This window comes from Solanum pennellii, chromosome 9, assembly GCF_001406875.1.
Source record: "Solanum pennellii chromosome 9, SPENNV200".
In the NCBI taxonomy this organism is placed as follows: domain Eukaryota; kingdom Viridiplantae; phylum Streptophyta; class Magnoliopsida; order Solanales; family Solanaceae; genus Solanum; species Solanum pennellii.
In genome coordinates, this window is record NC_028645.1 from 7,634,730 (window position 1) to 7,706,818 (window position 72,089).

At 32.3% G+C, this 72,089-nt stretch overlaps 5 protein-coding genes across 6 annotated transcripts; 4 read left to right on the forward strand and 1 right to left on the reverse strand.

Annotated features, from left to right (window-relative positions):
* Positions 1 to 12,690: 12,690 nt before the first annotated feature.
* Positions 12,691 to 22,510, forward strand: LOC107030535 (protein SCAR2). 2 transcript variants are annotated; one of them, XM_015231805.2, is made up of 11 exons: positions 12,691 to 13,073; positions 14,393 to 14,556; positions 14,931 to 15,054; positions 15,142 to 15,271; positions 16,021 to 16,082; positions 16,170 to 17,140; positions 17,219 to 19,768; positions 19,871 to 20,457; positions 20,548 to 20,769; positions 21,761 to 21,865; positions 21,991 to 22,510. In XM_015231805.2, the coding sequence occupies exons 1-11, from the start codon at positions 12,919 to 12,921 to the stop codon at positions 22,042 to 22,044; spliced, it is 5,124 nt and encodes a 1,707-aa protein (XP_015087291.1). In that variant the 5' UTR covers positions 12,691 to 12,918; the 3' UTR covers positions 22,045 to 22,510. The 2 variants fall into 2 exon arrangements, with proteins under 2 accessions (XP_015087291.1, XP_015087292.1); XM_015231806.2 differs by having other exon boundaries at positions 17,225 to 19,768.
* An 11,874-nt stretch (positions 22,511 to 34,384) lies between these two features.
* LOC107030537 (probable WRKY transcription factor 26) lies at positions 34,385 to 37,720 on the forward strand. The gene is made up of 5 exons (XM_015231808.2): positions 34,385 to 34,995; positions 35,078 to 35,218; positions 36,046 to 36,602; positions 36,698 to 36,856; positions 37,018 to 37,720. Exons 1-5 carry the CDS (start codon positions 34,714 to 34,716, stop codon positions 37,460 to 37,462), a joined length of 1,584 nt encoding a protein of 527 aa, XP_015087294.1. The 5' UTR covers positions 34,385 to 34,713; the 3' UTR covers positions 37,463 to 37,720.
* A 287-nt stretch (positions 37,721 to 38,007) lies between these two features.
* Positions 38,008 to 39,351, reverse strand: LOC107030543 (CASP-like protein 4B1). Its single transcript, XM_015231811.2, has 3 exons — positions 38,911 to 39,351; positions 38,430 to 38,565; positions 38,008 to 38,343 (listed from the first exon to the last, which is right to left on the reverse strand). Exons 1-3 carry the CDS (start codon positions 39,204 to 39,206, stop codon positions 38,152 to 38,154), a joined length of 624 nt encoding a protein of 207 aa, XP_015087297.1. The 5' UTR covers positions 39,207 to 39,351; the 3' UTR covers positions 38,008 to 38,151.
* A 4,985-nt stretch (positions 39,352 to 44,336) lies between these two features.
* Positions 44,337 to 45,145, forward strand: LOC107030547 (17.8 kDa class I heat shock protein-like). Its single transcript, XM_015231816.2, has one exon. It carries the CDS (start codon positions 44,474 to 44,476, stop codon positions 44,954 to 44,956), a length of 483 nt encoding a protein of 160 aa, XP_015087302.1. The 5' UTR covers positions 44,337 to 44,473; the 3' UTR covers positions 44,957 to 45,145.
* A 17,119-nt stretch (positions 45,146 to 62,264) lies between these two features.
* LOC107030548 (17.8 kDa class I heat shock protein-like) lies at positions 62,265 to 63,075 on the forward strand. The gene has a single exon (XM_015231817.2). The coding sequence runs from the start codon at positions 62,438 to 62,440 to the stop codon at positions 62,900 to 62,902; it is 465 nt and encodes a 154-aa protein (XP_015087303.1). The 5' UTR covers positions 62,265 to 62,437; the 3' UTR covers positions 62,903 to 63,075.
* Positions 63,076 to 72,089: the final 9,014 nt, after the last annotated feature.

Here is a 72,089-nt window from a genome sequence, read left to right on the forward strand (position 1 = left end):
GGATATATATGTAATTTGTATAAGTATTGTTGTAGAGTTACATGCTATGTAAATATGAACTGTTAGGTTAGACTGAATTTTATGCAGGTTGTAGTTGTGGAGGTTCGGTTGGGGAGGTAGGGTACCCGTATTTCATCCCCTTAGCTTGTGTTTAGACGTTTACTTGCTGAGTACCGTGTGGTTTGGTACTCACCCCTTGCTTCTACAAATTTTTGTAGGTTATGAGCCTGGATTTTTGTTGTACTTGTCATTCTCTTCTTTTCCGAGGCTTCTTGGAGATTTGTCAGGTAGCTGTTTCCATCGCAGCAGACTTTCTTTTCCTTAATTATGATCTTGTTCTATTCTAGAAACAAGTTCATTAGAGACTTGAGTTTTTCTTTTGAATCAATTGTAATACTTTAGAGGCTTGTACACGTGACAACCAGGTTTTGGGTACTTTTAAGTAACTTATAAATTTTCCGCATTTTGTTGTAATTTTAGGCTGACTTGTCTTGGTGGGATAAGACGAGTGCCATCACGCCCATTTTTGGGTCGTGACAGCACTGGTAGGATCACACGGGTATCCCACTAAGTGAAACATATATAAGTAACCACAACATTACAAAATAGACGTATACCAAATATATATAATATCATCATCATTCACATCAACGATCAGTTTCACAATTTTCAACAATATATAATTAAATCATTTTAAAGCAACAAATAGTCTTTTAATATTAATCATCTTAGATATGAATGTAAAATCCTCACAAGTAGCTACACAACACAATTTAATGGTCCTCTGACGGAACCCAATCCAATGGTCCTCTCATGGAACCCAAATTGTTAGCTTGCCGGAACATGACAATTCGATCACATAATTATGTCGGAACGTGGCAATCGATTTCATAATTGTGCCTAAACGTGGCAACTCGATCCAATAGTTATGTCAAAACATGAAAACACAATTCAATAGTTGTGCCGGAACGTGGCAACCCGATTCAAGTTAGCTTGCCGGAATGTGGAAATCTAATCCTCAATCACACACCACAATCACAATCACAAGTACATCATTAATATCATACAACAAGAGGTGATTCATGGTACACAATTATTCAATTATGCTCATTTACTATTAGGGTGCTCAATAATGCAACATTGGTATATATACATACATTATAATGAAGCACTCACAAACATATATCACACAAGAAATCACAAATATCACCTACCTCGAATCCAAACTTGAATCCCCTAAGACGCTTGAATCTTCCCTTTACAGATTCTTTCCGCTTGTTCTAGGTCTACAACAATTAGTATACGCAAGGATCAACAATCAAAGGTCTAATTATTCAGATTATAACAAACATAATAATCCTATATCAACCCAAGATCCTAATACCCAAATTAGGATTTTTCCCACCATAATTCTTAGATCAAAACCCTTTCCTATCGATAATAACTCAAGAAAATAAGTTTTGCGAATCAAAAAAGGAAATTGGAATGTTAAACCTTACACTTAACCTCAAGAATGGTGTAAAATTGTCAAGAATTCGTCTAGGGTCGCCTCCTTAGCCCTATAGTCATAAAATACCAAATATGATTGTTTAGAGATTTATTAGCGACTTTAAGTCACATCTGGCCCGCTCCAGCTGCGCCGTTCCAGCGCCTACAATCCCGCTCTAGTGGCCTCGACGGAGACATAATGTAATCATTTACAAAAAAGATCATTTCTGAAAATTCTACTCACCCAAATTCGATTTCAGAAAGTAGTACGGGTTCCTTATCGTCTTAGCTATCCTCTAATGTAAAAAAATTCACAATTATGTCTCTCATTTATTGCTAGATTTCCCTACACCTTGATGTCTCCGATTTCATTCAAATCTGGACTAGGTTGAAAATTTTCAAGTTACTACCATAATATTTTCTGGCCCCAATTATTTCTTCATTGATTTTTCCATAACGACGGAAGTCAGGTCGTTACAATAGATACCAATTTACCATCGCTCGTCCCCGAGTGATCAACTAGGAAAGACTTGGGTAAAATAAAGATAGAGTAGTATCTGAAATGTCAAATTACTAGGGATAGAGTAGTATCTGAAATGTCAAATTACTAGGGATACTTGTCTCGCATTCCCTTCTTACCGAATCTCATCACCCCCTAAGGATTTCTCATCTCCAACCTCAAATCAACCTATTGAATACCTCCACGTCATCCCTTACAAGCATCAATGGAGTCATCTCAACATTCGAGTGATACATATTGTTGTATGTAAGCTTAACTAATCAACAAAACCCAACAACCACCAAAGTTGATCATACATATGTCTGCAACATATTATCAAGGAATTGACACAAACATCAAGACGAATACCTTATCACATAATCATGATAAAATCCTAAATCAAGACTCGCCACAACTAGAGGTGAATCTAAAACTAACCACCACACACTTATGATACTTAAATAATCATAGTTCTTAACAACATCTCCATTCCACAACATAAATTCCTATAAGCTTAAGTTACACAAACTTCAATCTTTAGACATTAGATACTCCAACCATACAAACCATCTAATAACACTATCGACATGTTAGATTTAGTAATTGTAGATTACCTCTTAAGAACCACATAATTTGATTCAAATCCCCCACATTCAACTAACACCTAATCGATATATGACGTTGACGACAAGTTAAAAATCAAGATTGTCGGAAAACTATCAATACGCAAGGTAGCTCTTCTATAACTTCTCACAAGCAGGTTGGTACAAGTAGAACCATTAAAATATTTTAACAACTCCAAACCTACCACATAAGTCATCTGAATTAACCACGACTTCCCAAATCATCCCACTCAACCAAGAGGACATTGCAGGATCAATACAAATGATCCACCACTAAGGACCCATCCCCAAAAGAGAAAACACACGTGAGCGGTAGTTCATCGCACTCACAACCATGTATAAATCGAAATAGATGGTCACATAAGAATTTATCGAATAACACAAAAGGTTTTCCTTTGAGGAGTCGATACCAATCATTTTTACTCACTTGACTCCACATACTCTTCACATCTTTCCATTGAAGCTCACACTCTCAATACTAACCACCATCATGGGCACTCCGGCCATTTTCCTTACTCTAAGCCAACACTTTTAAAATGAAAACCTTTCTTAATTACTTTAGCGATCAAAAGTAATAAAATTTACAACTTAAATCAAATGTAAGTCTTTTTAAATGCTCATTACTTGATACAAATGACCATTTCACTCCTTTGCAAGTTTATACCTTAACAAAATATATCACCACAAATGTAGATTTACAATGAAAAATCTGAATTGTAAGTCCAACCGTATAACACAATCCCCTTATCTATCTACATTAGCTTATACCTCGAATTTTATTTTTTTTTATGAATTCATGGTTCTTTGCTTATCATTGATTGCATCCCCATCGATCTCACGATATCCTTTGTTAAGATTCAATCATACTCATTACTAAACTCAAAACAAAACAAAGCATTTATCATCACTCTCGAGCTAATGTTTGTCTCACGTCCTTTTTTAATACTCCCTCCATCTCATTTTATATGGCACAATTTCCTTTTTGGTCAGTACCAAAAAGAATGTTACATTTCCTTATATGGTAAGTATTTAAAGGTATAATTTCTTTTTTACCCTTGTTGGTCCCACTTAATTTTAAAAATAGTACTCAAATACATTTATGAGGAGAGAGAAAAGTAAGTCTACTTTTGAAGGACAATTTGGTAAATATTTCAAAGTCTTTATTTATCTCTTAAACTCCGTGCCCGATCAAATGTTGCCACATAAAATGGAACGGAGGGAGTAGTTTTTAACTAATATGACAGACTTGTGACACTATTACCATAATCACAACAAAACAAAAGAAATCGCGCGTCTCTGAACCCAATTATTTACACCTTTAAGGATACCTCTTTATCCCTTGCAATTAAATATTTTTGTTCTCGCCTCTGTCTAAAGGTTGTACTACCTCCCACTATTTTTCTTAATTATGACTCTAGTTTCTTTAAATTCTATTCAAGTGGTGTTCCACCATCTCTTAAAACTCTTCATACAATCACGTTATTCATCAAATATTAGAAAACCACCTTAGATACTCGAAAGTCATAATTACTACACCAAATTCGCTTATCCACAATCTTATTATATAGTTGCATCCTCTCACAATCTACTACGAATTCTATTATCATAATGCTCAGTCAGCCCTGACTATTGTTACAAGTCAACATTTCCATCGACATAACACCTCAAACTCATGTACACTCTACAAATTCAAAGGACTAACACTAATTTATACGCACTTTCTTATGGCTTACGATAAAATCATAAGGCCTCATATTATCCCCATTCTTCTTAACAAACAAGACAGGAGCAACCCACATGGAAACACTAGGTCAGATGAACCCTTTATCAAGAAACTCTTGAATTTGAACCTTAATCTCTCTCAATTATAATCACCACATGAATAGACTCAATAGAGGTGGTTTCAACCTTAACATCTTGAATATGAGCCAATCACGCCAAACAATTTTGCCCTACCAGTTTTCTAGCCCGGAAGAAGAATATGATCTTAGCTAGCTTAGGCTTGTACATTCCATCCAACTCTAATCTTTTCCTACCGGGGATCTCTAGAGTTATCGACTTAGCATTACAATTAAGTCCGCTATAATAGTGGGTTAACCAAGTCATGCCTAAGATTATATCAAGTCAACATATCTAGCATAACCAAATCAACCCAAATCTGAAAATCCAAAATACAACAGGACAACACAATATACATGGGTGACTATGATTGACTCTTCAACTAGGGTAGAAACATATGTGGGGTTATCAAGTATATCACAAACCACATCAAATCCCAAGTAAATTGAACGGACACGTACGAATAAGTAGAATCTGGATCAAACACCACATTAGCCATTCAGTCACAACAATTATAATACCTGCGATCACTATATTTGAGCCTCATATGCCCAGGTCCTCTACAATTTGTACCTACCTTATAACTTATATTCGATTGTTGAATACTGAGGTAAAATTTGGGGTCCATAATTATGACTTGGAAAACAAGGGAGATAGTGCTGAGATTCTATCTCGCCTGTCCCACTCTAGCGGGATAAATCTCGCTCTAACATCATCGTCTTAGCGGGAATAATCCTGCTCCAGCACGCAAAACGAAAACAGAACCCAAGCCAACTGATTTTCTTGGGATTTTTCTCTTTTCTAATTTTTCCAAAGGTTTCCAACTTTACTTAGCAATTTTAGACTAATTCTCATAACTAATTTAATCATTGTCTATCCCATAGTCAATCTTAACACTACAAGAAAATGTATTGTTAACGAACAAATTGTAATTAAAGAATATAATTCTGGTCGTTATAGGTATATTTACAACATCAATTTTTTATTCCAGTCGTTAAAAGACAATTTTAATGTAGTATTAATAAGGCAACAATATTTGCACCTTAAAAAATTTTATATCCGAATGTTAATAATTAAAAGTTGACACATATTTTTACTTTTCCCTTTTATGTTTCACAAGAGACTTATTATACCCCACCCCCTACTGCTGGTTTCCCATTATCCCCACCCCCTACCGATGGTCTCACGTTACCCCCACCCCTCTATAAAAACACATAACAAAGAACTGATCTTGATTTCTCCGCAGAGTGCTCATGCTCACTCACAACCACAACTACAACCACAGCCACAATCACTCCCCTACCCCTGCGAAAGGATGCATATGTTTCTCCACCATAACATGTCTTCTATCTATTCCATTACCTAGGGCAGTGAATAACTCAAATACTTAATCAGAGTGAATCATAAGTTTCATTGCAGAACTGATTTGTTGGAGAAAAATCAACAAAGTACACTACAATAATGGTGGTACCATTCCTAAAATTGTTTGCGAAAGTTAAGCTACAACCCTTTGTTGAAGCTCTTTATAAAGAAAATCAATGTCTATTTTTTCTTATTGTAGAAGTCGACCTTTTCTTTTAACTTCAAATTTCACCTGAATTTTGCGGGTCTTGGTTGCATGTGGTAGCTATTTTAGACTAATTCTCATAACTAAGTTAATCATTGTCTATCCCCTAGTCAATTTTAGCAATACAATCACAATCACAAGTGCATCATCAAGATCATAGAACAAGAGGTGATTAGGGTGATCAATAATGCAATATTCACATATATACATGCATTATAACGAAGCAATTACACACATATATCACAACAACATGAAATCACAATCATCACCTACCTCAAATCCAAGCTTGAATCCCCTAAGGCACTTGAATTTTCCCTTTCCAAATTCTTTCCACTTGTTCTAGGTCTACAACAATTAATATACGCAAGGATCAATAATCAAACGTCTAATTATTTGAATTATAACAAACCCAATAACCCTAGACCAACCCAAGATCCTAATACGCAAATTAGGGCTTTCTCCACCATATTTCTTAGATCAAAACCCTCCCCCATCGATATCGACTCAAAAAATAGTTTTACAGATTCAAAATGGATTCGGGATGTTAAAACCTTACCTTTAGCCTCAAGAATGGTGAAAAACTATCAAGAACTCATTTGGGGTCGCCTCCTTAGCCATATAACTCGAGAAAATACCCTTAGCCATATAACTCGAGAAAATACCAAATATGATTATTTAGGGGTTTATTAGCGACTTTAAGTCGCGTCTGGCCCGCTACAGCGGATCCATCCCGCTACAACAGCGCTGCTCCAGCACCCACAATCCCGCTACAGCGGCCTCGACTGAGACAAAATGTACCCATTCACGAAAAGACCATTTTCAAAAATTCTACTCGCCCAATTTGATTCCGTAAGGTGGTACAACTTCCTTATCGTCTTAGCTATCTACTTATGTAAAATTCACAATTAGATCTTTCATTAATTAATAGATGTTCCTACACCTTGATACCTTTGATTTCATCCAAATCTGGACTAGGTTGGTAAATTTCAAGTTACCACCAAAAAGTTTTCTGTCCTCAATTCTTTCTTCATTGACTTTTACGTAACGACGGAATCAAGTCGTTACAATAAATTATAAAAAAAAAGGCCACAGACAGAATAACAAATATTTAGCCTATATTAGCTACTGTAGCTATAATCTAAGAAAATTGTAATTTGCGCCTATAGTTTTCTCAATTCTTGTCATTCGTCTGATTTGTATAAATTCAGAATTTGTATAATTTGATTCCTAATTGTATAAATTCAGAATTTTATATATGTTTACCGTAGCTATTTGTATATAATAATGCCATGGTTGTATATTGACAAGCGAAATATACATATGAAGTTCTGAAAAATTCTAAAAATATAATACATATATAATTTGTATATACTTATCCTATTTGTATATTTTCAAGTGAAATATACAAACTGCAGTCTCCATTCCAAACAAAACTATAGTCATAAAGCACAATTATCAAAATTATAATTATTGAATGTTATTATGCTTATTATGTTTGTTATTTTTTTTTAAAAAATCATTTTTTAAATCAAATTTGTTGTCATACATAAATGATGTTTTAAATTTTATCTTCTTATTATAGGAACTACAACACATTTATATATACTACGAGTTGAAACCACAAATAATATTTGTCCTTGTAAATAAAAGAGGAAAAAAGAATTAAGAGGTATGCATGTACTCCCCTTATGTCTTGGATTTTTTATTTTTCAATATTTTATGTCAGCTTGCTAGTCAATTCATTTCTGTTATCTTTCATCAAAGTATGTTCCACCAACATTCAACCAACCTTAAATTAACCACAACAAAAGAATCTTTAGCAAGAAAGAACCATACAAATTTTCCATTTATTACAAATGTAGTATCAATACGTGTAGTGTGATGACTGAGATTGTTTCATTGATAGTAAGTTTTGTGTTTAAATTCTTAAAAATGAAAAGTTTTTTGATAGGAACATCATTCAGAACTATGTAATGCATTAATCTAAAATACAGTAATCTAAATTAATCGAACTTTAATATTAAAATCAGATACCGATAAAAACACAAAAAGCAAATTTAGTGGTCTCCACATAAAATATTTATAAATATTGTCAAATAAAAAACAAAGAGACATTATTTTATTACTACTATTTCAGTAGTTTGCAATGATTACGATTAATTGAAAAAGATTTAAATATTGAAATGTTTTATTAATAAGAAATTAAATAATTTTTTTATAAATATAATGGCTGGACTATAAAATATTTAAAATTAAGTATCTGTTATTTTTTGCCAATAAAGTATCAAATAATTTTATTTTATCCATCTTAAAAAGATGAAAAGAAATCCCTTAGGCCCTTTATTATAGTTAAGACTTGAATTCTAATTCCAAAAATTTTAATTACACATATTATTCACTAGGTCATTGATGAGTGAGTATAGCAAATCAAATACGTTAGCTCTAGTGATTTATCCTTTCATTATTTTTCTCGGACTGAATCATAATATTCACTAAATTCGATCTAAATTGGTTTGATATATTCTTTTAAAAAAATTCAATTAGAAGCAGGAGTAGAGCTAGGTGGGGTTCATGGATTTGGACGAACTCAATAACTTTTCCGGAGATTTTATATTTTTATTAGAAAAATAAGTAATGACCAGTAAACTCCTAACAGATTGATTGACAACTCAATGTTAAAGAAAAAAGAAGGAAATTTAAAAACCTTCGAACTCCTAATCTAACTTGCCCTCTGATTATTTAAAGGTATATTTTTATCAAATTAATTTTATTCATAATGCTTTGGAATTTTTAAATTTGATTACTAGCTACTACTTTACATAGAGCCTGTTTGGCTCAGCTTAAAAGCTGGTCAAACTGACTTAAAAGCTGGTTATTGACTTATTTAGTTGTTTGGCAATACTCAAAATAACTTATTTTAAGTTAAAAAAAACTTATTTTAAGCCAAAAGTTAAAAGCTGGGGTAGGGGTACTTTTTTTTTTAGCTTATAAGCTGTTTTAAGTTGACCACATTTTTATCTTTTTCCCCTTAATATTTTTATACAATCTCCAAATTACCCACATAACCGTAACATCTCTTTCTTCTATTTTTCCCTTTTCACGTTTGGCATAGCAACGTCAGTTTTTTTATCCAAACGCATAACTGCTTGTTTTAAAAATAAGTTTCAGCACTTTCAAAAGTACTTTTTTAAAGATGTTTTTATTAAGCCCATCCAAACGGGCATTAAAAGCAACAAATGAAAAGAACAAAAAACAATAAATAAAACTCTCATAATTTATCAAGATGAACATACAACATTAAATATTTACTTTTTTAAGTATTAAGGATCAAATAAAATTATACATCAAGAATAATCGAATATATAAATAAATCACGCATTGGAACATGCCCTTTTTAATTAATGAAATAATGGGAGCCATGACAATCCTTATGAAAGCCAAAACATTCACGCTTGGTCCCCACCATATACTCAACTTGTGCTAAATCTCATTCCTACCGTTTGTCATCCAAATAATTAGAAATTAAAAATTACAATGTCTTTGTGAATATGTCTGCTCCAAATAATTTTGTTGGGAACGTTATCTTCGAATGAACCCTATAAAGCGTAATTCAAATTTAATTGAAGCTTCAATATAAATTGTAAACATCAGGTGGAAAACAAAAAAAAAATGTTAGCTCATTATCCTTATAGAGAGAAAGACAACTAAGAAAATACGATAAGAGTAAAAGCAAACATATTGAAAAATTTAAGTTCACCAATATAATTTTATTTTCATTTCACACCAATAGTATCTTAATTTAAGCATTAGCGACTTTTTTTCAACGAAAACTAACTGTTGCTATTAATTTGGCAATTTTGATATTATAAATAAACTATTAATATGTAATACTAAGAGTAAAATTGGGTTGTTGGCTGGAATCGACACGGGTCGCAGGGATGGACAGATCAAATGAATTTTATTCCTTCTAAAGGTGCACTCTTTTTTTTTTTTTTTAATACTCCATATATTTTCTATTTTTATTAGTTTCATAAAATATATATACATGATTTTTTTCAAAGTTAACGAGTGGATGTACATTCCAATTATACATGTAAGTCCGCCTTTACATGAGAGTAAATCATAAACAAACTTTCAATATAAAATGTAATGATAAATAAGAGAAAACAATACAAATTCCGCTAATTTAGATTGTAATTAGGTTCGAACACAACAATTTAACAAATTATCTTGCATATCATTTTCTATTCACCATTTAACATTCATGCAAGCTAAATTAGATGGCTGGAAATATTTGATATTTTCCCTATTTATAACCTTTATACCCTAAAATCTCTACAAATTAATATAGGAGATCATGAAATTCTATTATTTTATAGAGATATTATTTAATTGATAAATTAATAAATATTAAGTTAAAGAAAGATTTGAAATTTAATGAAAGTTAATTCTGATTATATCAAAATTATTGTATCTTTTTAATTTATGTATCATATTTATTGATTTCACATAAAAATATATATATACATTAAGTACGACGAATATATCAAAATTATTATATCTTACTAATTTCAACTTTGTGATGTTGAAATGATAAGAGTTCTCAAGATGTATTGTCCTAATAGATTTCATCGTAGAATATTAGAAGAATATGAATTGAGACAAACTGATCCAACAAAGATTAATGTTTTGGATGCTATTAGTCTTGTAAATCCCTACTTGGACACCAAATGTTCAACAAGAGACAATAGAAAATTGTTTTCGATACTTAAAATTCGTTCTGGAGATGCAATCTCAGAGAATTTAATTTGAATGAACCCACTTGTGAAAATGTCATTCATGAACTCGAGGTCATGATTAATGATCTCGGTTACCACAATAAAATGAATGTCAAAAAACTGTTAGATTATTCATGTGAAAGTGATACATGTTAAGAGGTCCAAAGCTTTGAAAAAATTGTGGATACCATCGAAAAAAACGATATTAATGATGAAGTTAAAGATGATATTTTATACCTTTGGAACCATTTACGCATAAGGAACACTTATAGAATCTAGAACTCTTCACAATTTTATGGTGCAACTCAAAAAAACAACACTAGAACTTTTGGATGCAATAAGAAAAGTTAGAGATGAGCTTCAACTCGTGTTAAATTTTAAAAAACAACAAAATACAAATAAAATCATATTTTACTAAATTATCTTAAATATATTTACACTTTTAAAAAATTATTAATTTATAAAAATTTTACTATAACTTTTTGTTGGTAAAAAAAGGAAAAGAAAAAAAAATGTTCAGACAAGGCTTTAAATTTGGTTGGATTCATACGATACGAAATATACACCAAAATAAATAAATTATTATTATACAATGTGAATAGGTGCAGGATCCAATACAAGTGCTCTCACGGTCTCACCGTGTATTTATAATTGTTATAGTTTTTTTTCAAGAGTTAATTTATAAATCGTTTTATTAATATTTTATGATATATTTTTAAGTCATATTAATATATATAAAAATTATAATTTATATTATCTTTTATATAATTTCCAAATATATATTTTTTTTTATTTAAAATATCAACTAATCTAATCTTGTTAATTTTAAAAATTGGTAAAATTAATTTTATAATACATGATATAATAATTAAAAGCGGATCGAAGAAGTATAGAATTAAGGAGGCCCACAATGAAAGGCTTGACAAGCTCAGCCGCGTTTGTCCACCGTATTTTATTTGTCTGAGTCTTTCCGAAAATTCCCAGGTTATATTTAAAAATATACACACAAGTATAAAATATGAATTAAATTATTAACACCATTTAAAAAAATATAATTAATGAAACAAACATTTTAAGTCACCAACCAGATATATTAAAATTATACTGAATCGTAGTTGAAACTTTCAGCTACAATCAGTGACTTAAAAAAAAAGTTCATAGAGAACTTTTTTTTTAATCATGAAAACTGTAATTTTTATAGGTAAAATTTGTGCTTTTATCTAATAGGTTGCACCAGATTTGATGAATTCGAACCAAATCTCTTACTTTGTTGACAATAAAATTTTAAATAATACTCCACTAAATATATATAATATTCATATATGATTAAAATTTTAATCTAACTAAATCGTATAATTTTCAAGCAAAAGCTCCTCCACTGGCTAACGTGTAGTTTCAGTTTATCACTATCACATGTGTATTGAAAGAATACATTTTCTTTAATTTAATATAATTGATTATATTTGATTTTCTCTAAATTATTTTAACTATAACCGTATAACTTCACTTCTATTCAATAATTTAAATAATGATTCAAACAAAAAAATATAAAGTAAAATATTTATATATAATTATAAATTAAAAAATTTAAAATCTATGATTCCTAATAATAGTAATTGATTATTTTTATTTTCTATTAGTTACTTTAATTTCAACTTCAGTAATTTAATTGACTATATAAATTGTTAAGACTAAATATTTATATAACAATAATTATGAAATTACAGGTATATCAACTTACTTTATCAGTTAAGAAATTTTTATTTATTATTTTAAAATTAAAATTAATAAATTTATTCGATATTTATATTTTCATATTATAACGATCTAAAAAATATGTTATACAAATTGAATAATGAACAATATATAAGATTAAAGAGCAGTAGAAATGAGTATTTAATATAGTCAACCGACCCTCTTCTCTGTTGAGTCCTCACCTCTTCTTTCAACTGTGCATTCACATTCACCTCAACTCTTTCTCTCTCTATAGCTACAATTACCAACGAAGATACAGCTTTACAGAGACTCCATTGATACACCATGTGTATGAATTCAATGGCGAAAATGTAATGTTGATATTCTGAAGACAACGTTTGATTAATTAGGGTTTAGATTTTGTTGAAAATGCCTGTGAATAGGTATCAGATTCGGAACGAGTACAGTTTGGCTGATCCCGAACTGTACAAAGCTGCTGATAAAGATGATCCAGAAGCTCTACTTGAAGGCGTTGCCATGGCTGGACTTGTTGGTGTTTTGCGTCAGCTTGGTGACCTCGCCGAGTCAGTATCTCCTTTTTTGTTTTTCTTGCTTTGATTTTATCTGATGCGTTTTTCGTTTTCAATTGGCTGATTTTAGAATTTTGTCGTTTTACAAGTGAATGCTCTCTGGATTTTTATGTTTCAATCCACCTTTTATTTCGTAATTTTGGATCGATATAGTTAAATATGCAAGTTGAGATAATCAGTATTGAAATCTGTTGAAACTTGGTAGTTGGAAGATGCTTTGTAGTTATTGAAAATGGAAAGTTGAATTTGTGAGTCCATTATTTGAAATGTTATTTGATTGCATTGTAGATTTTCTTTTTGTTGTTTTTTTTGACAATTATTGCATTTGTATAATGTGACTACTTTTTTTATTTGTTGCTTTTTTCGGCTGTTTGATTTAGCATTTACAAGTAGTTCTGTTCTGGGTAAATTCATATGGAGTTCCTGTTTTTTTTTATTATTTTAATCTAGATTATGCTTCTTAGAAGATGAGGGAATTGAGATTGTTTGGACTTACGAAGAGGAGACGTGTAGATGCCCCAGTGAAGAGGTGTAAGAGGTTGGTTATAGAGGGTACGAGGAGAGGGAAGAAGTATTTGGGAAATGTGATAAGACAAGATATGCTGTAGCTTTAGGTTACCAAGGATATGACCTTAGAAAGTAGGGTGTGGAGGACATCTATTAGGGCTGAAGGTGAGTAGAGTTTACTGTTGTATTGCTTAGGATGACTGATGTTTGCCATGATACTAGTTATATTATTGTAGTTCTTGTTTTTTTTTAAATTTTTATCATTGTTTATTGTAGTTTGCAATCTATCCTAGTATGTAATTTATTGTGTTTCGGTTATCACATTACTTAATTGTTTTTTTTGGCTCCTTTCTGGTAGACTTTGCATTGTTTCCTTGTTACTTGCTATATTCTTTTCATTGTCTCTTTCTTCTTTGTATCTGGATTTGTTGCATTTGAGCCAACGGTCTTTTGTAAACGACCTCTCTACTTCCATGAGGTAGTGGTATGGTCTGCATACGTTTATGATTTAACCCTCCCAAACCTCACTTGTAGATTTAACTGGGTATGTTGTTGTTGTATGCTTGTTAAAAAATGCTCAGAGTATGTAGAGCTTAATCTATTGAGTTGCTGATCAATTAATTGTAAGGCATAAAAATTTGGTAGTATCATTAAAATGTGGTGCCAAATATGGGTCTCTTTGCTTATACACTCTCCCTGTAAGTGATTCCTGATCACTTTATTTTGTAAAGAATGTACTACAGTTGTTCTGTTTAATTGTGGTAGCGACTAAAATGTTGGTTTTCTTGTTTATTGTAAAATTGAAGGTTTGCTGCTGAGATATTCCATGACTTGCATGAAGAAGTGATGGCAACTGCTGCAAGAGGTCATAGTCTAACGGTCAGGGTCAAGCAGCTTGAAGCTGATTTTCCTTTGATTGAGAGCGCATTCCTCTCACAGACCGATCACTCTTCTTTCTTCTATAATGCTGGTAAGTGCTAAGAGTATTTCATTGGCCAATAACACCATACAAATTCTGGACAACTTAGTATACTTGCTTTTTTCGCGCACTTTGATAAACTCTTCTTGCTTCTTCTTAATTCTGTACCAAAAGATAACTGTCCTTCCTAACTGTTTTATACATGTTTGTGGTGCATGTGTGTGTGTGTAGGGAGAGAGAAAGAGAGAGGAAGAGAGAGCATAGAAAGGAATATTTGTTTTTTATTTTCCTGAACATAGAATGTGGTGTGTATGAATATTAGTGTTTCTGCATCTGAAAAAAATGGATATTAGTATTTAAGCAATTTATTGAGTCTCCGATATAACCTATTAGTGAAAGTGTTCGTAATACAAATGTTATTTCAGGTACTGATTGGCATCCTAATCTGCGAATCGACCAAAATATGGTTACAAGGGGAGATTTACCTCGATTTGTGATGGATTCATATGAAGAATGCAGAGGTCCACCTCGCTTGTTTCTGCTAGACAAGTATGCTCTGTTTTTTACAGCTTTAGTTACATAGAGTGTTAAACTTTGTTAGAACAGCGTTTGTCAAACTTAATGGTATTGTAACAGGTTTGATGTTGCTGGAGCTGGAGCATGTCTGAAACGTTATACAGACCCTTCATCCTTTAAAGTCGAGACATCCTCTTATGCATTCACAACTTCAGATGTTCAGAGGGAAAAGAAAACTCGCAAGACAAAGGTAATTTAAAAGAAGAGAAACTATTACTCCTGTTTCTCTGCTACCTTTTGGTTTACTTTGGAATTTATATGAGTGACATGTTGATTTAGTGGTTTTTCCATGGCTTCATATTTGAGATGACATTTTTTCTTTTTCTTCGGGCTACAATTGGGGAAGGTTATTAGTGGTACTATGATAAGTCCTTGATACTTTCTTCCAATTACTTGAACATTTATTTCTTCATATGGTAACATGTGCTTATGTGCTTGAGTCTCTGTCTATCTCCATCTTGAAGCTTTCTGAAACCATCCCCTCATATCTCCATCTAGATCCAGAAAAGTGTAAGGGAAAAAGGAGCAAACTGATCTTGCCCCTTAAAATGTTTAATTTTAACTTGACACCTTTACTGAGAAGTGAATCTATTATTTGCTACTTGAGCAAAGTTGTGTATCCTAATATGCTTATTTTTTCAGCTATGAGGCATCTGATGTCTGTTATAGACTAGAGGAGTTCTTTTAGCTTTAGCATATAGGCAGAACGATGACTTTCACTTAACATAGTAGCGAAACCTGCATTCTTAATAAGAAGTTCTTGCGAAAGGAAATTGGGGTTTGCTAAAGCAGTGTCTTTCCATCTTGGCTACTGTTTCTGGAGGGTTCTTACTGTTTCATCCATCAGCAAGCAGCTTCTTTTTAGTAATAATATCAGTGATGATGAAGTTGCATTATCTTTCTGGTGCTTCAAAATATTTTTTCATCTTGCTGTTGCAGAAGAGAGGTTCACGCTGGAGGAATGGGGAGACACCTGAGGTGTTGCCTACATCACATGCCAAGTGAGATCCTTGATGCCTAGTGTATAAAATATGTATTATGATTGTTCTAGTCGAGTATCTTATTCTGTGTTCCTCACGTTTCTACAGACTCCATCAGCTGTTCTTGGAGGAACGCATTGAAAACGGTATAAATGTTCCTGCACATCGTGTGAAATTGAAAAGAAAGCTGAATGGATTTCCATTTGACCCGAGAACTGGGAAAAGCTATATGAATAAGTTCTTGGAGATTTCTTCACCAGAACATAAAGTAGTCCATGAAGTCGGTATTGACTCATCACCTTTGAGATTGCCATCGACTGATGCCTGTGAAACTTTGGCGGAAACTGAAGATATTAGACCACCGAGTCCTGATAAGGAGGTGATGCGGAGAAACAAGAGAGCATCTTTATCGCCATCTCCACCACAAAGTGCAGAGAATAATAGTCTAAGACCATGCTTAGATGAAGTCAATGAGGATCTCTCCCGCTATCGAGTAAGAGGAATTTCCAGACGAAGCCATAGATCACAAACAACTGATATCTTGCCTTCTATTCATAGCTTGGTTGATGAAAAGGAAATAACAGTGGATGGAGAAAGCCGAACAGAAAAAGGTATTGGTTATGAGTCTGATGATGTTGCTAGTGAAATAGATAATTACGTTGATGCCCTAACTACAATGGAGGCAGAATTAGAAACAGACTCTGAGCAGAGAGACAGAAGGGATTTGCCCTTCTTGAACAGCAAAAAGCAAGTGTTATGTCTGTCTTCTAGCAGTGAAAAGCTTCAAACTCAATCTTCAGATTCCCATTCAATTGAGAACTCTACATTATCTGATGATGGGAATAGTTATTCTAAGAAAGAAATATCTAGTTTTTCTTGTTCTGATTCCCCTAGCACTTCTATTGAGAGTGTCCTCTTGGAGAGCGAAATTTCTAGTAAGGGAGCTAAGACCTCTGATACTTCATGTGAGCAGCAATCTGTTAATGAGGAGACTCAATTACCCCAGCCTCCAGAAGGCGATGTTTATGATAGAAAATGCATTATAGTAGCTAGGGAACCCAGTGGCAGTTGTGACTCAGGTGAGAAAACTGCTACCTTAAACTTTACAGATTCATCTCCTATGCCGATACATGCTTATACAGAAATATTTGTTGAAGTTGCAGGGATGAGAGCTGAAACAAATGAAAATTTCATCACTCATGGCAAGAGTGAAGATCCTTTAACTACCATTGCAGAAGATGCATCAAGTTTGCATGTCAGTCTACCCCATGCTCCTGTTATCCTTGATGCTCCAGAACAAAATGGAGATGATTCACCATCTAGAGCATCCATTGACATCAAGCTGACAGATGGTTTGGTTGATCAAAATTTGAAGCTAGATGAAAATGTTTCTTGTGCATCAAGTCATTCTGATGTTCCTTGCCACGCCACAGATAACATTCCAGAGTCAGAATCTCCTGTAATCCAGCATGAGAGCAATTTATATAATGATGATGCGAGTCTGGTTAACAATCTTCCCATTACATCTGAGCTCCTTAACATTCCTTCTGAAGACAGGCATGAAGTGTTGTCTTCTGATTATCAGCAGTTACCCAATTTGGATGGTGAGGATCCATCGGTAGGTGATGATTCAGCCTCCTTATATAATCTTCCTAATTGTCCTTCATCGGAAGAAGGTCATACCTCACCTTCATTGTTGGCTGTAAACCATCCAAACCACGTGGATGATGGTCTAGACAATGAGAATTCAAATGGTAGTTCTGTTGGTTCAGTTCAGATACTGGATGTATTGGGTGCTTCTGATAAAGATTGTGGCAAACACTTTACCATGTCTCATGATGAAATTGCAGAAGATGCATGCATGAAGCCACATAACATCAGTACCAAAGATATTGAAGCTGGTGATGCAGATAAGGATCATGAAGATACATGTGGGGCATTCAGCGATGGAGTTATGTCTGAGCCAGGGGACCTCAGTACAAACTGTGGGGGAGATGGCCTCGATTTTGTTGATGTGCTGAACCCTCAGACTTCAGAAATTCCAAATGATATTCAGTCACTTGAATCTGGAGAATTGAATATTTCATGTTCTAGGCAGGAAAATCCTGTTGAAGTTTCGAGTTTAACAAAAATTGATGAAAAGGTTAGTATTGCTCCCAGTGAGCTTTTGTCTGGAACTGTGTCCACTGGTTCAATTGCCTCTCGACATCTCAAATCATTGACCAATGAAGGAATACTGTCAGATGAGACAGTGAATAAGATAGATAAGTCTGATGTCACTGATGAGACAGCTTCACTTCTTGCTGCGTTGGCTGATAAGGAAAATTTTGATGATCTAAGCTCATCTTTAGATCACAAATTATTTTCAGAAGAATCTGTTTGCTCAATTGGACATTCCAGCCAGAGAGAATTGGAAATTGATCTATCTAATAGTCATGCAGAATCAAAGTTTATGATACAGAGAGCTAATACCCCAGATTCTAACTCCTTTGTGCTTGATACATCCAACTGTCATCATCCCGAGTCAGCAGTTCTTGATACTCCCTCTGGAAGTGAACTCTCGTTTGATGCTGAAAACACTATGGACTCGAGCGCTGCTCCAAGCCAACCGCTATTAAAAAAATGGTGCTTGGATACTGAAGAGGTACTCTCCCGAAGGAGGAACGTTGCCGATTTGACTGAAGATGCCTCATCTTTGCAAATTTCTCCGGAAGAAGGAAAGGATGAATTAGAAGACAATCAACCCAATGAGGAATTGCTGCACAAAGTTGATTTGGACCAATCACCTCTCCTGGAGAAGATACAAAGTCATGTTGACCAAGCGTCTGATGCGTCTTCCCTATCTTTTGTGGCAAACCTTCCGAGTCAAGATGCAATCCCAGATGTTTTAGCCCACAACAGCAATCTAGTTTCTGAACATTTGCTAACTGATTACTGTGCAGAAGAGACGGCTGATTCAGCAATTCATGAGCAAGTTAAAAGGGAAGTGCTGGATAGTGGTGAGGCAAAGGCAGAGCCATTACCTCAGTTAACCCAGTCACAACTGGTGGATTGCTTTGACATTGAACAATCTGCTGAAGCTTCTTCAATATCTTCACAGACAGTGCGCCCCAGTCATCCTTCATTCCCCGAGCTTTTATCACAGAGCAACCAAGATAGTTTGTCATCTTTGTACAAAAAAGACGAAGAGATAGCATCTAAAGTACCAGATACAGAGAGATTGATAGATGAAGATACAGCTAAAGAGGTGCTGTTACCTCAATTTGAAGAGGCACGCCTCTCCAATCATGTTGACATAGTACGAGCCCTCGATGCGTCTTCAGTACCATTTGTAGCAAACGTTCCTAGTCAATCTCCGGTTTCAAATCCCTTACCTCTCAGCAGTCATAATGTCAATCCTTTTGAAATGGGGAATATTCCTACCTCTCCTGGCTTTGCCCTGCTTCCCGATGAAGCCCAGACCAGTCTGGTAGAAATGCCCCCATTGCCTCCTCTTCCTCCAATTCAATGGAGGATGGGGAAACTACAGTCTTCCCCGGATTTGGACGGGGATCCAACACAGCATTATATAGGTGCCAATCCATCGAGTCTGGCATCTAGGACTGATCAGAATACTCGACCTGTGAATCAAAACATGCTGTCAGCTGTAGCTACAGAGAGTTCAGAACTTGTTGATCTGTATTCTGCTGATAGCGTGGCACAATCAGGTTTGTTAACTTTGCCACCCACAGTTCTTGGTGGAAACAGTAGTATTAGGTTTATATAATCCAGTTTATAAAAACTATACAAAAACCACTTTCCATTGGCAGGTCAATATCATGAGGTGCAGCTGCCTAGTTTGCATGCTATAAAAAGGGGGGTGGCACAGCCTATTAATTGGATCCCAGATGTAACTTCTCTGGATAAACCTTCTATTGATGTTTTGGGTTCAAGTGAAGAACTCATCCAACAACAGAACCAAGTCGCTCCAGAATTGCTTCTGGAGAAACAAGGCTCTGCTCATTTGGAAGGGAATCTGCCGCTACCAGTTAGTGATGGAATAAAGCCAAAAGCACTTCCTGCAGATATAGTGATTACAGATGCTTCTGAGTCGTTATTCCATGAACCATCCCAGCCCCAGCATCAACCTCTCCATCAGTTAGCACCGGAGACTTGCTTAAACAGATCTAATCTTGAAGAGACCCTCACAAGTTTGGAAAAAAATGTGGTGACTCGTGGTACTGCTATCCCATCATATACAGAAAATGCGAAGCCTGATAATAGCGCTCCAACTACAGAGGCAGAAATTATTTGGCCAGCTGTGGAGGAAGGAAACACTAATGAGATTCGTATAGTGAAACTACAAAGACCGCGGACTCCATTAATTGATGATCTTGCTGCGCATGACAAAAGCAAAGTAAGTTTTGGTTCATTTTGGTCAAACTTGGAGATTGCAGTGTTGGTAAACTTCACATCTCTAAAATTTGAAATTTGATCCGTTGTGCAGTTGAGGAAGGTCACAGAGCGGGTTAGGCCTGAAACACAGAAGGTTGATGAAAGAGATCCTGTCTTGCAGTTGAGGAAGGTCACAGAGCGGGCTAGGCCTGAAATACAGAAGGTTGATGAAAAAGATTCTCTCTTGCAGTTGAGGAAGGTTACAGAGCGGGCTATGCCTGAATTACCGAAGGTTGATGAAAGAGATTCTCTCTTGGAACAAATAAGGAAAAAGGTAACATATCAATTTTATTATTATTTGACTTTGCANGTGGGGGTATAACCAAATTATTTTAATCCAATTTATTTTATGTGTTAAGGAATCTATCGAATATGTATATACAACAATAATAATAACACACTCAATATACAAGTAAAGTCTGAAAAGAGGAGAATGCACAGATTTTACTTCTACTTTGAAAGGTAGAAAAGGTAGAAGAGTGATTTCGATAAAGCCTCGTCTCAAGGAATGAATCCAACAAATATTTATAAAATTAAATTTAGCTAGCGTTTGGCCATAAATTTTCAAATATTCTTGGCAAATATTATTTGAGTGAAAATTTGGGTGAAATTTCACCATGTGTTTGGCCATAGGATTTGGGAAATATATTTCGCCTTTTTAGAAAAATATGATTTATACCCATAAGTCTTAAAAACTATTAAAACTAACTATAAGTTTGTATTACAAGTCAATTGGATGTTCGTTACAACAATAACAAATAGTTTCCATCATACTAGAGCAATGTGGTAATTTGGAGCGAGTGCAACAAGTATCATTCCATACATCGTGAAGTAGACGAAGCACATGATTTTATTACCTTGAGTTAATTTTTCATCATTTTCATCAACAATCATATCATTATTTAATATTCACTAAATATTTCATCACTATTTTGGTGTTCACATAAAATAATTATGTAATACAACACAAACAACTACTATAGAGGGTGTTTTTGTAAAAGATAAAAGTTTGGGGTAAAATTTTAATTTTTAAAAGATCCCAAATAATGAGATTTGGTCCAAATACTAGAAAAAACTTGTATTTGGGATATTTGCCAAAAATATTTGCCAAATAATGAAAAATTGTATGGGCAAACATTATTTGCCAAATTTTTCCCTAAATATTATTTGAGAAATCTATGGCCAAACGGGTCCTAGTTTATGTGTTCCATTTTATTAGTTGTGAAGTATTTCGCTGAGCTGAAAACACCTACTTTATTTTCCAGTCATTCAATCTGAAACCAACGGTTGCAACAAGGCCTAGTATTCAGGGTCCTCAGACTAATCTGAGAGTTGCTGCAATTTTGGAGAAAGCAAAAACAATTCGCCAGGTTGCTCTCTCTCTCTCTCTCTCTCTAGATATGTGTGTGTGCACGTGGACACAAACAAAGGTATACTTGGAAATCAAATGAGCATCTGCATATCATTGGTTCTAAGGTTTTCCTTGTTATTACAGGCCTTTGCTGGAAGTGATGAAGAGGATGACGAGGATTCTTGGAGTGATTCATAAAAAATCTAGCACTATGATAAGTTGTTGGACACATTCCTAGTGCCATGGATTCAGGAGAATCTCGACCTCTCTTCACAGAATTTTCCATGCTTTTCCCACCCCCTGTAAAATACTCTTCCCCTCCTCTCTCTCTCTCTCTGTCTGTCTGTAGCATGTAGCCAATTGATATTTGACAGTGTTGTCTCCAAGTCATAGTATGGTAAGTATATTCAATCATGAGATTGCGTGCAAGCGGGTTGCTATTCATTTTTCATGTAAAGGTAGCTATATATTGTATTTCTTGTTTACTAGTTTTAGTTTAGAGGGTCTGGTCAATTTTTGTATCTACAATATAGTAGTGGCTTTGATTTGTCCAAGATTGGCAGAGTATATACGTTGGAAGTGTTGAAATTTATTGTATACGTTAATCAAACAGTTCTGTTGTGTATAAAAATACTGATATTATGCCCCAGGTTCCTGGACTTGATGACAGCTCTCTATTACTTTGATATGAATGCAGGAATCTCCAATTGCTTTTTTCAACTTGCATCAATATTGACAGGGAGTAAATCTGGCAAAGCATTTGTCATTTGCATATGAAGATGTTCACAGGAAAATATTTTATCCTGCTGGACATTGAGCTTATGCAATCAGTGTCCATTTCGTCATTGATAGTTCACTTTTTTCGGAGTTTTATTCTAGGAACTTGTTTGGACGTAGAATTGTTATACAAGTTTTCGAGAATTCAATTCTGCTGCTTTTTTTTTCTTTTTCGGAATTTGGAAATTTTTAAGAAGTTATTTTCACACTTTTCACTTCAAACTACTCGTAAGAATTCAAAAACAACTCTAATTTGCATTGTCCCCAAAATTGTTACTTTCTCGATTCGTAATCATTTGTTTACTTTTGAATTGACATATTTATTAGAAAAATAATAATTGACGTAATGAGTTTATCATTTTATCCATACTGATTATGGTGGATGATATAAATATTTAAATTTTTTAAGAAGTTTTATCCTTTTCAAAGTAATCAAGTGAGCATAAAATAGGTAAAATAAATTGTCCTTGATTTGTTAAAATGGATAAATAAAAAAGAAATTTTGACAAGTAATTAAAAACGAGAGAGGGAGTATAAATTAGATTTGGAGTATTAACTTTAATATCCTAAGCATGCTTAGAGAGAGAGGGGAATCAAGAAGAGTATATGGGTAATTATTTTTTCACTTACACGTTTTTCACTACAATAAGGGGCTATCTATAAGTCAAAAATACTGTGGCTAAAAAAAGTGAGGGACTCATATTGTACTTTATAGGACACAGAAAAAATATGTGGACATCATATTTTACAACACTATCCTTTGATGTTCATGTAAAAAAAACTCTAGTGAAAAAACGTATAATAATACGTATTATTCGTTGTCTCATTAAAATCTTATTTAAAAATTCAGTGAGACAAAGTATTGATCAAAGAAAAAAGAGTGCAATGAGTATTGACTCCCCTTGATGAAATATTATTTAATATCTCGAAGATGACTTTCAATCTTGTATTTTAGCTTTTCAAAAGATGGAGTTGTTAATGCCTTAGTGAGCTTATCTGTTATTGAACATCTGTTTCACCCTTTTTTCGAAGATCAGGAGTAGAAAAGAATTTTGGTGAAATATGTTTTGTTCAGTCTCCTTTGATGTATCATCTCTTAGTCAAGCTATGCATACAATCTTGTCTTCATATAATTTTGTTGGAATTTCTTTTCAAAGGAAGATCATATGTTTCTTGGATATGTTAAGTTATTAATCTCGCCTGAATACATTTTTAATAAGTATGATAAAAAGAATATGAAAAAATTGAGGGCAATTACTTTTTATCCATGCCAATACATGCACAAAAAATCGTTACATTGTTAAAACCCCAATAAATCATTACATAAATTGAAATAGTATACCAAATAAAAATACTAATAAAATATAAAGGTTAATGCTAAATTGCTAATTATTTAGACCAGCCTGCATTTTCTCTAGTAGGGATGGATAAGTCAAGAATGGAAATATGTAATTCTCATTTCGGTGAGTTCGGTCTATACTATATGATATTTTTAATATATAACTTATAGAATGGTGTCTATATAATTAAGAAGATATATTACTTTTTTTTTTAGTTTCATCTTATTTAGATAATCGAATTTTTAGCAAACTAACAAATTATACTATATTGATATTATTTAATAACAAGAATTTAATGAAAACATATTTTATTTTGTAGGTATAAGTGATTTTGACAAAAGTATGTCAATTCAAAATATCATATAATATGAAACAAAAGAAAGGGAGTAACTTTTTTCGGAGAAGGGTCTAAAATATCCTTATACTATTAGAATTGGTACAAAAATACTCCTCGTTTATCTTTTAGCCTTAAAATACCCTTGGGGTTAACCTTTAGGGACCTATTTTGCCCTTTTGGCTAACAGACTACTAAGTCAATATATTTAATCATTTCATTTATTACGTGACATGTTGTAATTGGTTAAAAATTTAATTAATTAAAATCTAATTAGTTTGACCCAAACCACCCTATCCATCCGGATCGACCCGACCCATCTTTCAAAATACCCAACCCATCCAAATAAAATATCCATTACCCATTTCTTTTTTTTTAAAAAAAAAAATAAACATTTCCCCAACATCATCAGTTCTTGGAGCTCTCTTGGAGTTCATCTTCTTCATCAGATTTGTTAAGTTTTCTGGGAGGCTTTGCAGGATATCACTCTCATTATCCTCATGGTTTGTGTTGTTGTCTCCTTTCTTAAAAAAAGAAATGGGTAATGGATATTTTATTTGAATGGTTTTTTTTTTTTAAATGAATAATACAAATGTTAATAATTATTGGTATGATAAGCGAAACAAGAAAATAAAAAAGAATAACAATTGTGCAGAAAGAAATGCATTAAAATTGAAATCCATAAACGAAAATGAGTACAAATAATAAATAATCTCCTAATTTAAACAAATTATTTAGCTGAACTCCTCTTCTGCCATTTCTCCTTAATCCACTTAAGTCCAGTGGCGGTACCACTCTTCACCTTGCTAGCGCCGACCACAGCCGCCGCCGCCTTTGCCTTATCGTACCCCGCCGACGCTACCGCCGTCACTTTCTCCATCTTTTTGTTACCATTCTTGTTGCCCCATTTATCTGTCCAACTAATTTGATTTTCGTTCTTCATCGTAGGAGGAGGAGATAAGAATTTGAATGGGTTGGGTTTTGAAAGATGGGTCGGGTTGATCTGGGTGGATAGGGTAGTTTGGGTCAAACTAATTAGATTTTAATTAATTAAATTTTTAACCAATTACAACATGCCACGTAATAAATGAAATAATTAAATATATTGATTTAGTAGTCTGTTAGCCAAAAGGGCAAAATAGGTCCCTAAAGGTTAACCCCAAGGGTATTTTAAGGCTAAAAGATAAACGAGGGATATTTTTGTACCAATTCTAATACTATAAGGGTATTTTAGACCCTTCTCCGAACTTTTTTTTCTTAAAAGAACATTGACATCTTGATGGATGTTACTCGTTGTATTGTTGGTTTGACTGCAATGTTTGTTTTGATTATTTGAATGGTTGTTATGTATGTTTTATGATACATCGCGTTATATTATATTGTATTGTGTTATATTATATTATTTCAATAAATATAATTTGGATAGATTGTTGTACTCCATCATTTCATAATGTGCATATATTAATAATTTAAATGATAAACCTATAAAAAAAAAGTGTACAAGATATAACTATTACGAAATTAAAAGACAGAGTGAAAGATGAAATAAAATTATTAAATAATAAATTATAAAGACAAAATGAGAAGAAAATATTAAGATAATGATACGATCACACCAAATTGGTTGTTATATAAATGAGACTTTTCGTCGTTATCTAATGGTGAATTTAAAAGTCATGATACAATAGAATTTAAATAACAATCAAAACAAATATTGTATTTAAATTTACAATACAATACAATACAACGAGTAACAACCATCCAAACAAGGTGTTGAATTTTATTTTGTCATGTTATTTAAATCCATCATTAATAAATCACAGTAAAAATAATCATAATAAAAAAGTACTAAATAACATAAAAAATAAATCTAATAAGAGCCCATTTCGCTTAACTTTAAAAAGAGTAGTTTTTTAGTAGTAGTTTTTGATCAAAGTCAAAACTTCAAAATAACTTTTAAAGTTAAAAAAATAAAAAGTAGGAGCCTCCGTACCTATTTTTAACTTTTAACTTTTTTTTTTAAAGTTATTTTAAATTTATTTTTGAATGTCAAACACTTCCTAAAGCTAAAAATGACTCAATAGTAAATTTGACCAATATTTAAATATTCGTTTGAATTGACTTATTTTAGGTGTTTTTAAGCTAAAATAACTTTGAAGCGTTTTGAAGTGTTTGAGTAAAACTAAAAAATAATTATAATCACTTATTTTGAAGTTAAAATAACAAAAATAAGCCAAAAGCCAAAAATTCTAACTTATGACTTTTGACTTATAAGTCATAAACCAAAAGTCAATCCAAAAAGGCTCCAAGTATCAATTACATGATTAAATATTAAAGAAAAAATAAATTAGGTTATGTATTTTAAATGTATAAATAAAAAAAAACTAATTTTAACATATTATTGTCATTCTTAGTGTTGAATTAATTTTTTTTTGTTAGCATTAGTACTGATTTGATTTAGATTTGAGTTTTATTAGATTTACGAATATTTATGGACTATAACATTTATTGGATCACTCAAAATTTTAAGTCTCAAATACTTGAAATAATATGTTGAAATATTAAAATTATGAAAAAGTATAAGATATATTCAGAAACTATGTCAAAGTAAATATTTTTATGTATAAAATAAATTTTAAAAATTATATGTATAATGTCGGGTTGATTTGTCTCGTGTTGATTTTTTTTGGTCAAAACCAAACCAACACAAATATAGTTAGGGTTTTATTTTCCAACACTAAACCAAGTGATCAAATCAAACCATTAGTCGAATTATTTTTTGATTTTACTCGATTTGCGATTTGATTCAATTTTCAATTCGATTTTATAAATTCTACCTAGAATATTCTAAGACATTTCAAGAATTATTCCAAGATATTCTAGAATATTTTCAAGAAGCTGTTCGTGAATCTAAAATCTTTCCATAAATATTTGTCATGTACTCCCTCCGTCCATATTTAATTGACATGGTTTCTATTTTTAGTCAAACTATAAGAATTTTGACTAACATTTTAAGATGTATTTTTTCATTATATTGATATGCAAGAAAATTCAATTCATAATACTTTTCATATAGATTTTGAATAACTAAAATTTGCAATTTAAAATATCGAATTAACATAATTTAATTTAACTTTAAAAATTAATTAATTTAACTTTAAAAAATATAACATAACAAATAAAAATAAACGAAAAAAATAAGTTTTTATATGGACAATCTTATGTTATGTGATGCTTAAGTGACACGATGATGTGGTGGATCATCATACTAAGTACGTGCAGTTTTTTTTCCAGGGATTCTGATTTTATTTGTGTGCTTTATTTTGGTCAAACTGAAATTGTTGAAGAATTTGGCATTATTTTGAATATTCTACTTGAATTTCCACGAAAACGTGATTTGATAATTTTGACATATATGCAAAAGAATATGGACAAGCAATACCATGAATTTAATCCAAATGCTGTTATAAGAGGGAATTGTGTTTTAAGATGAATGTAAAATAATAGTAATTGATACCTTTAGAATTTGAAAGAGATAATATATGAATATATTTTTTAACTTAGTTTCAATTGATATTTATCTCGTTTAATTTTGGTATGCATAAATAAATAACTTTTGTTATTCAAAAGCTGAAAAAATAGACACATGCCTTTACATAGTGTCCTACTTAGCAATTTTGCATTCTACATGACATTTTATGTGTATTATTTATGCCACACAGGACATATTGTTTATCTTTTACATAGTTTAAGTATCTATATATGTACACCTACAATTAGAGAGCATAGATGTCAGTAAAGACCAAGTTAAATGATATATTTATGTATTATGCCAATTTGAAAACAGTTGAGAAGTTTTTGAAAGACATAATAAATAAATATGTTATTTAACTTGACTCCAACTTATATTTATGCTCTATAACTTTTGGGTATGCACAAGTAGAGGCTTAAATTTTTATAAAGTTAAACAAATAGACACAACATCCTACATGACAATTTATGTGCGACATGTATTATGTCAAGTAAGATTTATGTATTTTCATATTCAACTACATACAATTTTAAGTGTCAACTTGTACATATTTAAAATTAGAGGTCATAAATATAAAATAAGACCAAATTAAAAAACATATTTATACGCAGTGACGAAACTAGAAATTTTACAAAAGGTGTCCAAAAATTACATTAACTAAAAAAAAATGACGAATTGGTGTACTAAAAATTTAAAATCAGAATACGTAATACTAATAATCAAATCTCTTTTATGAATAAGTACAAAAGAATTTTAAGTTAAACTACATAATACTTATTTTAATGTGTATATTTAGTTTAATATAACGTGAAGACAAAAGAAAAAAAGAGAGAAAAAAGGGAAATTTATGCTTCAAAGAATTCTATATGGAACCTTTTTTGCTTTTAGTATTTTTATATAAAATTTTAGGATTGTTTATTAACTTAAATTTAAATAAAAATATAAGTTCTATTTAAAAAACAAAAGTCAAAGTCAAATCAATTAAAATTCTAATTGGCTTCTAGATTTTTAATTTCTTTTTCTTAATTTTTAAGTTGTATCTAATTAAGGATTATTTTTTAAAAATGTTAATTTTAATTATTTCTAATAATATAATTATTAATTATTATTTAGATTTTAAAAATAACTAAAAAACTCTTTTAAAAATATAAAAAATGGCATAAAGGACAAATGTTGTTGGTAAGGATCAAATTGCCTCCCTGCTCGGCTGCTCCCCTATGCGCTACTTTTTCAACCCCAAGAATCACTAGACTACACATGTTTGTTGAGATTAAAGTGTTCAAAATATATTAACTAGTCATTTAAGATATCATTTTATTTATATATTTGATATAAATTTTCGATAAAGGGTGTTCAAATAAAATACACTTATTTCACTGTAGTTATGCCTCTATTTTTTCATTATTAATTTTTTTAAAGATAATACTCTCATTTGCGACTTCGTGGGCATATTATTAGCGTCTTGCTAATCTACTACATGAATAAAGACTTGTTTTCACCCTTCCCTCACTTTATTGTTTTATGTTCTATTCTTTCTTATAGGATTTTTTCTAGGAAAGTGAAGCTAAAAAAATTTTATTGAAGCAAAGTTTTTGATATCTTTTGATGATAAGAGGGAGTTGCTCTGATGATAAGTATTTCTCATTTTTAACTTTAAGATTGTTAGTCCGAGTTATCAAGAAGGTAAAAAGATGAATGCTCTTGCGAAGGAATTTAAAAAATAAAAATAAGACGTGCACAAGTTGATATCTTCTCATCTCGATAATAGACATAATATATAAATATGCTCTTTAATTTTATTTTACCTAACATTTATTTGCTTCAACTTTGTGTGAGCAGAATAGACAACTTAACTTGTATAGAAATGAATAAGTTGACATATACATCCTACTTGGCGTCTTACATGTTGATGTTGGCAATTTATATTTTACGCGATATATTATATATAATGTCCTACATGTATTATATCATGTAAGATGCTTATGTTTACTCATTTAATTTTATTTTAAATATCTATTAATACACATGAAATTAAAAGGACATAAATAACAACTACAGTCAAATTAAATGACATTTAATTTTATGTATTATGCCTATTGCTAATTTGCAAATAGTGACATATATCTCAATTGGCAAAGAAATTTGCATAATTATTGACTACAATTTCTTTGTGAAATTTGAATTTTTTATTCTTCAAGAGGCAAGTAGAAAGTTCCCCATCTTCAGGCAATTAAATCAACTTAATCCCCAAGGAATTAGGAGTACGACCTTTTGGCCTTCATTTTCTTACATATCTAAAATTACGACGATGACATCTTTATGGAATAATATATATATATATATATATATATATATATATATATTTCTTGATAAAATTTCTGACTGTCACTAAATGAAAACAAGATAATAAGGATGGAAAATTACTTATGAAATTTATTTTCTTAGCTTTTGGTAAAAAATTTTGTTTCATGTAAAAATGACTAGACTGCGTAATTACATAGAATATTACGAATGAATTAAACACCTTGAATATTATAAGCAAGATATCAAATTAGAAAAATTGGCTCACAAAAACTAATAATTCAGACGTCTTAATTTTTTTAAAGAATCAAGATTTATTTTCAGACCTTAATTTAGATTTTAAAATTTATTTAGATCGGTTTAACTCTTGAAAGTTTCAAATGTTGTCTACTATACATATAATATAACTTAAGTACTTCATGCCTTTAAGTTGTGAATTGAATAGTTTCAAACTTACGAGAATAACTAAAATATCTTCCGTCTTTTTAAGTTATTAAACAAAAATACTAGTAATTATGCTAATTTAGTTTCGAAGTTAGACTTATTACATCTTTTTGGCCGTCACATAGCAATACTTCTTAATTTCCTTTTTATTTTAATTTTCTTTTGGAAAAGGGTGAGTTTATTAAGGTTAAGACAACGGGGAGGGTGGCTCCATATTGACCCCGTTTTTGCCTCTGTTTTCAAATAAGTTTTTTTTGATAGTAAAATAATCCTAAAAAGATAAGGTTTAATGTGAATATGAAAATGGAGAAAAATAAGATTGGTATGAAAATAAGGTTCATATTTCTAGCTTTCAGAGCATCTCTAATTCAAACATTAAATTTTACATTAAATTTGATGTCAGTATTATTTTCAGTATAATCAGCTCCAACTCTAATTCAAACATTAAATTTTACATCAAATTTGATATCAGTATTATTTTCGGTGTAATCAGCTCCAAACTGCACCAAATTTTGCACCAAAAAGTTATATTTTTTTCTCTTTTCGTTATTATATTATTATTTCTTATTTCATTTATATTTTCTTATTTCATAAAACAATTTTTTCCTAAAACATTCACCATCTATAATTCATATTATTTTCTTTTATAATCGTTTATTATAAAATTATTTTGTACCATAATTTTTTAAATAATATAAATTGCTAGCAACTATTATACATTATACATAATACTGGATAATATAAATAAATGTGAAATCATTAATGAAATAAAATTAAATAAATATTACATAATTGAAAAAATTATTTTTAATTCTACATAAATATTCAACTATATGATCACTACGGTGCTAGCATAAATGATCTATTAACGCATTACGTGATTCAGAATGAGCTTCTTTGTCCTTTATTTTTAATATCGAGTTAGAAATTGTTGAAATTGATAATTTTCATCTCTTGCCATTTCTACGCTCGGAGCTGGCCCTTCCGACACATCTTGAATTGGTGCATTAAGATCATGCTTATCCACAATTATCATGTTGTGTATTATACATGAAGTTAATTATATCATGTATCACTTCTTAATTTTTTTAAAAAGTCATATATAGAAAAATTAATTTATAAAAAAAATATTAATTTTATATCTAACATTAATATTATAAATATATTACACAAAAAATAATTAAATATACAAGAGATTTTATTAAAACATATCAATTATATAATATTTTAACTAAAAATTTGTATGATAGTATTAAAATATTCAAAAAGTAAATTGGTGTGATGAATAGTATTACAATAAATTTGATGTAACATTATTCACACACCAAAAATTTGATGTAAAAATTGGTATGGGTTGGAGCTCAAAACACCAAAGTTATGATTTGATATAAAATTTGGTGTTGGATCGGAGATGGTCTTAAAAAGTTAAAAAGATGAAATCGCTCGAATGCTACGCGATCCTTATTTTCAATCTTAAAGTTACGAGTTCAAATTATCAAAGAACAAAAAAGATATGACAACATCCGGGGAAAGGTATAAAAAGAGGTTCAAGTACAATGGCAAATCTTATATTTGGCAAAATGAAAGGACACAATAACCATAAACTAAAAGAACATCCAACAGCCAAAACTAGAACTACAAATGCAAAAAAATGTAATAAAATTGAACAGTTGGACCTTAGAGGGGATGATAGCAACACATTCTTATCAAAACATTGTATTATTGTTGCTCACTTGTCATTTTAATACTTTTATTTTTCTTTTTAAGAAATAGAAGATACCTTCTCCTTTATTATAGGTTCTTTATTTATTTAAACTTAAATTTTTATTGTACCATTTGGACTGAAACCCTAAGAAATGACTTTGACCAAGCAGTCCCGTACACGCTATAAGGCTTGTTTGGTCCACCTACTATATACTATTTACCTTCTTTTTTTTTCTATAAAAATCAATTAAGTAGCATAGGTACACGTAGAGAAGGATGATCAGTTGAATTCTATTCATCAAAATATTATCTTTTATATAAAAAAGCTTATATCAAATATAAATTTTATTAATAAAATTTCTAATTTTTTAATTATATCCATCCTTCACTAAAATTTCAGAATTCCAAACAAGACTAAAAAATGATAGTTATAATTAATATTTGTAACGAGTAACGAGTATGCACGTTACCCTTAATTTATGAGACCACACATGCTCACGACTTATTATATAATTAACCAACATATATTTCAACTTGTTCATAATATATATATAGTCAAGCCAAAATAAAAGGGGGCAAAGAGGATATATGCAATATAAAATGAGCTTGATGTATTTATTTATTTATTTATATTTCCATAAGCACAAACTTACTCCAGTCCAATCTTTTATAAGATAACAAAATTAAATTTAAGAAAATATCTAAAAGTTATATTATGTTAGCTATTTGGTCATTAATATTGAAGAACACTTGAGTAGTGACTCTGAAGTAACCACAAAATTAACATTTTATTTTCTTACTTTTCACTAAGATAAGTAATTGGACAAAAACTAATTTCTCTTCTATTTTGATTATTTGAAGTATTAGCTCATAAAAAGTATAACAGCACAACGAGTTTATTCCAAACTAGTTGAGGTCAATTATTTAAACTTTTTATATTTAGAGAATTGCCATATAATAATTTGTTTACTTTGGCATTAATCTTAATATACTACTAATCTTTTATACTCATTTTATTGTAATGTTTTTGTCTTTTTGTTTATAATATGTTTTAAAATAAACGGATTTAAGACCAAGAATGTGAAATTCCGTGTGAAGTACCTTTTTAAATTTTCAATATTAAAATTATATTTTTTCTATGTCTAATCAAATTTTTTAAAAATAAACTAAAACAAGATACACTACTTTTTAAGACCAAGAATGACTTTTACGTGGCCGATCGAGTTGTTCCCAACAAATGTAACAAAATAAAACTATTTGATATTTACAATAATTCACATGTCTTATAATAAGGACTTTTCCCAGCTAATCTACAAAGATAATGGATCCAATATGCTTTCAAAAAAAAAGAGGAAAGGTATTCCATGGACTAGAGTTCCACTAACGTTCGAATAATACAAACAAGAAGATTTGAATTTTAATATTATTACTAATTATGAATATGAAAAATGTCAACTAATAAAAGGATAGAGGTATTACTATTATAAGTATGCGTAATCCATGGCTAAAAAATTAGTTCCTTTTGATTCTGATTTATGAGATACCCTTCTTTTTAAGTTTATTTTATACAACAAATTTCATTTTTTTCTTAATTTTGTATTTTATTAAATTACGTAGTATAAATTAGAATATAAAATAAATATATTTGACGTTCACATCAAATTACTCCTTCGAGAAAACTCTCCCGCCATAAGGTCTAACACAAAGGATCATCTCTTATATATAGAGAGAGAGATATGTTTTTGATACATGTATTGATATTTTTTCTATTCACTTTTATTTATCACGATTCACTTTAGAAGAATCAATTTGACTAATCTTTCGAGATATATTAAATTAGATAAATTTAATATTTGAATTTTAAAATTTAAATATTTTATACTAAAAATCTTAGAAATACAATCATTTTCATACTCATGTACAAAAAAAATATGTGATCAAAATTCATTCAGTTTGACTCTCAAAAAGCAAGTAAAAATAGATCGACGATATTTTTTAAAAATTTCTAAGTAAACGATATGCATTCTCTCTTCATTCTTTATCTATCAAAATCAAATTATTCGATGTGGAGGTAAAACGCGACGTGGTAATAAATATTTGCAATATTTTTGTTATGATGTATGTGTCATGTGGGTGTACGATGTTATTAACTATAGAGGATAAATACTCAGCTCCCTTCTGAATGAGCCGCCGAGAATTGGTCAAATCCACAAGGTTTGACTATCACAAAAACTAGAAAGAAAGATTTCTAAATATTCCACGGTCAAAAGTACCTTTTAGCTTCCTAGAAAATGCCTAAAACACCAAAAATTTTATAACTACAAATACCACAAACCCCATTTTTTTCTTTTATAAAATCTTAAGTACTCATCTTTTTTTTGTCCTCTTAATATTTTTTTTTGTACAAATTATATTTCAACAAGTTTGAATTTTAAATGGCTTCTTCAGGTGGAAATATGAACACTTTTATGAATTCATTTAACTCATTTTCTTCTTCTCAATTCACGACTTCTTCGTTTAGCGATCTTCTTTCTGATAATAGTAATAATAATAATAATGATAATAAGAATTGGGGATTTAGCGACGATAGAATTAAGTCATTTCCAATGATGAACTCATCAATATCACCGGCTTCGCCTTCCTCTTATCTTGCTTTTCCGCATTCATTAAGTCCATCTATGCTTTTGGACTCGCCCGTTTTGTTCAACAATTCTAATGTAAGTTGTTTTTTTACCATATAACTATTCAAAAATATACGTTTTTGTTATCTTGTCTGATTTTGTTTTTACTTTTGAACAGACTCTTCCATCGCCAACTACAGGGAGTTTTGGTAATTTGAATTCTAAAGAGGGGAATTCAAGGAATTCTGAATTTTCTTTTCAAAGTAGGCCTGCTACTTCTTCCTCAATCTTCCAATCTTCTGCTCCAAGAAACTCATTGGTATGAACTTGTTTGAAATTTCGAGTTATTTTCCTCTCTCCGTTTCTTTTTACTCGTCACATTTCGGTTTTTTCAGAATCAAACGGAATAAATGCTGATTTTTAATTGATATTTTAAGATGTAATATAAAAAAAGTTGTAACTTTTTTGATATTTTTCATATAGATTTTAAATATTTGTAATTGGAATTTAAAGTATTGAACTACTCCGATTTAATTTAGGTTCAAAAATTAATCAAATTGATTGAGTTGTGACAAGTAAACTAGTATTTACCCCATTAAAAGAAATGTCAAACTTATCAAGTTTATTGACGGTTAATATATAGTTACAATTGTCCAAGAATATTCCCCTCAAATATTCCAATTCCATAACATGTCTATCTCTTTGCTGCAAAGTTTTTAGTTTATAAAAATGAAACAATTTGGAAGTTAAAAATGAGTATTTTTAATTTGAAGTAGAAAAGAAAATTTTTGTTTGGATTTGTGTTTGGACATGAATGACTTGTTGTGAGTGAGATTTGTTATTTCACGCCAAATACTGATCTAATAAGTTCTGAACTTTTTTTATCTAAGGGTTATGTAATTAAACTTTGATTTTCGAAATTCTAAATTTTGAAGTTGAAGTAATGAACAGAACAGTATAGTAAACATTAATTTGCAAGTTATAATATTTGGTTTGAAGTTATGTTGTGCATTTCTTGGTCATAACATGGAAGCAAGATTGCAATTTGCAATAAAATATAGATACTAATAAAAGTCTTGTTAGACCAACAAACCACAAATTGCCTTTTCTTTTCTTTCTCTAATCATAATTAATTGACTTAAACAGGAAGACTTAATGACAAGGCAACAACAGACCACTGAATTCTCCACAGCAAAAACTGGAGTGAAATCAGAAGTGGCTCCAATTCAAAGCTTTTCACAAGAGAACATGTCGAATAATCCTGCTCCGGTGCATTACTGTCAACCATCGCAATATGTTAGAGAACAGAAGGCGGAAGATGGATATAATTGGAGGAAATATGGACAAAAGCAAGTGAAAGGAAGTGAGAATCCGCGAAGTTATTACAAGTGTACATTTCCAAATTGTCCTACAAAGAAGAAGGTTGAAAGGAACTTGGATGGACACATTACTGAGATAGTTTATAAAGGGAGTCATAATCATCCGAAACCTCAATCCACTAGAAGATCATCTTCACAATCGATTCAAAACCTTGCTTACTCCAACTTGGATCAGCCAAACGCGTTTCTTGAAAATGGTCAAAGAGACTCCTTTGCTGTTACAGACAATTCTTCAGCTTCTTTTGGAGATGACGATGTTGATCAAGGCTCTCCTATCAGTAAATCAGGAGAAAATGATGAAAATGAACCCGAGGCAAAGAGATGGTACGTTTTAACACACAATCTTTCAAATGTTTTGCTTTTGTTGATACTAGTTGATATGAAATCTGAATGTTATGTCCTGTTAATTGTCCTTTCAGGAAGGGTGACAATGAAAACGAGGTTATATCATCTGCAAGTAGAACAGTACGTGAACCTAGAATCGTAGTTCAAACCACAAGTGACATTGATATACTTGATGATGGTTATAGATGGAGAAAATATGGTCAAAAAGTTGTCAAAGGAAATCCGAACCCAAGGTTAGCAATCCCTACATCATATAACATTAGTTGTTTTTCTCATTACTACAGCTTACATACAAAGAATTGAATGATCAGTTAGCATAAATCTCTTAGATCATGTCCTTGAAAATTTGAATGAAAAGTAAGTCTAAATGTGAGGCTTCGTTATGTCTTTATAGGAGTTACTACAAGTGCACATTTACTGGATGTCCGGTTAGGAAGCATGTGGAACGAGCATCTCATGATCTAAGAGCCGTTATCACAACTTATGAAGGAAAACACAACCATGATGTTCCTGCAGCACGTGGTAGTGGTAGCTACACAATGAATAAACCTCCATCTGGAAGCAACAACAACAATAACATGCCAGTAGTTCCAAGGCCTACAGTGTTGGCTAACCATTCTAATCAGGGAATGAACTTTAACGACACATTTTTCAACACAACACAGATCCAACCACCAATCACCCTCCAGATGCTACAGAGCTCTGGAACTTCAAGTTATTCAGGATTTGGTAACTCATCGGGATCCTACATGAATCAAATGCAGCACACGAACAATTCCAAGCCGATAAGCAAAGAAGAACCCAAAGATGATTTATTCTTCAGCTCTTTCCTTAACTGAAACTCCTCCATACCAAAATACAAAAGATAGAGATTTCTTTCTCAAGTCACCGTATTCGTTGTAACTTATGATAGTTTTTTTTTCCTTCTAGAATACAAAGTTAGGTTTTACGATCCAAAATAAGAGTTAGTCCATTATTTTATTTGTTTCGAGCCTAGCTCTGGATTTCTTAGCATCTGTAACTTCTCATTAAGATTTTTTTTTTTAGTATTCAGGTGGAACTGACGTTTCATGGTTGAAAGTTGATATATTTTTTTTCGTGTGAAGTTGAATATTCATTCTTTACAAGTAACCGTTCAATCGTATCCCTCAGAGTTTCTCATTTTTGCTTAACCATAAATCAAGAGGAAACTTCCACCAACCATACCAGAGTTCATTTCTAGACTTTGACAATAAACTGCATTATTAAAATGATCACTTTCTACGCGAGTAGTTACATCTATCAGTAAGCATTGTCCTACGGTTGGTATCAACATTTGGTTACTGATGCAAAAATCAGATTTGACTTCGTCTGCATATGATGTTTCTAGAAGCTCATGGAAATGTCTACACCTCAACTAATTGATTTATCAAAACGAACAATACAGAGCAAGATACAGAGAAATGACTTCTTCAATGAATGAAATATCGATAAATTTGTAACAAATGAAGGAAATGTAGAGAATAAAAAATGAAACAGTATTTTCTTATCAGATGTAGGTTTGTTTCGAAAGCTTATATCCAGAAATGATAGCTGACACTGCCATAGCTAGAAATGCTATAAACTCCATGCCGATTGCTGCTGCTGAAGAATCTGTGAATATGTTGTCATTGTTTTCTCTCATTCTGTTTGTCAGCGGTACAGCAGATGAAGCAGCTGATAGTAACAAGTATGCCATCAACTGTAATTCAATCGCGATTTCAAATCAATGGATAGTTCACACTTCAAAGAGTTAACAGTTTTGTTATGTAAAGAAAAATCACAAACCTGATCACCATAAAAATCGAGGAAAGCTGAATTCTTCCGCGAAAATATTTCCTTGTTAGTTGAAAGTTGGTACACTTGTATCAGCAGTAGCGATACTGTATACAATGTGGATAGAATTGCTATAGCTAGCAAATACCTGCATTTGCCAACATCGCAAAATTCAATTCAATCACAAAGATCTTAAAACAAACAAAAACAAAAAATCAAGGCGAAGTTAGCGTGTTAGTATAGCTCCCGTTCGGCCATAGATCTTAAATTTGAAACCATAGATCTTAAAGTTGAAACTTGAATATTTGAGTTTTTGATCAGTTATGTTCGGATATACATTTTACTTTTGAAAAGAATCCAAGTTTGGTGAGTGGAAGTTCCAAAAACACACACTTTTTAGAAACTCGAAAATATTTGAAGATTTTCATGTCCAACCAGATATATTTTCAAAATTTAAATCTATGATCAAACGCTAATTTCATGAAATATGTACCTATATTCATCATATTTATCAAAATCTCTCCAATCACCATGCTTATTACTAGCCATGATTATGAAAGCAAACAATGAGAAAAGCAAAGCAATACAACGTAAGCCGAAACAACCCTTCTTCAACATATCTTCTCTCTTCCATCTCTCGATGAATCGTCCCATCCCAGAGCTAGCCACCGGAGGAGTTTGTCTCTGTGCACCTCCGGTGGCTGGAGTCTGTCTCTCCGTGTCTACAGAGCACGGAGGTGCGGTTTGTGTTGGTACACCTGTTGCCTTGTAATTGTTTGGATCTGACATATCTCCTCAAAATGAAAGAAGGGAAAATGTAAAGCCTAATAAAAAATTGAAAAAGAAACAATCGTTTTGTTTGACAATTTAATTTTTCTCTTTTGATTATTCTAGAATTAGAAAGAAAATTGTTGATAATTATGAAGTGGGTAATAATTATATTTGAAAATATTGCCAAATTATTATATTGATATGATCGGTTTTTTAGATTGTCAGTAACGAACTTCAGTTGTGACAGTTTTATGCTGTCAGGTTCTAGGTGGTTGGGGTTGTTTTGAGTGGGTCCTACTGAGTCTACGTGGATTCCATGTCAGAATTTGTTTTTTTTTCTTTTGTCAAGTAATTTGATGGCACACAGAAAAGTTATATAAATAGACAAATATTCAAAAGAAAAATTGTGTGTTTTACTCCTTTATCGTTTTCTTTCGATTTTAATTTGATACGAAATTTTAGTAAATTAAGAAAAGTTTTCAATCTTATGATCTTAAACTAAAAATATATAAATTTTTATAATCTTCATATAGATGAAAAGTTGGAATAAAATGAAAAGTAAAATAAATAAATATATATATATAAACCAACGCATTATATGTTTGGTTAAGTTTCATTCAATAGTTTTATTTATTATTTTTATATAATATATTATTTTATGTTTATGTATTATTATTTTATTTATTATTTTGCATATTATTTCGCAGAACTAATAAAGGTAAAAACAATATTTTTGCAAGATTAGGAAAAAGAAAAATAACAATTAAAGATTTCAACCTTTAAAAAAAATTTGTATAATATTGATTGAAAATTTAAATATGAACGTTTTAATTTAATAAAAATCAAAATTTAATTTAACTTTTGTAATAGATGTTTAAACTAATTTTTCTCTAAAAATAATCTTAATATTAGAAGTACATTAATACTTTTCCTTTATCATAATTTGACTCACAAAAGCTTTTTTTTAAAAAGATTAGCCAAACACAATTTGCTAATGAAGAACACTTTTCAAATGAATTAGCCACACGAATTATCTTTTTCACACCTCTCTGAAAACTTTTTTTATAAAAATGCTTATGAAAATAAACAGTTTTTAGCAGTAATGTCAAACATGTTCTTAGTCATCCTAGTTAGGACTCTTTTGCTAATATGATTTTAAATATTTTAAGTTGTTAGTTATTGTGATTTATAGTTCTTTTACATAGTTTTCAAATTATGTAAAAAGAGAGATTATATTACACACAATGATGAGAGTGTTATAAATGAGAGGAGTTTGTTTCTCAAACTAATAAGTGATAGTTTAGGTATGAAACTCATACTATTCATAGTTTAGGTGTCAAACTAAAAAAATGAGATAATTTATGTGTTTTTTTTTACACTTATCTCTATTTTTTTATGTCAGTTTCAAATAATATATGTTACTTCACTTTTTTCAATTTTATATTGAAGTAATAGAATTTCAAGAGTCGACTTAACTTTTATATGTCTTTTAAATATATTAAGTTGTTAATTATTGTGATTAGTACTATTTACGTAGTTTTCAAATAATATATGTTACTTTTGCTCTCTCAATACGTGGCACTGATAGAATTTCGAGAACCATTCAAATTTTAAATGTCTTATAAATTTTAAACTTGTTAATTATTGTGATTTATAGTATTTTTTATGGGAAAAGACATAGATTCCTCCCTGAATTTGTCTCGAAAAGTCAATTACACGCTTAAACTATCATGATGACCTATTACGTACCGGAATTTTGATTTTTTTCCTAATTTAATAAATCTGACACGCCTATTTTAATTTTTTAAAAATTTATTTTGCCACATCAATTTAAGGGGGTTAATAAATTCACTTTTAAACAGTTTAGATATGTAATAGATCGTCATAATAGTTTAAGCGTTTAACTGACTTTTTGTATCAAATTTAAGGAGGAATTTATGCCTTTTCCCTTTTTTATATCATTTTAAGTTATGCATGTTACTTTCCTTTGTCGTAATTTATGTGGCACTGATAGAATTTTGAGAGTAATCTAATTTATTATATGTTTTTTTAAAGTGTATTTTATAGTATTTTTTTGTGTAATTTCTAAATGAGGAACTTGTGCATATTGTCACTCAAAATTGCCTAAATACCTTCATATCGATTGTTTGATAATTACAATTTGTAGCTACATGTTATAGGGGAGGAGCGAGACAAACGAGATTGGGAGAGTGAAAGGAGAGAGACAAGTGAGAGAGGTTAGAGAGTAGAAGAGAGGTGAATTTTATATGTATATGTATATTGGTTAGATAATTGTATATTATACATATGCATTTATATATATGGAAAGCGAGATTGGGAGAAGGAGGAGAGAGTCAAGCGATATTGGATGAGGGAGGAGAGAGGCGAGCGAGAGAGTGGGAGAGAGGTGAATTGTATATGTATATCGATTAGATAACTATATATTATACATATGCATTTGTATATAAGGCAAACGAGATTGAGAGAGGGAGGAGAGAGGAGAGCGAGATTGGAAGATATAGGAGAGAGACAAACGAGATTGGGAGAGGGAGGAGAGAGGATACTATTTTGTATAATTCACATCTCATTTGTATAATTCACTGCGACGTTGTATAATTCACATGTTTTTGTATAATTGACTAATATAAAGTCGGAAATTATACAAACATGATAAAACTTGAAATACAAATTGACACAAACATAAACATATGAACTTTAAACAGTTATACAAAATATACTACACAAATTACATTATATAAATTATATTATACAATATATGAAAATTACACATTTATATTAACTTTAAAAAGTTATACACAAAAAAATTGAATGTATGGTGATAAAACAGAAAAATCAAAGAAAATCATCGTCATATACAAATATAAACCATTGTATACAAATACAAATCAAAATTAAAGAGAATTGCTAGTTGCGAATTATACAAAATGTGGTTGAATTATACAACTCGAAATCAACCCACATAACTAATAGTCGCGAGTGATAATTATAGCAAACTATAATTATGATGAGTAATTAAATACTATGAGTTTGCTTAACCGCGTAATTTCCCTATTTTAAAAGGAAACTTTCACATATAGCCACTTAAAAATAATTAATTACTCTCCATAACTATAGTTTGATGATTACAATTTGTAGCTACATGTTATATGGAGGAGAGAGACGAGCAAGATTGGGAGACATAGGAGAGAGGCAAGAGAGAGGGGGAAAACAGTAAGAGAAAGGTTTATTGTATATGTATATTATACATATGTAATTGTATATACGGCAAGAGAGACTGGGAGAGGGATGAGATATGCGAGCGAGACTAGGAGAGGGAAAAGAGAGACGAGCGAGAGAGGGAAGAGAATAGGAGAGAGGTGAATTGTATATGTATATAACTGTATATAACTATATATTATACATATACATTTGTATAAATGGCAAGCGAGATTGGGAGAGGGAGGAGAGAGGCGAGCGAGATTGAAAGAGGGAGGAGAGAGAGCAGAGAGTGAGAGAGAGATGAATTGTATATGTATATAGGCTTAAAAATTGTATATTATACATATTTATTTGTATATCCTGGTGAATTGTACATATACAAACATGACTAATTATATAAACTCGAAATCAATCCACGTAATTAATGTATAATGTTAGTTGTGAGTGATAATTATAGCAAACTATAGCTATGATGAGTAATTAAATAGTATAAGTTTACTATCCGCATAATTTTCCCTTCTAAATATATAACATATTAAAAAATAAAATAAAATAAAAAAAATAATCCAAAATGTAATGTCCTCGGTTAAAAGTATATGTTATCTGCTTCTGGCCACCTCTATACATAAGTAGAGTAATAAGTAATGAAAAAGTTGGAACCAAAGTAGATCGGTAGTAACTAGTAAGGATAAAAGAAAAAAAAAATTATATTGTCGATGTGTTATCAATTTGCTTTTGTCTATTTTTTACTGAATTTATTTGGAGAATTTTTTTATTTGCACCTGCCTAATTTCAACTAAAATTTTAAAAGAAATTTCTTTTAAATATGCACTAGAATATACAAACAAATATCTACTCCACAATTTTGTTTCCATTATCATTATTTTTCCGGAAAGAATTATAACAAGTATCAAATATGATGTTGTGAAATATGTTCTAATATTTTGAACTATTTTAAAAAAAGAAGTTATCGTAAGAGCAGTCTAAAATAAATTAAAATTATTTTATTCGGTTCATATATTATTCTATCTTCTTTTTAATAAAGGAAAAACTTAAATATGTTATCATACTTTGTGAAAAATTTTATTGTGTCATCCGATAGTTTAAATATAAAATTATAATCTATCCTTAATAAGTTTTTAGTTACATTAATTCCTTAAGAATTAAAAAAAACTGGATACAATAATTTAAGCTCGAATACATTAAATACTGTCTCGAATACATTAACAACTAACTCGGATACATAATATGTAGCTCAAATACATTAAATACTGAATCACATATATTAATATATAGTTCGGATACATTAAGAACTAGGTTGGATACATAATATGTAACTCGGATACATTAAATACTGGCTTGGATACATTAATATGCAGTTTGGATACATTAAAAAATAAGAGATTTTGAAAAAGTAATAGGGAATAATGGAAATAAGTGAAATAAAAATGTATATTTTTGTAATTTGTCCTTAAAATTTTGACTTATCTATGTCATTTTTGTTTGAGAAAAGAATTCATTCATGTCATTATTTGTTAACTGAAGTGGTATATATGAATCGAACTTCATACGGTGACATATATGAATCCTTTTTCTAATTTTAATGACATATATGAGTCTTTTAATTTTAAAATTTGATTGAATTAAGATGTAAAGAAATCATAATTGATCACGTATAAAAAATAATTTTGCAAAATAATTTTTTTAATTAACAAATATTGACGCGAATGAATTTTTTTTAGAACAAAAACAGATATAAATAATTCAATTTTAAATATAAAATGTGATAACATATTTAAGTATTTTCCCATTCAAAAACAATAAACTAAATTACTCTTTTAAAAAGTAGTGCAATTATTCCTTCTAATAAAAACGATATCTCTGGAATATTGTAGAAGCCTCTGACTATTCCGTATCTAAAAAGAAGCGAAGAAGAGGCTAGAATACACTCAGATTCATTGCCTATAAATACCACCATACTTTAGTTTATCCATCACCGAGCAATCAAGCAAAATAAGCACTACAATCTAAAATTAAAGAAATCCTCTGTTTTCTTCAAACAACAAATGTCTCTGATTCCAAGCTTCTTTGGTGGTAGGAGGAGTAACATCTTCGACCCATTTTCTCTCGACTTATGGGATCCCTTCGAGGGCTTCCCAATTTCAACCACCATTGCCAACACCCCATCCTCTGTTCGTGAAATCTCTGCTGTTGCAAATGCAAAAATCGATTGGAAAGAGACCCCACAAGCTCACGTCTTCAAAGTGGATGTTCCTGGGATAAAGAAAGAGGAGGTTAAAGTTGAAGTAGAAGAAGGAAGGATTTTACAGATTAGCGGTGAGAGAAACAGAGAGAAAGAGGAGAAGAACGATCAGTGGCACCGTATGGAGAGGAGCAGCGGTAAGTTTATAAGGAGATTCAGGTTGCCGGAGAATGCAAAAACAGGGGAAATAAAGGCAGCGATGGAGAATGGAGTGCTGACTGTGACTGTTCCAAAAGAAGAAGAGAAGAAGAAATCTGAGGTGAAGGCCATTGACATTTCTGGTTAAACAAGTGTTTGATGAGATTCCCTTTCTCAATAATATCTGCTTTCTCAAGTACTTTTGGTTTTTGTTGGAGATTAAGATCTTAATGTATGTTTTAAGATTGTGGTAGCATTTGTAAACAGGACAATGTCGCGAGTGTTTAATTAATGAAAAATTTCTTTTTGTTGTAAACTGGATGTCAACATTATTATATCATTTTGCGGTTAAGTCAATTATACACACCACATCTGTGTTTTGACTTTAGTGGTGTATACCATTTGCCTTTGTCATATATTGACATGGTACATGAATATAATTCTTAATTTGACATAGCTAGCATATGATCTTTAACGTAAGTTAGAGGGCTCAGAATGAGCCTATATTTAATAACTCGTTCATACTTGTTCAACATAATTTAGATTTAGGTCAGTTTTCAATCCAATAAATTTGTTCTAAATTAATTTTCAATTGAGTTCAATATATTCTCCACTTCGATACGAATTTTGAGTTCTTTCTTTGATTTTGATTTCAATCATCGATCTTTGCTTGGTGCAGTGAGAGTTCAAGTCGATTTTCTCAAATGTCATGTGATATGCAACAATAAATGTAACTGACTGAACTACTAGTTGTTAGAATGTTATATTTTCAAGTCAAAAACAGTAGCAAGAGCTTAGCATAGAAAAGTATCTGAAATTTACCAAAATGCCATATCAAATGGCTGGACCCAAACAAATGCTATTATTAGCAATTACTATTACTAAAAGTCGATTGCTATTTTTTCACAGGATAAAACGTTCTATATTTTGTACTTAAAGAAAATCTAGATAGTGCAGTGACTGATCAGCTATATGTTGGTCGATCTGCAGAATAGTTTCAAGATTTTCTGTTGCGCTAGAAAAAAAAAAGAAGGTAGAAAGCATATGCCAAGCTACTTCGCTTGGAATTAAGAAATAAGCTGTTAAAATTGCTGGATATGGAGGATTTCTGTTCAATAAGTAAAAAAGAGGCAATGATATGAGAACACAATTCAACAAATTTGTTCTCAGATTTTTCTTGTTTCTCAATAATCGATTTCGGAAGTTATTGTATTGTTCCGTACTTTCCACTCAATATTCTATCATAGTCCAACTTATATCGTGTTATTATTTTTATTTAATATTTGTATTATTTTTTAATATCGTGTTGTATTATTTTTTAATATCGTGTTATATTTTTACTTGCTACTTAGTGTTAAAAGTAATTAGTTCATTTAATTAGTTAGTTAGTTATAATTATAAAGTAGTTAGTTACAATTCAAGAGGTTAGTTACTTGAAAAGATTCTTGTTCAAGTCTTCTATATAAACACTTCATTGTATCTCAATGTGGATCAATAACATGAATGAAAAGCTGAGATATTCTCTCTATTGAATACTCTTCTTCTTCTTAGCTCATCCTCTCTTCAATCAATCTGTTTCTCTCTTCTTCATCTTCTCTTTACTTCATAACAATTACATGGTATCAGAGCAGGGGATCTAACCCTGTTAAATCTGAATTGCTTCCGCTAATCAATCGTGAAAAACACTGAAGAAATCGAAATCTCTGAAAAAATGGCTGGAGATGATGAACCAGTAATTGTTCAAGAAAATGCCAATCGAGCTGCCAACATTGGTCAAGAAATTGACTACAATCATCCATTGTTCTTATCTCCATCAGATGTTAGTGGAAATCAGATCATTTCATTCCAGCTAACAGGTATGGAAAACTATGCAATCTGGTTTCGATCTATGCGAATTGCTCTACTAGGAAGAAATAAACTAGGAATGGTAGATGGATCATGTGATAAAGAAAAATATAGTGAAAATTTGTGGAATCATTGGGATCGAGTTGATGCGATTGTTCAATCCTGGCTGATGAACTCTGTTTCTAAGAGTTTACTAGGGGGCATTATGTATGCAGCCACAGCTAAAGCAGTTTGGCAAGATCTACAAGAAAGGTTCACCAAGGTAGATGGTTCAAGAACCTTCAACCTGCATAAGGAAATAGCCACTCTAACTCAAGGAGTGAACTCTGTAACAGTCTATTTCTCCAAGCTCAAGACCCTTTGGGAGGAATTTGAGGCTTTGGTACCACCGCCTGGTTGTAACTGTGAAAGATCGAAAGAGTTCATAGTGCATTTGCAAAAACTGAAACTATTTCAGTTTCTGATGGGGCTGAATGACTCATATAATCAAGCAAGAAGTCAGATACTACTTATGAGTCCATTACCTTCAATCAATCAAGCCTATGCTATGGTGATGGGTGATGAGAGTCAAAAATCTGTGTCAGCTATGAATGGAATCTTGGGTGCAAATCCAATGTCACATGCAGGCAACTATGAGTCTGCTTTGTACAGCAGAACAAATGGTAATCAAAAGTTTACAAGAAATTCTCATTTGTATTGTGATGTTTGCAAAATAAGAGGACACAATAAGGATAATTGTTGGAAAATAGTGGGATATCCCCCTGAATTCAAGTTCAAAAAAAGGAAATTAACTGAAGGTGGAATAGCAGCTTACAATGTGAGTACAAAAGAAAACAGTCAAAATGAGGGACTTCAGGCTGGAAATGAGCAATCTGAGTTCAAGTATGGTACTGATACTAATGTGTTCAATCATGGAAAAAGTTCAAGTAGCATGGATCAAATTCAGTCCAAACCAAGTCGAGTTGAGGCTAATCACTTTACACAAGATCAATACAATCATATAGTACAGATGCTAGCACACCACAGTCCTCAAGTCAACCAGAATTCTATGTCTAACACAGCTGCAAACACAGCAGGTATGACTAGCTCAATGGCTATGAATGTGTCTCACAAACCTAATTGGATTGTGGACACAGGAGCAACAAATCATATGGCTTCAAGTTTAGAGCTACTAAACAAGTTATCAGTGAATAAGTTAGGCTATAATAGAACTGTTGAATTGCCTAATGGAGATGAAACAAGAGTTACTCATACTGGAGTAAGTAGTATATCTGATGGTAGTACTATATCTAATGTATTGTATGTGCCAGAATTCAAATTTAATTTGTTATCAGTTTCAAAACTAACAAAAGAGTTACAATGTTTTGCTTCTTTCTTTCCTGACTTTTTTGTTTTGCAGGATCTCTTCACTGGGAAGGTGAAGGAGATTGGTAGAGAGCAGAATGGATTATATTGGCTACTAAATAAAGATGCAAGAAGATCTATCAGTCTAGCTGCTCAAGATATTAAGAATGTGTCAACAGACAAGATAAATCTGTGGCACAAAAGATTAGGACATACATCTACTTCAGTGTTACATAAACTGTTTAACATTGAGCTTACTTCTATTAGAACTCAGATAGGAGATTGTATAGTATGTCCTTGTGCTAAACAATGTAGATTACCTTTTCAGAATAGTAGTATAAAAAGTAATAGTTGTTTTGAATTGATTCACTTAGATCTATGGGGCCCTTATAAAACCAATACATATGATGGTCACAAATATTTCTTAACAATTGTAGATGACTATTCAAGATATACATGGATATTTCTTTTGAGACAGAAATCTGATGTTTATGTATCTCTTCAATATTTTATGAATTTTACTAGAAATCAGTTTGGTAAAACAGCTAAGATAGTTAGAACTGATAATGGAACTGAATTCATTAACTCTTTATGTGAACAATTGTTTAAACAATTAGGAGTTATTCATCAAACAACTTGTGTATATACACCCCAACAAAATGGGGTAGCTGAAAGAAAACATAGACATATTCTTGAAATAACTAGAGCCATTAGGTTGCAGGCCAATATACCTATAAAATTCTGGGGACATTGTGTCCTAGCTGCAGCTTACTTGATAAACAGGCTTCCTAGTTCTGTGTTAAAAGGAAAAACTCCCTTTAGCAAACTTCATGGAAAAGAGCCTTCTATAACTCATCTAAGAGTTCTAGGGTGTTTATGCTTTGCTAGAATGCCAAACCAGTATGATAAACTTGAATCAAGGTCCATAATGTCTGTTCATATGGGATATTCAGAGGTGCAAAAAGGATATATTTTGTATGATCTAACTAATAAAGTGTTCTTTGTTAACAGGGATGTCATATTCAATGAAACAACATTTCCATTTGGTAAAGGAAAACAGTTAGAACCTGTGTTTAAAGACACTCATTCAACCTTAGATCATGCATGTCAATGGTCAAGTATTCCTGTTACTACACCTACTCAACAAGTTCAGCAACTCATACCAATTGAAGGTAGGGAATCATGCCAACAGAATGAGGAAGAGGAGTTAAGGACTGTGATAAATGAGGATACAACACAGATCCCTTTACAGCCATCTAGAAAGTCTGAAAGAAGCAGTAAACCACCTATTTGGTTAAAAGACTTTGTATCTCTCAATATTCAGAAGAAATCAGGTTATGGCATTCAAAACTATATAAGCTATGAGAATATTTCTGACAAATATAGTGCATATATAGCTGCAGCCTCCAATCATACTGAACCAAAGTCCTACAAAGAAGCTGCTAAAGATTCAAGATGGATAGAAGCTATGAAGTCAGAAATTGAAGCATTACAAAGTAACCATACTTGGGATTTAGTAACTCTTCCTGAAGGAAAAACTCCAATAGGCTGCAAGTGGATATTCAAAATCAAATATAAATCCACAGGAGAGGTAGAAAGGTATAAAGCCAGACTAGTAGCTAAAGGATTCAACCAGCAAGAAGGTATTGACTACCAAGAAACATTCTCTCCTGTAGTAAAGATGAAGACTGTTAGAACAGTATTGGCACTAGCTGCAAAAAAGGGATGGTGTGTACACCAAATGGATGTGTTTAATGCTTTCTTACAAGGAGACTTGTTTGATGAAATATATATGGAATTGCCTCAAGGTTTCACAAGTCAGGGGGAGAAACAAGTATGTAGACTTGTGAAGTCACTATATGGATTAAAACAAGCACCTAGACAATGGAATGCTAAGTTGTCTAACGCATTAGTGGAGCTTAAGTTTAAACAAAGTGAGTATGATCAGTCTATGTTCATCAAGGAAGATGAATCTGGAATGGTGATTATTCTTGTATATGTGGATGATCTATTAGTCACAGGAGATAGTTTAAGAATTGTGAAAGAAACAAAAGAGAAGTTAAAACAGGTGTTTAAAATGAAGGATCTTGGAGAACTAAGATACTTCTTAGGCATTGAGTTTGCCAGGTCTGATCAAGGTATACTCATGCATCAAAGAAAATACACCTTGGAGCTTATATCAGAGACAGGGCTCAGCAGTTCTAAACCAGCTGCAACACCAATGGATACAAATGTTAAGTTAACAACTAAACAGCTTGATGAATATATCAGATTAAGAAATTCAGAAAAGTTCAACTCAAATGATCAATTAGCAGATCAAGGAGCATACCAAAGGCTGATAGGAAAGTTGTTATATCTAACTGTGACAAGACCTGATATAGCATTTGGTGTCAATACTTTAAGTCAGTTCCTTCAACAACCAAAGAAGTCACACATGGAAGCTGCACTAAGGATTGTAAGGTATGTAAAGAATCAACCAGGTTTAGGAGTTCTGCTGTCCAGCAACAAGAATACAACTCTCACAGCCTACTGTGACTCAGACTGGGCTTCATGTCCTCATACAAGAAGGTCAGTGACAGGTTACTTAGTTAAATTTGGAGATTCTCTATTAACTTGGAAGTCAAAGAAACAAACAACCATTTCCAAGAGCTCTGCAGAAGCAGAATACAGGAGCATGGCAGCCACAGTTTCAGAGTTAATTTGGATCATAGGTCTGATGAAAGAGTTGGGAGTAAACTTGAAACTACCTGTGGATATTTACTCAGACAGCAAAGCTGCTATACAAATTGCAGCTAATCCAGTGTACCATGAAAGAACCAAACATATTGAAATAGACTGCCACTTCATAAGGGAAAAAATAGACAAAGGATTGGTAGCAACAAGATACATATCAACAAAAGATCAACCTGCTGATTTACTTACAAAAGGTCTTAATACTGTTCAACATTTGTATCTCAATTCCAAGCTAGGAACTTGTAACATTTTCACACTACCTAGCTTGAGGGGGAGTGTTAAAAGTAATTAGTTCATTTAATTAGTTAGTTAGTTATAATTATAAAGTAGTTAGTTACAATTCAAGAGGTTAGTTACTTGAAAAGATTCTTGTTCAAGTCTTCTATATAAACACTTCATTGTATCTCAATGTGGATCAATAACATGAATGAAAAGCTGAGATATTCTCTCTATTGAATACTCTTCTTCTTCTTAGCTCATCCTCTCTTCAATCAATCTGTTTCTCTCTTCTTCATCTTCTCTTTACTTCATAACAATTACACTTAGTATTGTGTTGTACTATTCTAAGATTTTGCTTGCATAAAGCAGGTTAAATTGGACGGATCATGACCCAATTTGATTTTAACCCATTTGAACCCAAAATTAATTGGGCGGATTATTACCCATTCTGCTTTTTAATGCAGCCCATCTTAACTTTTTCAATTTCAGTCCGATCCACCCATTTGACATCCCTAACAGAGGTACTTAAACTTGTATGAAATTGAACAAGTAGACGTAGTGGTGTAGCCATAAATTTCACGAAGGATGTCCAGAAATTATATACGAATACATTTTTTCTTTTGGTTGAATGAGTGCACTAGAAATTTTAAAAATTAAATTACGTAATATATTAGAATTTTTTTGAAAAAAGTATGTAATATACATGAAAAATTTGAAAAAAAAGAGGAAAACGATGAAAGGCGCCCTAGAAATTTTACATGAAAATTTGAAAATAAAAGGAATAAATTTGAACTAGAAATTTTAAAAATTAAACTACGTCGTACACAAGAATTTTTTTTGAAAATAAATAAATATGTAATATACGTGAAAATTTAGAAAAAAAGACGAAAAAGATGATAGGCGCCCTAAAAATTTTAAAAATTTAACTACATAATATACATGAAATTTTTGAAAAAAGTTCGTAATATACATGCAAAATGTTTTAAAAAAAGAGGAAAAAGATGATAGGCGCCCTAAAAATTTTAAAAATTTAACTACATAATATACATGAAATTTTTGAAAAAAATACGTAATATACTTGCAAAATTTTTTAAAAAAAGAGGAAAAAAATTTGAACTAGAAATTTTAAAAATTAAACTACGTAACATACAAGAATTTTTTTTTGAAAAAAGTATGTTAATACATGGAAAAATTTGAAAAAAAAGGAAAAAGATAAAAGGTGCCCTAGAAATTTTTAAAATTTAACTACGTAATATACATGAAAGTTTTTTGACCAAAAAAAGTAACATACATGAAAAATTTTGAAAAAAAAAAGAGACGAAGTTTTGAAATTTGAAAAAAAGAGGCTTAAAACAAACATAATATATAATATTTTACTTGTATATACGATATAATTTCCCGTTTGACACCCTGAAAAGTATATAGCTACGCCCCTGAGTAGACACACATGTGCTAAATGATACAATAGATGTAAAACGCCACACAAGACAAAATAATGACGAAAGCATGTTAAGAATTGAATAAAATAGAATAAGGTTTGGGTTGATTTTGAACTTTGAAAATAATTGCTTCATTGTCAATTATTGAAAGCATGAGACTTCTCCTTATGTGTACAACGCTACTAATATGTTCTGAGCGAAAGGGTTATGGATAAAAGAGCTTGGATTGATTTTTAAATGCTAGAGAAATTTGAAGAGTTGTTTTTGAAGGAATCTTAGATTTGAGAATGATTTAGAATTTGAAATAACTAGATTTTTTTATATTTAACTAGGAGACTATTTTAAGATTACTAATTTGTTAGAAAGTTATCGAAAACAATAATTTTTAAGCCAAGGAGCGTAATGCCCTTAGAGTTCTGGAACCCTGAAATAGCAACCTTGCATCTCGCTATAGCGGATGACACCTTGCACTAATCTAGATAATGTACCAACACAAATATCTGATAATTCTGGCCACCAATCTTAAGCAGACATAAAGAAAACACCTATACTAGTTTTTAACTTCAATAATATTCACACCTTACAGAACCCTATCTAATTCAATTTTGAGGTCTTTTATGTTTTAAAAATTAAACACTAATACTTGTCCTTTTTACATAATTTACCCACTATGATAAGAATGTTATTAATGAGAGATGCATTTCTCTAACTAATAAACAATAGTTTAGATATTAGGTTTATTTTTGACACTTATATCTATTTTTATGTCATTTTGAAATAATATATGGAGAAAATAATTGTTTTCGTCCCTTTGTTATTGTCTTTTGTTGGTTTTGGTCCCTATAATATCTCACTAATCATACTTAACCTTTAATTAATTAAAGCAAATGATTTCAGTCATTTTACTAACAGTGAATGTTAGTTTAAACAGATCACTTATTGTTGTCAAGGATAATTTTGGTATTACAACAAAAAACACTTCTATGCACAGAACAAAACCTAAAGCTAAAACGTGTTTATAACTTCTCCCATAACATCCTTTCTTATACACAACCATATCTCAGCCCTGCTGCCTTCTTCAATTTGAATGTGGATTCAATCCTTTCATACACTACTTTGTGTTTTCGTTTATTGATGAACAATTTTTCTCTTTAATTGCCTCCCCATTTATACGAGAATATAATCCAGACACTTCTGCAACACAGAAAATAACTCAGTATACTTATTGAAGAGAAACAATATCATTCTATTTCACAATGAAACTCAGAATCAAGAATGGGCTACAATTCACGTGGCATGTAAGTACTCAATTAATTTATTTATATCCTGAATCTTTGATTGTATGGAGATCTGGGGAAAAACGTTGAGTTACAGAACGCAACTAATATTTCACATAAAGAATGAATATCAATTTTTTTTACAAAAGTTATTATAATTCTTATATGTGTAGTGCATATTCTAAATTTATATGACATATTAGATTTTGTGTTTGTTCCACGTATTAGAATTCCATAAACATATTTGAAAATTCAGAATTGCACACAATTAAATGTGAAGTAATCATAAACTATGATACATATAAGTCAACTTTTTAAGAACTGTAGTTTGCATAATTCAAATTCAAAATTAATTTAGATTTTCATTATTGGTTACATATTTATGTGTTGGATTTGTATCATTTACATTTCCTAGTGGAGATGTTTATTGTTAAAACACTAATAGATTCTACTTTTTCTTTTGCATGACAGATGAAGGTGAAGATTCACATATGTAAACCATTAAATTACACTATAAGGGTTGGTGGGTGTTTGAGCTAGAGATGAACTATATTAATGGACATATAGCTTCTTATGACTATTGCAATGGAAATGAAAATTCCATTATTCAACGAGGCAGTGTATGAATTTTTTTTTATAGTCAATGATAAAAGGTGAAATTTTGATTCAAGTTTGGGCCTTATTTTGAGACGAGTATAAGACTTTTAACAACTGATTTAGATATATATAACTTTGTCTATGAAATACCTGACAGTAGAGAAGTTGAAATATTTGTTGAGCACACGAAAGTTGAAAGTTGCTAGGGCAACTACAAAACATGAATCCTTCATATGAAAGATATGGAAGATAGATCCAAAAGCTCCATCATGGTTTATTAAGAAGCCATCATGTCACTAGTCAAGAGTTTTTTTCTCTTCTTTTTCAAAATGTGATGTGTTATTAAACAATTTGTATGAGTCATTCAATAATGTACTTCTACATGTAAAAGACAAATATATTTGGACAATGACTTAATCTATTAGGATCTATATGATGTCCAAACTTCAAAAGAACAAAGATAAAATGATGAAGTACTGCCAGAGAATCTGTCACAAAATCATGTTGAAGCTAGAAAAAAATAAGGCTAAAACGGCTGAATGTATTGCCACTAAATCTGATCAATTCCACTATTAGATTAAGGACATCTATCTTAGACTATTCTCTGTTGATCTTAAAAACAAGACATGTTCTTGTAGGAGATGGGACTTAACAGGAATACCTTCTAATCATGCTATTGCAGTTATATAGGTTAAGAAGAATGAGCCTGAAATATATGTCATGAATGTTATACAGCTGATCGGTACACGAAGAGTTACAGTCCATCCATCCTGTCAGGTTCGAACCACCATCGCCACCAATATACAAAGCACAACTGCGGAGACCAAGAAAACTACGGAAGAGGGATTGACAAGACAATTCAAAAAGAATCAAATTCTGGAAAGCTTACCTTGTTAAAATCATCAAGAAAAGGCAGAAAAAAGAAGTGTGGATCATGTGGAACATAAGGGCAAAATAGTAGAAAGTGTCCTATTCTTACGGAGAAAATCCACTCTAAAGTTCAACAACAACATAGTTATCAACAAGTCAGAAAGGAAGGACCTTCTACACCTAATAATGCAACAGAAGTAAGTAGTCAAGTAAATTGGTTTTTTTCAGTTATTGTTGTCTACTTAATAATGCAAAAGAAGTAGTCAAACAAGTCCAGGATAATGATACAATTTTTTATTGTACGGTTCAAGCACCACGACATCAATGCAGTCCAATTATTTTATAGCTAAACAAACTGTAATTACCTTTCTTGTTATCTACTAAAGTTGCTTGTATTCGACTTACTATCTACTAATTTTGCTTGTATCCGACTTACTATCTGACTCATTTTCTTATATATATTGTAGGTCAATCAACTCAACCAACCAAGGGTACCAAAAGAGTAATTGAGAAGTTCTGCTTTCGTTTTACAAGAAATTGGTGAGCATTCCAGAGAAGTTACAAGACCACTCTTCACCGAGAGAATGGGAACACTACTTTCTTAAAGTAGCAAGAGGGTGGAAAGTGATCCATGATCCATGAAAAAAATGTTCCTTAAATAAAGTACATACACAAGTTCAGATCCAGTTCTTTCATTATGACTTTGAAGTTATTCATGTTCATGGATGATTTTGTTTTCTTTTTTGAAATTTTATGCAACTTAAATAATTTCTTTTCCATGGTCAGTTTTCATAATTGTTCTTCAGTATGACGTGAGAAAGTATTTTTATTGAGTTCCACAAGGATAAAATCTATGAAAGACGAGAGAATAAATTATTTAATTCTCATGAGAATTCGAAGTTACTAATTTAAAATTCATGCATCAGCTTTTAAGTTCACCAAAAATTAGTTTATATAGTTGCTTTAGTCTATCAATTTAAACACATATATTGTATTAAGGATAGCGTATCTTGTAAAATAGTGAAAGGTGCAGCAAGACTAAAAATGTTAAGTCTAATTAGCTAATTCCTTTATACATATCTCTATTTATCATTCAGAAATTTGAACCAAATCCTCCTTCACTGAGTTTGTTTTCTACTTTGAGTTATTTGTTGTTGAGGCAATCGCCTCAAATTCAATTAGCGGAAGTTCAATTGGATCTTCTTTCTTTAATGACAACCCCATAAATTCTATCTTCAAATATTTGGCTATAACGAACAAGCTTCTTAACTTAAATATAGTCAGTACACACAGTTTTCAAATTCTAAATTCATTCTACAAAGATTATTTCTATTAGAAAATAAAAAGTTTAAGCTCAAACAGAATGGCGTACCTTTAAGGAGATTGAGGTTCAAATATAAAGTATGCTATCATTCACTATGGTTGTGATCAACTAGTGCTTCCAACCAGCATTTACATCTGAATTTCAGGGCAAAACAACAAAATTTAGACCATTTCAGGGCATAACAACATAGACAACAAGGACCCATATAGCCAATTCCAACTTTCTTGCGACTGACACATGATTTTTTACATCAGTCATCCCATGTGTTATATGGTTCGTTTGATTTATATGAAAAAGCTAACAACTATAGTTGGCAAACTGAAGTGCATTTTACTATTTGCAAAGTTGTTGTACGATTGAAATTCATGACTTCTTATATTTATAAAAGCCCGAGAAACTAAGGTTGCCAATTGTTTTCTCATTGTTCGAAAAGTGAAGCAGAAATGATTAAGAGTGTATTTATCTTTATACAAATATTCCGGTTTCAGATCTTAGTTGCCAAAGAAAGTTATCCAAATGATCGAAGCTGTCCTAAGGAGATACCTTCAGATTGGGAAGGCAGAAATGTCAAGAAAGTGAAGCTACATGCTAAATCAATATATAAACAGAGCATTAGTCTCGAAAGCTACTAGATGAGGTACTGAAGGAAAGATCTTTTTGGAGATCCCTAGGTAAGTTGAGTCTGCTGGAGTTCCTGTCAAATGAAACCAGAATGTTTGTGCAAGTTATAAAGAGAAAAAGGCACAATTATCATTATAATTGAAGTCTGATAATAGGTTGGCCTCTAATGGAATTGTAAAACTCTGAATCAAATTAACTGGTGTTCGAATTAGAAGATATCATTTGCTTTTGTTTGCTTTACAAGATTTAAATTAAATATTTGAACTTTTGTTGTCATTTTATCATTTTCCAGTAGTAGGATAGTGTAAGATAATCAGTCCAGTCACACTAGCTAGTTTGTGGGAATATGAATGTATAAAACTTACAAGCACAAAATACAACAATTTCTTAATTAGTTATGCGTGGTAATAGACTTTGAGAGACACTAGAGGCAATTGTTCTTTTCCCGCTTAATAAGACGCTCTTCTGGCTTATGGAGGGTTAGTAGGATCATTTTTATATATCCAAACACATTTTATTGAATGACTTGAACTGAGAAGTGTGTTTTCTCAAAGACTTAAGTTTATCCCTAGATTTGGGCATGTAGCTTTCTCCGTCCCCTTCGTCAGGCGGTGCTTGTGTGGAGGGTGGTCCACCTGAAATCGGGCTTGAAACTCTCTTACCAACAAGCCGAGAGTTGATGGTTGTTGGTCTTGACGTAAGCATAAAAAATTACACAACCATATCAATTTTACCTACCTTAAACTTAAGCTACCATGTACAGATTATTCGTAAGCAAAAGCTTTATATATCAAATCATATAAAACATTAATCATAAATCTTAATCTTAAATTCATATAAAAACAACCGAACTCAAGAAACAAAATGGCTGGACCGAAGCTTGCAAGAAAAAAGATCGAAGAGGGATGGAAAAGTACCTTTAGCTCAAAGCGAAAAATAGTGAAGAAAACTCAAAAATTGATAAAAATCTTAGCAAAGTTCCTTCCTATAGGAGTTCTGCCTTGAATTTTTTCCTAACATTTCATCAACAATTTGTTGAGTTCATCCCCTCTAAAGCTAAGAAAGAAACGAGAGAGAGATAGATGTCACGGACTTAGAGTATTTGCTAAGACTCCGTGCGACACTTGACAACTTACTCACGAATCTTTCACGATCTTGTAAGCTCAAGTAAGCCCTTTTATACTAAGATCGCTAAGAGAATGAAAGTAAGACTTAGAGAATTTTTGAAGAAGGCTTTTGTATTATGCTTGGAGAATGCTTACAACTTTCTTGGTTGATTTACAAATGAGAGCCCTTTTTTTTTATACTACTTCATAGGCCCTAAAGTGTAAATAAAAATTACTTACAAGTCGCTAAGTTATTTACACTTTGATCCCTATTCTAGAAAAGTCTACACTTTCTAGGATCTTCGGAAGACTTTCTTGAAAAGTCTAAGTTATTCTAGAGAATTCCTTTCTTGAGAATTCTGAGGAATTCTCTAGCCTTCTTGATTAATCTAGAAGGTTCTAGAGTTCTCTGCAAACCTCTCCACAACTCTAAACCCTTCCGTCTTTATTCGGATGTAAAATTTAACTATGATGCGGCGGGACGTAACACTCTCCCTACCTATTGATGCGATGACCGCATCGCATCATCACTTCACCGGCGACCGAGTTTTGTCTTTTCGTACACGCGACCAATAGTCCAATTACTTGATCAATGACCTCGCACAACTCCTTCAATTTCTTTGTTATCTCTTCTATCTCGGCCTCACGATCTACCTCCTTCCTAGGAGGCAAGCGCCTCGACGGCTTCCTTGGCATCACAGTATTATTATCCTTCTTTGGGCGTGGTGGCGAGGCCCCTTTGGAACCATTGTCTACTTTTGAACTTGCAATGGTGGTTGCGAATGTCGTCCCCTTTTTCTTATTGCTTCTTTTGAGTTGTATGGCTGTTAGTCGCACTTGTCCTTCCGTCTTTGGTGCCTTACCTAGGGGAACCATGCATGTTCCTCCTTAATCTATGACCAGAAGTCATTGGAGGTAAGGATTGATAACCGCGTGACATTCCTAGAAGTACTCCTACCCAAGAATTATATCAAAATATCTAAAGGAGCAACAATGAAGTTGGTTTTACCTTGCCACTCGCCTAGCGTGATGCTTACTCCATGTGCGACGTCACTCACGGGAGTCGGTGGTGCATTGACCGTCCTAAGTTGGGCGTTACTTGAATTGTACCACAGCCACAACCTTGTCGCTGCTGTCTTGGTCATAATATTGACTTCTGCACCTGTGTTGACCATAGCACAAGTGGGTCTTCCATTGATCGTGATGTCGACATACTGCGCGCCGCATACTCTCGACTTCTCTGGTTTCTTGGTGATAGCTCCGCATAGTCCTATCAAGACCAACTGCGTCGTCTCCGCACCTTGTTCTTGATCATATGCTTCCTTCTCTTTCTGCTCTCGCAGGATAGCACCAAGGCTCTTCAACTCAGGGCACCTCGCATAGCCATGAGGACCACCACATATGTATCAACCACCTCTTTTGGCTACCTCTGTCTTTCTCTCTGTGTTTCCATGACATCTCGACTTCTTGCCATCAGATTTATAGGTATCATGCTTCTTAGGATGTGGCCGCTACTCCTCGCCTTTGCCATGATCTCTTTTATCGTTGTCATGACTACTTCTCATCTCATCTCCTTTGGCTCTGTCGGGCTTCCCGTGCCTGAAGTCGGTCAAAGCTACGGCCTGCGTGATGGCTTCATCAATAGTCCTGATCTATCGGTGTTTCAACTCCGTCCTCGCCCAATTTTGCAGCCCATTCATGAAGTGGAAAAACATATCTTCATCCATGAGGTTAGGAATCTGAAGCGTAAGGGTGGTGAACTCCTGCACATATGCGCGTATGCTGCCCGTATGCTTCAGTTCCATAAACTTGCGCTTTGTCTCATAGATAACGTTGTTAGGGAAGAAGGTTTTCTTGAACTCCTCGCGGAATCGCTCCCAAGTGTTGATGGTGCAACGCCCCTTCCCTATTTCTGACTCTTTACGCCTCCATCATAGCATGACCATTTCTGAAAGATACAACACAGTTGTGTTGATCTTAATTTCGTCGTTCTTCACCCGATTACACTTGAAGTAATTTTCCAAGTACCACAAGAAATTCTCCACCTCTTGCGCGTCATGGACGCCTTTGAACACATGTGGCTTAGGAGCCTCGACCTTGGCCTCCTTATCTCGGTCGAACGACGACGATCCTCCAACTTCCACGCCTTCTTTTAGTGTTTTCACTTCGTCCTTCAGCGTCTCGATCGTGATAAGCGCGTCTATAAGCCGACACTCCAAGGAAGTGATAACATCCTTCATCTCAAACTCCTTACGGATGCTCTCGGTCTCCTCAAGGGTGAAGTCCTTCAAGGGTCTTGAACTTGTCGTTGGCCACATTCATACACCGGCCTAATATCTCCACGGCCTGCCTTGCCACTTCCACCCTTGCGACCCATTCTTCTCTAGCGGTGACGTCTATGGCGTCTTCGCCCATTTCTTCGTCACTTACTTCGATAGTCGATGGTGGATGAGATGTTAGCGCCTCGCTAGGTGTGGGATCGGGCAGCACCTCCTCATTACACTTTTGATGTTTCTTCCCCTTTCGGTTCTTCTTTCCACCATCCATACGGACGTTGGTGGTGCTAGCGCTGTTTACGTCTCCTTTGGTAGCCATTCCCTTAGTATCAAACCTCGCTCTGATACCACGTTGTTGCTGACTTAGAGTATTTTCTAAGACTCCGTGCGGCACTTGACAACTCACTCACGAATTTTTCACGATCTTGTAAGCTCAATTAAGCCCTTTTATACTAAGATCGCTAAGAGAATGAAAGAAAGACTTGGAGAATTTCGGAAGAAGGCTTTTGTATTATGCTTGGAGAATGCTTACAACTTTCTTGGTTGATTTACAAATGAGAGCCCTTCTATTTATACTACTTTCTAGGGGCTAAAGTGTAAATAAAAATTACTTATAATTCCATAAGTTATTTACAGTTTGATCCCTATTCTAGAAAAGTCTACACTTTATAGGACCTTCCAAAGACTTTCTTGAAAACTCTAAGTTATTCTAGAGAATTCTAAGGAATTCTCTAGCCTTCTTGATTAATCTAGAAGGTTCTATAGTTCTCCGCAAACCTCTCCGCAACTCTAGACCCTTCCGCCTTTATCCGAATGCAAAATTTAACTATGATGTGGCGGAACGTGACATAGAGATATCATTTTGAGAAATGGGTTTTACTTTGAAGCTTCACTTTCCCAAGTGAATGACATTACTTTGGGAAGTGCCATTCAATGTGAAATGGGTTGATTGACGTGAATTCTAACAAAAAATATTATTATTTATATATATGATTATTGTAATACCAAAATTACCCTTGACAACAATAAGTGATCTATTTAAATTAACATTCACTCTTAGTAGAAGAATCAAAATCACTTACTTTAATTAATTACAGGTCAAGTATGATTAGTGAGATATCATAGGGACAAAAACCAACCTAATACCTACTCCACAATTTTGTTTCGATTATCATTATTTTTCCGCGAAGAACTATAACAAATATAAAATATTATGATGTGAAATAGTTCTAATATTTTGAACTATTAAAAAAAAAGTTATTATACTTGTTGTCTAAAATAAACTAAAATTATTTTATTCGGTTCATATCTTATCCTATCTTCTTTTTAATCAAGGAAAAAGCTTAAATATGCTATTAAAATTGGTGAAATTTTTTATTTGTGACATTGTTAAAATTTTAGCTCATCTATATCATTTTTGTTTGAGAAATTGTTTATCCATATCATTAGTGTTAACTGAAATAGAATAAGATGAGTCAAACTTTAAACGTTGACATAAATGAATCTTTTCACAAAATTTGATGACATATTTTTATTATTTTTAAAAGATAATTAAATTAATGATATAGTCGAATCATAATTGACACGTATAAAAATGACTTTGCAAAATTAATTTTTTTTCAATTAATAAAAAGACATATATGAAGCTTTTTTTTTAAAAAAAAAGTAAAAATAAATGATCGATTTTTTTCATTACAAATATTGACAAAAAGCTAAATTTCTCCTTACAACAAGAAGATGCAATTATTCCTTCTTTAAAAAAGATCTCTGGAATATGGTAGAAGCTTCTTACTGTTCCTATCTAAAATTAAGTGAAGAATATCCTAGATTACACTCGAATTGTTTGATTTTCTCAGATTCATCACCTATAAATATCACACATACTTTCTTTAGTTCATCATCGTCAAGTCATCAAGCAAATCAAACACTAGAATCAAATCAAAAATTATAAATATCCTCTGTTTTCTTCAAACAACAAATGTCTCTTATTCCAAGCTTCTTTGGTGGTCGGAGGAGCAATATCTTCGACCCATTTTCCCTTGACTTATGGGATCCATTCCCAATTTCAACCAACACTCCATACTCTGCCCCTGAAATCTCTGACTTCGCAAATGCAAAAATTGATTGGAAAGAGACTCCACAATCTCACGTCTTCAAAGTGGATGTTCCGGGGATCAAGAAAGAGGAAGTGAAAGTCGAAGTGGAAGAAGGAAGGATTTTACAGATTAGGGGTGAGAGAAACAGAGAGAAAGAGGAGAAGAACGATCAGTGGCTCCGTATGGAGAGAAGCAGCGGTAAGTTTATAAGGAGATTCAGGTTGCCGGAGAATGCAAAAACAGGGGAAATAAAGGCATCGATGGAGAATGGAGTGCTGACAGTGACTGTTCCAAAAGAAGAAGAGAAGAAGAAACCTGAGGTGAAGGCCATTGACATTTCTGATTAGATACAAGTGCAGTGCAGATCAAAAGTGCTTTTGTCAATAATGTTTGTTTTCCTAAGTATTTCGGTTTGTTGGGAAATTAATCTGAATTATGTGCATCTGTATGTCTAAGTTGTAAACAAAAAAATGTTCTGAGAATTTAAACTTTTAATGAATAATCTCCTTTCTCTTTTTCATTCTCTTGAATTTTTTTTTCTAAGACTAGATGGATAATGCCTAAGCCCGCAATGGGCTCCATATTTATCTATATTACTATACTAGCAAAAGATAGCACTGACTAATAATATATGTGAAATATTTAAAATATTTTTTGATATAAAATTAGTTGGCCCAAACTTTTCTCTAAAATTCAAAAAGAAATCTGTGCTATATTGAAGTCGCGTTAATGAGAATGACTTAAATTTTTTCCTTTAAATCTATATATTGACAATGAAATCAATTTAATTTAATTAAGCATTAAAATAATTTGAGGAGTTTATTTATCAATATTATTAGGGGTTTATTTTATTAAATTATCACTTAATTAATCTTATTATAAAGTATCGAAGTAAGTAAAATAGTTAATTGTAGAGGGGTTCGGTAAACATAATGAAATAAGTTAAAATTTAATAATTAATTTTATTATGGAATTAAACTAATCCATTAGTAAGTTTATTAGAAAATATTAAAGTAAGTAAAATGAAGCGTGGTCATTTGATAATAATAATAATAATAATATAATAATAATAATAATAATAATAGTGATAATAATTTTATATTTTAGTAAGTAATTAGAAAGTTTTATTAGAAAGTATTAAATTAAAGTAAAATAATAAATTGCAGAGGAGGTGGAAAAACATAATAAAATAAGTAAAAATTTTAAAATTTTTTCTATTAAGAAATAAAAACAAGTCATTAGTAAGTTTTATTAGGAAATATTAGAGTAAGTAAAATGAAATATAATTATTTTATAATAATAGCAATTTTCTATAAATATTTGCAACAGAAAGGATAGAAATTGACATTATTATAAGTTAAAATTATTGGAATATCCTCCCGTCAACAAGCAAGTACATTGATGGAGAATCAAATGTTAGAGCTAAAAAGGATTTTGTAATTGCGAAAAAATTGTATAAAACCAAAGGAAATAATTTTTAAAATTTTTTAATAAAAAATGAAATAACTAAAATATAAATAAGTAATACATAAATAATCAAATTTTGATTATTAAATATTTACATAAAATTAAAGTTGGAAGGAATAAAAAGAAAAATTAAAGAAAAGGTTGTCACCGAGGGTCAAAACTGGTACCTTGAACATGGGAAGTTATAACCTCTAGCCAATATGCCAAGATATACTTTTGAGGGAAGCACACAGCTGAAGCAACCATGTTTACGGCCAGCTGTGTGCTATTCCCCTTTCTTATATAATAATATAGAAGTAGTTGTTATTTGTGTTATTGAGTAAGTAAAGCACATCGTGTTAATTTTGTTTTGTATACATAGTATTTGATTGTGTGGACACTTTTAATCAAACAAGTAGAAGTAAATGAAATACATTCTATTGAGAATGTATTTATACGTATGCAGATAGTTAGTCATATTAGTTAATCATGTTAATTCAACTTGATTAGTCAGTTATAGTTTGTTTGATTAGTCAGTTATAGTTTGTTGGAACTGACAGTTTATTATTCAGTTATTAATCAACTCGTCGTTCAGAGTAGCTAGCTAGGTGCTATAAATACACATGTGCATGTATATGTGCTTCTTCTATGAAGTCTAATACAATAATACATTTTTTCTCCCTTCTCTTCTCTCCATATTAACTTCTCCCATGTGAATTTCTCCATTGAAGCTAGTCTTCCAAAGCTTGAGATTCAGTTACGAATTCATGAATTTGACATGGTATCAGAGCCAATCATTGATATTTCGAGTTCCCTCCATTTCTAAGCTTTCTAGCAATTATTAGCTATTGTTAGCTTGTCACAATTTTTCTTTGTTTCTACGTCTGCTAAACTCACAATGCCTGATGTTGCTACTGTTTCGTCTACTTCCATTGATACGAGTGATCCGTTTTATGTCCATCCTTCTAATAACCCTAGACTGTTGATTGTTCCCGTTCCTTTTGATGAAATGGGTTATGGATCCTATTGAAGAAGTATCGATCTCTTTCTGTGAAAAACAAATTAGATTTTGTTACTGGAGATTGTAAAAAGCTTGCTGCAAATTCTCCCCAATTGCATCTTTGGCAGAGATGTGACAACATGGTGACATCTTGGATTTTGAATTCTCTAGTCAAGAAGATCGCAAATAGTGTTGAGTACGTTAACGATTCAGTCGAATTATGGAGAGAATTGGAGGATCGCTATGACCAGGCCAACGGTTCGAAGTTGTCTCGCTCCAAAAGGAGATTAACGACCTGAATCAAGGTGTGTTGGACAACACTTCCTACTACACCAAGATGAAGAAGTTGTGGGAAGAACTCAACAAGTTGATTGCCAAGGCTCAATGCACTTGTGCTTGCGTATGTGGTGCCAAGGAAGACACACGCAAAGCTGAACAAGATAGGCGCTTAATCCAGTTTTTAATGAGCCTTAATGAAATCTATACTATCGTCAGAGCCAGTTTTCTTATGATGAATCCCTTGCCCTCGATAGCACAAGCATTTTCAATACTGATACTAGAGGAAAAACGAAGAGAGTTTAAACCCAAAGGTTAGATGTTAATGGACGTTGTCTCTCTCAATGCATGTTCTTCTAACCCACAGAATTTTAAGACAAACTACTCCACAGGAAATGACAACTCCAACAAGGAAAACTTGATCTGTGATTATTGTAAAAGACCAGGACATAATGTTAGAAATGTTACAAGTTGCATGGAACAATATGTGCATGTAATGAACCTTCTCCAACACTTCCAAGGCAGTGAGGGCTCCACCAGCCCAAATCTTACAAGTAGAGCAGTGAACTTTGTATGTATTGTACTGTGCACCTCTTCGATAAATTTTTATAAACCTTCATGTACACATTTTAAATCAAATGATGACTTGTGGATTAAAGATTCAGGAGCTTCCAACCATATGACCTTTAACCAAGCCTCATTGCCAAATCCCAAAACTCTATCATATCTTTTACTTGTTTCACTTCCTAATGGATACAAAGTGAAGGTTACACAAATTGGTGATGTAGTACTTACACCTAACATCATTTTACATAATGTGCTGTTTGTACCATCTTTTAAATACAATTTAATCTCAGTTCATTCCCTAGTGACATCTCAAAGGTGTTATGTCCTTTACTGATGTCCATTGCTTGTATCAATCCCCTTCACTGAAGAGGCCTCAGGTGATCGGTAGCAACATAGATGGATTCTATTTTCTGTGTTCAAGATGCTTGATTGTCGACTCCAAGTAGTGCTTGCCTGAAAAATCTTTCAATTCCAATTCTAGTTCTTTCAGTTCCAGTTCTAGTAGTCTACAAACTGTTTTAATGAATTTTGTGAATTCCTTTCCTTACAATAAAAATGAGTTACATTATGTGAATTCTTGTTTGTCTCATGAAACTAATAAAGATATGTCGTGGCACACAAGATTAGGCCATGTACCTTCTGTTAAAATGAGGGCTATCCTATCCATACCAGTCAAATTTTCCTACAAACAACCTTTTCTATACGCTGTCTGCCCTCCGGCTAGACAAACCAGATTATCCTTCCCTAAAAGTACTAAGACCACAAGCAAGATTATTGAACTTCTTAATGTAGATTTTTGGGGTCCCTACCATGTAGGTACTCATAATAATTACAAGTATTTTCTTACTACGGTGGATGACCATAGAAGGTCCACATGGACTCACCTTTTGAGTTTCAAAAGTAATGCATTAGAGACTATAAAAGCTTTCATCACCATGATTGAAGGCCAATTTTCTACCTCTCTCAAAATCATTAGGACAAAAAATGGGCTCGAGTTCACTAGTAATGAATCGTCTCATTTTTCAGTCCAAGGGCATAGTTCATCATAATACTTGCCCACACACACCACAGCAAAATAGTGTGGTTGAAAGAGAGCATAAGTACCTCCTTGAAACATCTAGAGCCTTTCTTTTCCAATCCAAATTACCTTTGAGATACTAGGGGGAATGTGTACAGAGAGCTACGCACCTTATAAATAGACTTCCTACATCTTATCTGAACAATAAGTGCCCTTTGGAGTCCCATATTGTCATGACCGAGGATCACCCCCTAGAAGTAACATGACGTACTTGACCTCTTGGAGGTCTTATATAAGACCATATTTATCATTCATCGCATTTTCGTAGGTAAATTTAGCAGAAAATTTAAAACTTTTAGCACATCATATGCTAGAAACATTACTTTCATTATATAGATAAAATATCATATTTACATAGTTAGACTCTAAGTCTCTTTGCCTTCTTTAGAGTACATGAGGAACACGACCCTTACAACATAAATCATAAGTAAGCTAATACAAGACTTTTCAGTAAGACATGACATGGGAAGTCCTTGAGCTTAAGGATTCCTTTCCTTGAGCTTGGAAATCACATATCAAGCACTTCACCTTAGAGACATACTTTAAGCATCCATAACCTACACTTTGTATAAAAAGGTGAGGAAGAATGATGTTAGTACAAGAATGCACTAAGTATAACAACCATGCAAAACATACATTTATAGAAGACATTTTACTTGAAACCATGAATCATGTAAGTTTTTGAAAACTTCATAAAACTTGATACCATAAGCATCATACAATTCACATACTTCATTTAGGCATATACGATAGTCACAATCTCACATAAAATCATACATTGCATTTAAGGTATTTTAGTCACCACTTTACAGTAAGCTTATTTCAATTAAAGTGAGCACCTTCATTTTACAATAAGCTTTCTTTCTCTTAACTTCTTAACTTCCCAAGTAACCCTCTAATGACACTTGCTGCAATGCGTCACCTTAAGGCCACAAGGTACTCATACATATAATCTTCCTAACTCAAATTATACATTCATAGAAGTATAGCACATCATAAGATACATTCAAGTCAAGACTACCAAACCATTACAGTAAACCATAGTCAATTTGCACATATGCTAACTTCACTTTACATAAACTCTTATAAGACCTTACTCATAACCCCAATCTAAGTTTACTAGTGCAATGTACATGTGAAGCCCCATAACCTCACACATACAAGTAAACCTATCAAGAGACTACAAACATATCATTCACTTCATACATCAACAAGGCAAGTAAAGACAATTTTGTACATGCCAAGTAAGACCTTCTTCATATAGTCACTAAGACCCACATTATGCATATAAGATAAGACTTCATCACATAGACTCATACCATGCATATCATCATACCAAGTAGACAACACTAGGATGCCATGCATAAAGGACATAAACATAATCATATATATTAGAACACCTTCCTAGAACTCCCTTGAAGAGCTACTTATGCAATGCGTAGGTAAGTCTCATACCCCCACCTACACTAAGCAACTTTCCTTAGGTTATCCTAGTTAAGGTCCTTACTTTACTTCCATGGTCCATTTTACTTTAGGGAAACTATAGCCTTAACCGACACTAAGATCATGGTTGCTAGACATGGAATTTGGTGTTGTAGAACCTTACACCAAGGAAAGGTGCTCTACTTGCCAAAGTAGAATATTAACATCATGTTAGCATATTAGGTGATATCACTTGCTACATCCTATGGGGCAAGCATAGTTTGTGGAACTTGGAGGCATATATGGAAACCCTCTTTATGCCAAATGGGGCATTGTAGTTATCTACCTCGTGAGGACTATGGGGAACAAGCCTTCCCATATTGGGAAGGGGCACCCCTCATCTAAGTTCACTCGGTGCTAAGCTAAGTTTCCATATTGAAAGCCCTTATTAAAGTTTTATAAAATTAGGCTTGTTGACACCCAATTTTAGCCTAACATTTTCAAAATTCATATTTTTAGGTTTATATATATTTTATAATTTAAAATAAGTTTATCAATAACTATCCTTATTTGTCAAATTTTATGGTTTTTTATAAGTTAATTTTAATTACATTTTTTTCCATAGCCGATATAATACATTCAATATTTGTTTTTGTTTTTATTCAATATATATATATATATATATATATATATATATATATATATTCATTTTATTCGTTATATTTGTTGATATTCATTTTTACATCTTACATAATTTAAAAAAATCATTTAACATTACGGGTTAATTTTGCATACGACGATTGATTAATAATTTTAGGCCACAATTCCAAGCCACATGTTTGGGACCATTACATTTTTTTATATTTAGGTTTAGATTAGATCAAAAAATAGGAGGGGTTGGATAAGATTTAGGAAATAGATTTAATAATTTTTAGATAGAAAAAAAATGGGTCTCTTCACTGTATTTCCTCTTTTTGGCCAGCTCACCGCCGGAGCACCATCTCCCACAAGTCCACCACCCGAAAACCCCATTTAAATCACTGCTCATATCTCTCCGTTTTCTCCATTATTTCCGGCCAGCAGCTCCCACCCCGATGAACGGGCAGCAGCAACATCAAACTCTGGCGAGTCTCCTTCTTCCTTCTCCGGACAGCCAAAACTCGCGACTCTCCAGCGAGCTTCAGTCTCCATTCACGAGCGCCGACGAGGACCTCTAAGCTCTGATGAACCGTACCAAACGACCAGACCCACCCCATTTACCTTTCCCCGGACGCGCACAACACCCAGCAAACTAGAAACAACATTTCTGGTGGAGCTCGAAACTCAAGTGGAGCAAATAACAAGGAACCCGAACCAGTTCCCTTCCCCTCTCCACTTTCATGATTTTTTCTTCATTTTTGCAGGTATCCAGTCGTACAACAAGCTTTAGCAGTTCCAGCGAGTCGGAAACAACCGAACAAACACTAGCTCCACCCACGAGTTCCTCTAGGAAGCAACAATAATAACAACTAACATCCCAACTCTGGTGAAACCTGCAAACTCTGACAAAACCCATTTCCAGATTGGCTTGTCTGGTGACCCTTTTAATTTTACATTTTTAATATTTTATTTATGTCTATTTTGCATATGTCATTTTGTTATTATTTGATGCATAACTTTTTCACACTTACTGGTTCGTTCTTGTTGTTTTGATTTTGATATTGCAATACACTTTCAATTAGAATAGTTGTGTTGACCTCTGTTATTGTTGACTTTATTTAGATAATTTTTTTAAAATTATTATTTATTTTTATTTCTATTATGACGATAAAGCCTTTTGTTTTAGTTCTGTTGCTTTATTTTGTTGTAATATAGGAAAGCTATAGAATTTAGAAATAATAGAAAGGGTAGAATAGTCTTTTTACATAAATGTTAGTTATAACAACTTATCAATTAGTTAGTTAGATAGGTTGTTATTAGTTAGTTAATGTAGAAAAGAGCTATATATAGCTCATTCATTGTACATGAATACACAATTTTTGAAACTGAATGAATTACTTCTTCTTCTTCTTAGCTTTCTCTTCTTCTTCCTCTTCTTATCATCTAGTGAAGTTTTCTTCATTAACGAACATGGTATCAGAGCTACTGCTTCTCAGTGAACACTGATGAAGCTGGAGAATCCACAGAATCAAAGAATCGCTGTTGATTCATAGATTCACAGGTTTTTGTTGTTAGAGAAATTGTAGGATCAAAGAATCAGCTACTGGTTCACAGATTCACAAGGTCTTTTGTTGAAAAGATTTTCAAGTTTCAGTGATTGTTTCAAGCTAAGAGTTACTGGTTGTTGCATTACTGTTGAATCAATTTTCAAATCTCAAATGGCAATTGAAGGTGAAAATGTAGATCTAGTTCAAAACAGATCAGGTGCATATAATTCTTCACAAGTCAGTTCTGGGCAGAGTCAAGGTATCGATTATAACCATCTTTTGTTTCTTAATCCTACTGATGTCAGTGGTATGAGTATTATCTCATTTGAGTTCTTGGTGTTGAGAATTACACTCTGTGGAGTCGATCTATTAAGATAGCTCTACTAGGAAGAAATAAGATGGGTTTAATTGATGGAACTGCTAGAAAGGAGATATTTGGTAAGGAAATGTGGGGGCAATGGGAAAGAGTGAATGCTATTGTTTTGTCTTGGTTAATGAATTCTGTATCCAAGAGTTTACTAAGTGGTATTGCATTTTCTTCTACTGCTTTCAATGTTTGGACTGATTTAAAGGAAAGATTTGATAGAGTAGATGGCTCTAGAACCTACAGTTTGCACAAAGATATTGCTTCATTGCAGCAGGGTACTGTTTCTGTTTCTATGTATTATACAAAGCTGAAAAGCTTGTGGGATGAATTTGAGGTGTTGGTGCCATCTCCTTGTTGTAACTGTGAAATATCCAAAGGTTATGTTGCTCACACTATAACATTTTATGTCTCCAACCACCCTAGAGAAGTGTGGCCTAAACTATGAAAAAGTGTGGCCTTTGGTAAAAAGCCACACTTTTTGACTTTAAGCCACACTTTTCCAGGTGTGGCCGAAAGCAGCGAAACCTTAGAGTTTAGGCGACGCTTTACAAGCGTAGCCTTATCAGCTACCCTTAAAAGCGTAGCCAAAAGGAAAAAAGGCCACGCTTTTTACCTACGCTTAGAAGTGTTGCCATATGAGCAACACTTTTAAGCGTAGCCTCAAATTCAAAAAGGCCACACTTTGTAGCTACGCTTAAAACTGTTGCCTTATCAGCTACACTTTCAAGCGTAGCCTAAAAGAAAAAAAGCCACGCTTTTGCTGCTACGTTTATAAGTGTTGCCTTATCAACTACACTTGAAGCGTGGCCTTTGCTACCATATTGCCCACACTTATCAAGTGTTGCCTTTTCTATCTAATGTATGACAACACTTTGAAGTGTTGTCCTTGCTCAAGTGCATACACAATTTACAGTCCTATGCCACAATTTCTAATTAAAATACTCCAATATTATATTGCAATAAATAATCTCTAGCGCTAATAAGTAATTCAAATTTATAGATTTCCCATAAAGTACTTCAAAAGATAGTATGTGTTGTGTACATACCCATACTTATACATCAATATTCTAAATGTGTACACAATAAATCAAATATGTATTTAAACTTTTACAATAGTTCAAAAACTCTTCATCATCCACTTCAAATTTGATTACCTCTATTTTCCTACACAAATAAGATATTGACAGTTATA

Coding starts and splice junctions, on each gene's coding strand:
- LOC107030535 (XM_015231805.2), top strand. CDS start 12,919: ATGCCTGTGAATAGGTATCAGATTCGGAACGAGTACAGTTTGGCTGAT. Junction 14,557..14,930: donor TTCTTTCTTCTATAATGCTG/GTAAGTGCTAAG, acceptor ATGTTATTTCAG/GTACTGATTGGCATCCTAAT. Junction 15,055..15,141: donor CGCTTGTTTCTGCTAGACAA/GTATGCTCTGTT, acceptor GTATTGTAACAG/GTTTGATGTTGCTGGAGCTG.
- LOC107030537 (XM_015231808.2), top strand. CDS start 34,714: ATGGCTTCTTCAGGTGGAAATATGAACACTTTTATGAATTCATTTAAC. Junction 35,219..36,045: donor CTGCTCCAAGAAACTCATTG/GTATGAACTTGT, acceptor TGACTTAAACAG/GAAGACTTAATGACAAGGCA. Junction 36,857..37,017: donor AAAGGAAATCCGAACCCAAG/GTTAGCAATCCC, acceptor ATGTCTTTATAG/GAGTTACTACAAGTGCACAT.
- LOC107030543 (XM_015231811.2), bottom strand. CDS start 39,206: ATGTCAGATCCAAACAATTACAAGGCAACAGGTGTACCAACACAAACC. Junction 38,566..38,910: donor GATAAATATGATGAATATAG/GTACATATTTCA, acceptor TGGCAAATGCAG/GTATTTGCTAGCTATAGCAA. Junction 38,344..38,429: donor TCGATTTTTATGGTGATCAG/GTTTGTGATTTT, acceptor ATTGAATTACAG/TTGATGGCATACTTGTTACT.
- LOC107030547 (XM_015231816.2), top strand. CDS start 44,474: ATGTCTCTGATTCCAAGCTTCTTTGGTGGTAGGAGGAGTAACATCTTC.
- LOC107030548 (XM_015231817.2), top strand. CDS start 62,438: ATGTCTCTTATTCCAAGCTTCTTTGGTGGTCGGAGGAGCAATATCTTC.